The 72,089-nt window shown below is 43.7% G+C and overlaps 1 protein-coding gene across 1 annotated transcript; it reads left to right on the top strand.

The window, feature by feature from the left end:
• Positions 1–2,108: 2,108 nt before the first annotated feature.
• On the top strand, positions 2,109–35,167 carry LOC142698001 (uncharacterized). The gene is made up of 3 exons (XM_075847750.1): positions 2,109–2,993; positions 5,355–5,557; positions 35,087–35,167. Exons 1-3 carry the CDS (start codon positions 2,315–2,317, stop codon positions 35,165–35,167), a joined length of 963 nt encoding a protein of 320 aa, XP_075703865.1. The 5' UTR covers positions 2,109–2,314.
• The last annotated feature ends 36,922 nt before the right edge of the window (positions 35,168–72,089 follow it).

Consider the following 72,089-nt stretch of genomic DNA (forward strand, 5'->3'; position numbering starts at 1 on the left):
ACCGGGCCCTGAAGCCAGGGGGGCCCGCAGCCCCCCGCACCACATCAATAAAAAGTTACTATAGTAACTCGGGCCGCGGGCCCCTGTTACTATAATAACTGACAGTACTTACCCTCCTGGTTCCGGAGCGCAGTGGAGGTCCTGACGTCACAGCGCTATGCGCCGCGCACAACATCGTGATCCTGGATAGAGTTAGGACAGAGCTTCCGCCGCGGCTGAAGAGGAGGGTAAGATTAATATCCCTGTCTGCTGAAGCTGATTGGCGGGGTCCGACACCCGGGATCCGCCAATCAACTGTTTTGAAGGGGCCGCAGTGTTCGTACGAGAGCTGCTTCCCCTTCATTACGGTCACTTGATTCAGGTCACACAGTGAATCTGTGTCGGCGATTCACAGTGTGAGCGAGTAAGGGAAATGAAGGGGAAGCAGCTCTCGTACGAGTGCTGCGGCCCCTTCAAAACAGCTGATTGGCGGGTCCCGGGAGACAAACCCTGACACATCAGCTATTGATGGCCTATCCTGAGGATAGGCCATCAATGTTTAGGGACTGGACAAGTCCTTTAAGCCTACGATGTAGCAGGCTTAGAGGGCCCATGAGACAGGATCACAGATTGTGTGATGCTGTCTGCTGGGCTCTGTATCTAAACCAATCACATTGTAGGCTTAGATACATGGCCCATGTGTGATCCTGTCTGATGGGCCCTGTATTACTGTATAAGATTACTGTCTGCCTGACCCTGTATCTAAGCCTACCTTGTGGTAGGCTTAGATACAGGGTCCCACAGACAGTATCACACATGGGCCCTGTATCTAAGCCTAACACATGTGTTACTAATCATTTTTTGTGTGTTTTCTTACACAAGATTTTAGATTCCAGGACTACTTCGATGACGGCTTTTTTTATTATCAATAAAATGGTTAATGATGGTTGTGTGATTTATTTTTATTTCAATAAAATATTTTTTCTATGTCTTTGTGTTTTTTTTTAAACTTTATTACTACCGCCTACGTAATGGCCGCCGGCTGAATGACCGCGTCCATTGCTAAGGCGGGGCTTAGTGTTAGCCGGTGCAGAGGCTAACACTAACCCCCTTTATTACCCCGCCACCGCCACCAGGGGTGCTGGGAAGATCCGGATACGATCCAGTACGGAAGGCCTTATACAGTGGCCTTATTACCCTGGTAATGCTAGGCTGCTGCTGCTTTATTGTATCTAGCTGGTTATGGAAAATGGGGGGGACCCCATGTCATTTAAAAAAAAAAAATACAAAATAATTGGAAAGAACGATGTGGGGTCCCCCCTAATTTTCATAACCAGCCAAATGCAACACAGCAGCGGCAGGCAGCATTACCAGGGTGGTAGGGGCCACTGTTTTTGGCCTTCCCCAGCCTAATACTACCAGCCTGCGGCCGCCCCGGTGTCTGACCGTCACTGCAGATTGTCGGGTACTGGTTCGTACCCGGCTCTTCCCAGCACCCCTGGTGGCTGTGGGTACCGGGCTAATAATGGGGGTTAGTGTTAGCCTCTGCACCTGCTAACATTAAGCCCCACCTTAGTAATGGACTTGGTCAATCATCCAGCGGCCATTACTAAGGCGGTAATAATAAAGTTTAAAAAAGTACAAGCACATAGAAAAAATATTTTATTGAGACAAAAAAACACAACCCCCATTAACCATTTTATTGAGAATAAAAAAACGCTGTCATTGAAGTTGTCCTCGAATCCGACGTAGTCCAACAACCGAACTTGTAAAAAAACACAAACACACAAAAATAATTAGTAACACATAAAAAAGCAAACCAATTATTATTCTTACCTTTCCTGGGTCCAGCGCTGGAGCCGCATTGTCAGCGTGCAGGGCCATGTATCTAATCCAATCATGTGTGATATTGTCAGGGGCCCCCCAGGCTATTGCCTGGGGGACACATGGTCGCACGGCCCCCCATAAGTTGTTAATAAAATATGTTTTTTTGCTTGGTATGTTTTTCTCTCCCCCTTTCCCTCTTTTCTCCATTTGTTATTTTATATTAGAATGGTACTTACCATCGTGGTGTCCCCCGGGTAAGCTGTGCTGGTGGCACGAGCCGGTGTCCAGATGTTTCTGTCTCTGGGCAGTTTGGAGTTGGTCCCAGCTGATTGGACCTAGGTCAGCTGTGCAATTGCATGAGCAGGTTCTGGCAGATTCTATCTCCAGGCAGTTTTGTGGAAGGCCAGCTGATTGGTCATTGATAAAATCCTAAAGGCGGGAAAATTGGACATAAAAGGAGCAGTTCATCGTGGTCAAGCAGCCAGTTTTTGAAGATTGGACCGTCGCCATGGATGTCCTGCTGATGGAGCTGATCAGAAGAGCGGAGTCGGAAGGAGGAGAAAACTGGCTGAGGCAATGCCTAGCAGCAGCGCCGTCGAGGGAAGTCGAGGGAAGAAGCGAACTTGCTGGGCTGGAAGACGACATAGAGGAAGCAGTGTCTCCTGCTGGGTCGTCGCTCGAGGTGCCGTCATCAGCTGCAGCCAAGAGGATGAAGTCTGCAGCAGAGTCATCACTGAGGGTGGAGCGCAGTTCCGGACGTTCGCTCCAGGTGCCGGAGCTTGAGAGGAGGCGGCCGACCGTGTCATCAAAGAAGGTGGCGCACAGTGCCGGAAGTGCGCAGCAAGTGCCGGCGCAATTGGCTAACCCGCTGGCCAGAAGTTTAGTCAGAGAACGGGAGACAACAGGTTGGTCGGGTACCCCCTCCTGCTCCAAGGATGGTGTGGAGGACACAGCGGAAGCGCCGGCCTCACTGGTTTTAGAGGCGGCGCAGGACTTTTCTTCAGAGCTGCAACCGAGGAAGAGGAGCCGGAAGACTAGGGTGGCTTATTCCCCACCCCCGCCAGTATCAAGGAGAAGAAGAGGTCCCAGGAGTCAACTTTCCTGTCAGCAAGTTTCCCCAGGATCTACAGGCACGCAGCAGGAGGTAGCAGAAGTGGTGCACGACCCAGGACAGGTGGAACAGAGTGGTGAGATGCCAGCTACCCCTTATCTGTCCCACCCCATCCCCCCTCCCCTCAATTCTAATGTAATGTTTGATATTTTCAAATTATTAGCTGATTTGGTCAGTAAGTTGGCTGTTCCTGCTAGTTCCCCCGCTGATGTATGGAAGCATAGTAGTCAGCATTTACAGAATGCTGGTTTTAGTAATATTCCTGTTTTAGAGAAAGGAATTGGTGTTTCGGAAACTTGTTGTAAGGAAGTGATGTCTTGCGATATTTCGCCATTAGGTTTTCATTTACAGCCAGCAATTAAGGAGCGTATTTGGAGGAACGAGTTTATAGATCTATTTTCTTTATTACCATCCGCGAAGGAGACTCTTGTCAAGCAGGATGGTAAGTCTGATAAAGATGAGGATAAAAAACGTTCTCCTCCTAAGTCTTTCTTTAACTGGCTACAGGCGTTCTGTATCTATGCTTCAGTTTTAGGGGAAAAGTCTTTCATTAATTCTAGTAATTTATTTCAGCATGTAGACATTATTCTTGAGGCTTACCGCCAGTTTGGTGGTTTAGCATGGTACAATTATGATGAAATGTTTCGCCAGAAGATGGCAGTGTACCCTTCATTAAAATGGGGCACTAAGGATGTTGGTTTGTGGCTTAGTTTAATGCTTCCACAGAGGTCAGTACCCAAGCAGCAGCCTAGTTCTCAGAATACGTTGAGGAAAGGAGTTTGCTTTGCTTATAATGAAGCTCAGTGTAAATGGTTGAACAATTGTCGGTATAAACATGAATGTTCCTTTTGTGGGGGTTCGCACCCAATGTGTCGCTGTTTTAAAAGAGCAAACCAGTCTCAACCCCCTAGTTCCAAAGAACAGTTATCCAAAAGCATGGACGCCAGTGAAATTAATAAGAATGGCGCCTTGGCTAGAAATGTTCCCAGACAGGGAGAAAGCTAATTGAATTTTTAACGGTTTTAAGTTTGGTTTTGATATCCCTTCTTTCAAAGGATCTGGTTGTTGCTGGGTGGATAATTTGAAATCCATCCAGCAGCATAAGGATATTGTGCATCAGAAAATCCTGAAAGAGCTTGAAACTGGCAGGATCGCTGGTCCTTTTATACATCCGCCGTTTACAAACTTTAGACTTTCACCTTTAGGAATTGTCCCTAAGAAGGAATTGAATTCATTCCGTTTAATACATCACCTTTCTTACCCGTTTAAGGCTTCATTAAACGATGATGCTGACAAGTCTAAAGCGACAGTACACTATGCTTCGTTTGATCAGGCTGTCTCTTTATTGAGACAGTTTGGTCAAAATGCTTTTTTAGCAAAAGCTGATATCAAATCAGCTTTCCGTTTACTACCAGTTAACCCTGCAGGTTTCAACTCTCTAGGTTTTCAATTTGAAGGTGATTATTTTTATGACAAATGTTTACCAATGGGTTTTTCTTTATCTTGTTTCTATTTTGAGGCATTTTCATCCTTTTTACATTGGGTAGTGCAGAAGCAAATTCCGGATGGAGGTGTTCTGCACTATCTTGATGATTTTTTGTTTATAGGTGATGCTAGTTCTGAGTTATGTTATTCCTTATTGTTAAAATTTGTCGAGTTTATGAAATTTTTTGGTGTTCCGTTAGCTGAAGAGAAGACTGTGTTTCCATGTAGGTCATTAGAATTTTTAGGTATTAGAATAGATTCTGAGAGAATGGAATTTAGTTTACCAGAGGAAAAATTGTTAAAGTTAAGGGTTTCTTTAGTCAGTATGTTAGCTAGGAAGAAATGTTCATTACGTGATATGCAGTCACTGTTAGGGTTGTTGAGCTTTGCCTCTAGAGTTATTCCTATGGGAAGAGTTTTTTCAAAGCGGCTGTATTTTTCAACAAGGGGTCTTAAGTCACCTAGGTCCCATATTAGGTTAACGGTTCAGCTAAAAGAAGATTTAGCTGTATGGCTAGAATTGTTATCTAAATTTAATGGACGCAGTTGCTGGCAGTTTAATTTTGAGGATTCTGACTCTTTGTCTTTATTTACGGATGCAGCCGGTAGTATGGGCTACGGGGCATTCTTTAATGGTCAATGGTCGGCTGAGTTATGGCCCAGTGCTTGGCGTGTAAGCAAAGTTACTTCAAATATTGTCTTATTGGAATTATTTCCGGTTTTGGTAGCCATAGTTGTATGGGGTCATTATTTTAAGAATAGGAGAATTTTGTTGTTTACGGATAACAAAGGTGTGGTCTTTGCAATTAACACATTATCTTCAAAATGTGAATTAGTAGTTAAGATATTAAGACATTTAACTTTATGTTGTCTGAAGTTGAACATCTGGTTGAAAGCTAGCTATATAGAAGGAAAAAAGAATGATATAGCAGATTCATTATCTCGTTGTCAGTGGCGGAGGTTCAGAACGATGGCACCAGAAGCGGAGCTTTGTGGAATTCCGTGTCCTCCTCATTTATGGAATCTGATTTGGGACTAATCTATGTTAATATTCAGAGATCCTTGGCTCCAAGAACATGGGCTGATTATTCAGCTGCTTGGAAGGAGTGGGTTAATTTCTGTGTTAATGAGAACTGTAATTTCTTTCATAATGAGGTAGGTCTAGTTTTAAAATTTGTATGTAGCCTGATTAGTAGGAGGCTGTCATTTGCCTCCATTTCTAAGTCTCTGGCAGGCATCTCTTTCTTTCTTAAATTAAACAGTTGTCCGGCTATTTCTTCGCTCTTCCCAGTTAAGCAGCTTTTGAAAGGTTACCATAGGTCAGCTCCGGTTGTGGAAAGACGAAGGCCTATTTCATTAGATTTGTTGTTAAAATTATTCAATGTGTTACATTTAGTTTGTTTTAGTAATTTTGAAGTGTGTTTGTTTAGAACAGCATTTGTGTTAATGTTCTTTGCAGCCTTGAGAATAAGCGAACTGGTGGCAGAGAGTAAAGTTTCAGTCCCGGGCCTTTCATTTCAGGATGTTAGTTGCAAAATTGACCATGTTTTGTTATTGTTAAAAAAATCTAAGACAGATCAATTAGGAAAAGGTCGTTTGGTTAGAATTAATCAGTTTTCGGGTTCTGTTCTTTGCCCAGTTTCTAATGTTAAACATTGGTTGTCAATCAGGCCGAGTCTTGGGGTTGCTTTCCTGATTCATCAGAATGGGGATCAGCTGTCCAGATTTCAGTTTAACTCTGTTTTAAAGAAATGTTTGAAGTCCCTGAAGTTGGAGCATTTAAAAATATCCTCCCATTCGTTTAGAATAGGTGCAGCTACGGAAGCTGCACAGTTAGGAATTGATGAAGGGATTATAAAAAGAATTGGAAGGTGGGAGTCTAATAGATTTAAACTTTATGTTCGACCAGACTTGTTAGTAGTGTAATTATATATCCACAGGTAAGCGTTTGGTTGTTTGGATCCTTGGCCACTCTTTTATATTTTGGGCACAGAAGAGAGCCGCGAGAAGGTCCTATACAGAAAATTTGTCTATGGATCCGCTAGTTTTTTCGGTTTTTTGGCATGGGGTAAGGGGTTTGCAATGGAAGAACGTGTTTTCTTTAGTTGAATCACTGAGTTCTTATTGGCCGGATCCGAATTTAATTATCATCCATGCTGGAGGCAATGACCTAGGTAAAGAAAAGACTTTGGACTTACTTTGGGAAATGAGAAGGGATATAGCCTTGATAAAATGTCTTTTCCCTGACGCTACTATTTCCTTTTCAGAGATTATTCCAAGACTGCTATGGTCCTCTGGAAATTATAAGTTTTTGAATCGAATCCGTAAAAGGATTAATAGAGCCATGTCTAAATACATGTCGGTCCTCGGTGGTCTTTCTTATAGACACAGTGACCTTGAAGACCTCACAGACGGGCTGTTCAGAAATGATTGTATACATCTTTCTGATGTGGGTATCGACATTTTCAATTTGGGCCTGCAGAATTTAATTGAAGAATGGCTGCGGTGTTTTGGGGGGGCCATGTCTTGGTAATGTCATGGCTTGTGGGGTTTGTCACCCAGCTAATGCTGGGCGGACTTGGTTTTTATTGGTCAAAATATTTATATTTTATTATTTATTCGATTATTTATGGTTATTCTCTTCGAATTATTTTATCTTAGGTTACCCTTAATAAACACCGTGGCCATTTTTATCCAAAGAAACTGTTGTCATGTTTTATTTCATTTTGATTGAGTATTGTGGGGTTTGTGCTACCATGTCAGGGGCCCCCCAGGCTATTGCCTGGGGGACACATGGTCGCACGGCCCCCCATAAGTTGTTAATAAAATATGTTTTTTTGCTTGGTATGTTTTTCTCTCCCCCTTTCCCTCTTTTCTCCATTTGTTATTTTATATTAGAATGGTACTTACCATCGTGGTGTCCCCCGGGTAAGCTGTGCTGGTGGCACGAGCCGGTTTCCAGATGTTTCTGTCTCTGGGCAGTTTGGAGTTGGTCCCAGCTGATTGGACCTAGGTCAGCTGTGCAATTGCATGAGCAGGTTCTGGCAGATTCTATCTCCAGGCAGTTTTGTGGAAGGCCAGCTGATTGGTCATTGATAAAGTCCTAAAGGCGGGAAAATTGGACATAAAAGGAGCAGTTCATCGTGGTCAAGCAGCCAGTTTTTGAAGATTGGACCGTCGCCCACCCTCCCGCCCTATTGTTCTTAAATTCCTTCACGTCACGTTGTTTGTTAGAGGGGTTTGTCACCCAGCTAATGCTGGGCGGACTTGGTTTTTATTGGTCAAAATATTTATATTTTATTATTTATTCGATTATTTATGGTTATTCTCTTCGAATTATTTTATCTTAGGTTACCCTTAATAAACACCGTGGCCATTTTTATCCAAAGAAACTGTTGTCATGTTTTATTTCATTTTGATTGAGTATTGTGGGGTTTGTGCTACCATGGAAAGAGCGCTATTTGGCGTTTGGAGATCACATTTAGCAGGAATGATTTGAGGAGGCAATGTCACATTTGCAAAGCCCCTGAGGGGCAAAACAATGAAAACGCCCAAATAGTGAATCCATTTAGGAAACAACACCCCTTGAGGAATCCATCTAGGATTATTGTGAACATTTTGACCCCATAGATGTTTCATAGAATTTATTTGAATTGGGCAGTGAAAATAAAAACAATCCTTTTTCTTCAATAAGACGTAGCTTTACCGCAAATTTTTTTGTTTTCTCAACAAATAATGGAAAAAAAGAACAAAACATTTGTAAAGCAATTTCTCCCGAGTACGGCAATACCCCATATGTGGTCATAAACTGCTGTTTGGGCACACGGCAAGGCTCAGAAAGGAAGGAGCGCCATTTGGAGTGCAGATTTTGCTGGATTGGTTTCTGGGCACCTGTGGGACCAAAACTGTGGAAACCCCCCAGTAGTGACCACATTTTGGAAACTACACCCCTCAATGCATTTACCTAGCGGTGTAGTAAGCATGTTAACCCTGCAGGTGTTTTGTAGAAATTAGTGTGCACTTGATGTTGCAGAGTGAAAATGGGATTTTTTTTTCCATATATATGCCAATATGTGGTGCCCAGATTGTGCCACCATAACATGACAGCTCTCTAATTATTATGCTGGGTTTCCTGGTTTTAGAAACACCCTTCATGTGGCCCTAATCTTTTGCCGAACATTCGACCAGGCTCAGGAGTGAAAGCGTACCATGCGAAATCGAGGCCTAATTTGGCGATTTATAAAGTATTGTATCACAATTGCAGAGGCTCAGATGTGAAATAATAAAAAGAAAGCACTGAGAAGTGACCCCATTTGGAAACTGCACCCCTCAAGGCATCTATTAAGGGGTGTAGTGAGCATTTTCACCCACAGGTATTTTCCATAAATGATTGCGCTGCGGATGGTGCAAAGTAAAAATTTATATTTTTTCCTAGAAATGCCATTTCAATGGCAAATATGTAATGCCCAGCTTATGTCACTGGAGACACACACCCCAAAAATTGTTAAAAGGGTTCTCCCGGGTATGACAATGCCATATATGTGGAAGGAAACTGCTGTTTGGGCACACTGTAGGGTTCAGATGGGTGGGAGCGTCATTTGGCTTTTGGAGCGTGGAATTTGCTTGGTAATTGTTTGGAGTGTTTCCGTTTATAATGTGGGGCATATGTGAGCTGGGCAGAGTATATCAGGGATACAATACAACCTATAAATTGGAGTCTAGCACAAGAACAATGAGTAAAACAATGAAAGTTTAATGGATCAATTAAAATGAACAGACATATATAACAACATAGAGATGATTACCACATGAAGAAGATGGACAACCAGAAATAAAGGAGTATAAAGCGGCACTGTGTACATAGGCTAAGGCACAGCTGTAATACAATGTATTGATAACAATCAATGTGCAAACAGCCAAATATCAAACACTGAAAAACCGCTGGGTAATTTATACAATAGTGAGGAGTATGCTGTAAGATGTCTCAATGTAAGTAACTGGGACAAAAGCCCATAAGTAGTGCAATTACGAGACTACAGCTCCATAAAATGTCATAATACGACAATGAATGCATATCTCTTACCCATGATGACGTGACTGGTGTCCTCCCCGACGCGCGTTTCGGCCCGGAAGCCTTCGTCTGGGGGTGGTGTCATGAAGTGACCTACGGCCTTATAAATAACCCCCCGCCAATCCCCAAAGGGGAAAGAAATACAGTTCCCGAGCGACTGTGCACTCAATCTCACGGACCGGCAAAAGAGCATCCGGGTCACAGACCCGGAAGCCGACAGTATGGAACCCACGTGTCAGGCGTCCGGGTCAGGAACAGGAGGCCAGGGGCCGAAAGCCGGAGCGCGACATCGCGCATGCGCACAGTAGGACTAGTAATATGCCAGAGGATACTGGCAACAACACGCAGCGCCCACTAGGGGCGCGCAATGAGAACCGAACCCGAGATTTAAAACATAAAACCCACAGATAATAATTCAATGAGAATAGCTGTCCCTATCCTTTCCCTAACTAGTATAATACAAGAGGGGAAGGGCATAAGAAAGGGGAAAAGAAAAAGTTCATCGGCCTGTACCGAAAGGTAATGTTGAGGAGTCAAAAAATAAAAAATATATAAATAAATAAATAATAAATGAAAAAAGAATATGCATAAGTGTAAATATAATGCATGATGCAACTAAATACTATATAGAATGGCTAAAAAACCATGGTTTTGAGTGTTACGCATCATTACTGCATGCATGACCCATGCCAATGACCGAATTACACATGTTGCGGTGCCAGATGCACCCCAGCGTCTGTTGCCAGATGGCATGTATTTTATGAGTCTATCGATATGCCCATAATGAAACACACTATAATGGCCGTGTAATGGAGATATACACGTATTATTGATTAACAACTATACGAAGTGTGTTTATCTATATGTTAAAAAGTACAGTCAATTACATAATGTTAAATAAATGTAAAACATGTGAAAAAAACCCGCATGGATGTCAATATTAAGCCAATATATATATATATATACACATCACCTTAGTGCTGATGCATTTACGTGTATATGTGTTACATAGCTGGCCATATCATGGCTAGTAGTTGATGACAGAACTATAGACGGACTGCAAAAACAGCCCATATGTTGTAATAAACTAGTGGATGTGAGACATGTGAGCGTGCGAGGAACAAACAATGACCAGGGAATTTACAGACTACGGCCATGATCAATAAACACTGAACAAGTGACATGACAAAGCTTGGTGGCTAAAATAATACGGATATGGGTATGAAATGTTAAAAGTGAAATATGAGTAAATGTTGGTGAGTGATACAAGCAAAATATCAAAACCAATGATAATGAGTGATAAGTACCCGTAATATAAAACAATAATAATACTGTGCAGTGACCAATACTTTAATAAAAAGGACATGACAACAAGTGACGAAACAATCATAAGTGAAGTATATAGTGTTATATAGATGTCCAAAACATCATCGAGGATGAAGTTGCCATCAGTGCAACAAACGTAGGTGCCCCCACCCGTATCCCTTATATAATTAGTGCAAGTTTTATACATCACAAATTATTGCATACATACAAAAACAAGCACTTGATGGATTAACATCACTAAATATGACAAAAAATATAAAAATATTAAAAATACCACTTGATAAAATTTGTGAGGTTAATACATCATAGAATGTCTGTCAGACATGAAACATTGACAACCAGCAATCATACCACACCCGTGGTGGTGCAATAGAAAAAAGATCACAATAACAGCTATATAGTGTATACCCACGTAGAGGGATGCAGCATATTGTTATCTACTCAAACCAAACAATAGGAAAATGAATACAAAAATAAATAAAAAAATGACATACAGGCTGGAACAGATACAGAGTGGGTATATTCAAGTGTTGGGCCAGGATGAAAATTCATGCTGCCAGGATGCGTCGTCCACAGAGCATAAACACCCATTGGATGGTGGAGGAAGAGAAGTCGTCATAGGCGCAGAAGGTCAGTAGAATGTCATGTCGCAGCACGTACACCATATGCAAATGGCAATCTAGGACAACTAAAAGCAGTCATATGTTAAAAAATTGCTATTGCTGTACACATAACACATTAGTTAAAAACAAAACAACACCGTGAGAGATCCCCACACCCCTATAGGAAAGCTGCAAACCCAAGGGTTTCATTCAACCCCTTTGGTTGTAGTGTTTTGAGTTTCCAAATCCACTTGGATTCTACTCGCAATAATTACACATCATTACACGTGGTATCTAGGTTACATCAACACTTTCATGACGTATCTTGTGGTTCGCGTTTGGGCATTGGAGATGAAGAAGACTGGAAGAAGTCATCATGGCGTTCTGGGCCGGATGAAGAAGAAAAGAGAACGTGAACAACTCCAATCTAAGAAGATGTCACATGTGAGTCACTGAATTTCACTGCACTGTATTCGCTTATATGGTCGGCAGAATGCCTGTGTAGGACTGATACCTGTCACAATATGGTGGAAATATTGGTTTTTGTTTTACAACACACGTTTTTAGTACACAATTAAGAGTGTTCACATTATTTCTATATAGTTGAAGTGTAGACCCCCAAGAATTATTTCCTTTGGTGGGTCCAAGGTACCTCAGTCAGACACTGAGTGTACAGATCCTTGCATTAAGATATTGTATTACTGTCCGTAGCCTTAGTGGAGAATTTATTAACCTTGCTAAGCCGCTTATCTGGCATAGAAAAGTCCCAAAAGTCGCAATTTGCGGGAAAGTTTTCGGTCAGTTTACTCTGCCTTTGGCACTTTTTGAAAAGTGTGTGGCGCTTTGCGGAAAGGGCCGACAATTTTACTATCATTAACGCCAGTAACGGGCGTAATGTAAAGCAGAAATCAACGCCAGCTCCGAGTTAGTGTACAATTTTACATTGAGTGTGCAACAAAAGGCCTAAGCCAGACCCTGTATCTCCCCCACTAATCAGACTGTTTTGTGCCACAAGACATGTGTTTTGCCCACCCCCCTAAAAAAAAAAAAAAGATATATATATCTGAGACAGCGTATCTATAAGGGTATATTCACACGCTGTGTTTTCAGGCGTATTTTGGGGCGTAAACGCCTTCAAATACGACTGAAAAATCGGTAGCCCAATGCCTACAAACACTGCCTATTGTATTTTAAAAAGGCATTTAAAAAGAAGGAGCATGTCACTTCTTGAGCCGTTTTTGGAGATTTTTTCATTGTGTCAATGGAAAAACAGCTCCAAAAACATCTAGAAAAAAACACCTCAAAAAACGTTTCCAGCTTCAAAAACGGCTGTAAATCAAAGTTTGTGTTCTCTGAAAACAGCTCTGTAATTTTCAGCCATTTTTGACTTTGCGTGTGAACCCTAAGACTATGTCACCTGATAGCTCTGCTACTTGATAGGAGACAGCGGCTCAGCAGACAGTATCACATATAATATGCTTAGATACAACGGCTTAGCAGACAGTATCACACATGCTAGGCCCAATTAGAAGGTTAATTGGGAAAAAATGTCTTATGGTGTTTTTCGATAAAGGTCACTTGAACTGGTATCATTTAAACAGTTAACCGATGAATGGCGCTGTTTATGTGGAATTTACCCTGCGGCCTAATGTACCATATAATGAATTAAAAAAACAATGTAAAATAAAAACTACATTTTGTGGGGTGTATTGAATTTTTTTTTTTAATTCCGCCATTTCTGTTTTGATTTTACAGTGTTCATCGGGCGCCATGAATTGCATGATAACTTGATTCTGCGGGTCGTTACGATTATGGCGATACCAAATTTATATAGTTTTTATATTTTACTTCATAATTTGTTTTTGTGACGCTGCATTCGAAGATGAACGGCATAGTTTTTCAATGCAACAGCACTTCATAGGGCAGGAAGGGGTTAAAACCCACTCTCTGAAACCCCCTTCAAGATACATTTCAACTAATCTGGTCCCCATGGCAGAAATCTGTCTTTCCATCTGGCACCTCCAGCAGACTCCTTTCAGTCTAGTTTGATTTCTTTTACCTCAGAGTTCCTCTTTTTCCCTTTTTTTAATTTCTTCTCCTTCTCCCCCATTTTTTTGAACTATTTCTAACAGGGGCTGTGCAGGATTAGAAAAATATGGCTGCTTTCTTCCAAAAACAGCACCACACCTATCCACAGGTTGTATCTGGTATTGCAGGTTAGCTCCATTGAAGTGAATGGTAATGAGCTGTAGTACCACACACAACCTATGGACAGGTGTGGTGCTGGTTTTTGGAGAAAGCAGACAAGTTATCTCATCCTGGACAACCCTTTGTCATGGATCGTTCTTGTGCGGAGATGCTCCCTGCATTATCCCTTTTCCTTTATGGCCGCTGATATGTTCTATTCAGCTTTATGGCCTCTGTGGTAAGTACACTGCCAGTCATTAAAGGGTTAACACTTCAGACCACTGTGGGTGACGTCACAATGTATGAGGCGGCAGTGGTAATAAACTCCTGCAGTAATGATGATGAATGAGCTGATGTCATAAACACAAATGTTTATGACATAAAGAAGATTCCATATTAGAAGGTTTTACTGCCACATTCAGCGCCATATTGGATGGGACTGAGGACCTTGAGCTTGACTTCCCCACCAATGCCGACCTGATGTAATTTGGAGGTTCTAGCAGGGAAACCCTTCACCCCAGACCACTTCTTCATCACAGTGATGCCATCCTCTTCATACGGGTTGTCTGTAATAGAGGGGGGTTTCCAGCAGGAGATCCCCCCCTATTAGCCAGAGCGGAGACAGGTGCTACAAGGAGGCATCTGGAGGACCCGTCTCATCCGTGGATCGCCCATTCATGTTAATGGGTGCCCAGGAAGACAGACATCCGCCTAGCCAACCAGATCAGCCGATTTATGTGTTTTATGTCGTTCGTTCATTGTCTTGTCTTTCCTTGAAAATCTGAGAAAATGTACAAATTCTGTTACAAATGATATTTTGGCACCTTCTAAGCCCAGAGGAAGGGCAATCCTCCAGCCATGGTTTCCCTAGAGGTTTCCCCCACAGGGGGTTTTTCCTTTCCTGCGTGCTGGAGGGTGACTCTTCGTGAGTCGGAGGTTTGCCATTTTGGGTTTGGTCATATAATATAATAAAAGTTTTGACCATTTAACACCCAATTATAATGTTTTGTGTCTTTATTTTGCATGACTTGGGGTAAGTCGAGTGATGTATGTGTATGCAAATTACACTTACCTATATATCTGTTCCCCATTCATAACCCACACCTTTCTCTCAAGAAGACTCGACTCCGAGGGTTTGGATAAAGTGGCTACAGCAGCCATTTTATTAAGAAATAAATATAAAAGTTAGTTAACTCAATTAACCATAATTAAATAATATCTATAATATTTATTAACAAAAACAATAATAAATCAATAATGCACGAACCATAAATTATAACCCAAACACGTCAGACACCACTGACAAACAATCATTAACACATAGACTAGGAGAAGTCCTTGGAGCTATCATTAACTTTTTATGTTACCGGCTATCTGCCCCACCATTTTACCCCCAGCAGTAAAAACCCAGCTCAGAGGCACCAATATTCCTGGCAGATGCCGTAAGGTAACTGCCACCTCTCCCAAGGGATAACACCCTAAGGAAATCACACTATCCAACCGCCAGACAGTGTCCTTTCATCTTTAAAACCCAGGGGGATCCATACCCACGGTGCATCCCCCCCATAATTATTTGTCTAACTCCAAGGACTCCCCAGCCACAGCGTACAGGCCTTGACCCCCTCAAGCCTGAGAGTTCCGCCCCAACAAAATAGCCCTCTCAATGCCATCCTGCAAGCCCAAGCACCACAAATCTGTTCCCACACCATTCAGGTGAACACCATCTGCACTCCAATACGCTCCAACTCCAGCTTCCAAGTCCCAGTGCCGAACACATATGCCACCATTCCGCGCAACAAATGCAGACACCGCCCTGTTAACTTTTATCCTGGCTTTGTTGATCCGCTCCACCGACCGTGCCAAACGCCAGGATTTTCTAGGCACAGTATCCGACCACACCGTGATCAAGTTCGGGTATAACGACCACAGGTGCAACAGATCGTGTTTTATGTCCCGAACCAATTCACGGAACGGGCAGGCCCCAAGATCGTTGCGCACAAGAAATTGTCTAAATAATGAATGATCGAATCCACCCCCACCACAGATTTGACCACCCATTCCAAAAATGAGTTCAACGCCTCAAAGTACGCACAAGAAATGGAACAACCCATGGGGAGACACCGATCCACATAAAAACTGCCCCCCAAAAACACCCCAGTAAACGCTGATTATCCACATGCACCGGAAACAGCCAAAAAGCCGCCTCGACATCCGTCTTGGCCATTAACGCCCCCCTACCATGGAAACGCACCCACTGCACCGCCGCGTCGAATGACGTATACACGACCGAGCAAAGATCCCTATCTATCCCGTCATTAACCGACAAGCCCTTAGGATAAGACAAATGGTGAATCAAATGGTATTTGTTCGCCTCCTTCTTCGGGACAACCCCCAGCGGGGAGACGACCAAACCCGGGATGTGGAGAGAACTAAAGGGCCCCGCCATGCGCCCCAAATCCACGTCTTTTGCCAATTTCTCCCTAACCACGTCAGGATGCTGGTAAGCTGACTTCAGATTTTTTATGGAAAAGGGGAACCTGTTAGGAGGGGAGGGGATACAAAAACTCACATTAAAACCATCAAACAACAACTGCGTGTTGGCCCTGTCCGGATAACTATTTAGAAAACTGACCATCCTTTCCTTCTTCACTGGCATCACCACCATGACTGGCATTAAACCCCCCTCCCCCACCTCGTTTTCCCTTGCGCAAGCATTTAGATGCCCCGTGGGGCGCACCATTGCATTGAGAACAAAGGTGCTTGAACATACAACCTGCACCGAATTTACACTGCCCCTCATTGTATTGCCAGCACAGCCCGAGCTTTGCATTGCCCCCTAAACTGGATTGACCAGATTGGCCTGCTGCCTCCCCCGCTCCCGGGAAAGGACTGGCCCGGTCGAACCGGAGCCGTTACCCATAACCAGAGGGCAAAATCCTTGTGGTCCCACCTAATATTGGGCCGAACCGCCTTCCGTTGTCTAAACTGCTTAACGTAGACAAGCTACCCCCCATATACCCTATGGGCTTCCCTGATGGCATCCATATAGTAAAACAGGGGGGAGCAATGTTCCGGAGCCTTTTCACCAATAATACTGGCCAAAATGGCGAACGCTTGCAACCAGTTAACAAATGTCTTAAGGATAAGGCGGTAACTACGCTTTTCCTCCTCCTCCTTCTTACTCTCATCTCGCTTCCCCTTCTCCAGATTAAATTTTTCCAGGGGCAACAATGAAAAAATGTCTACGTACTCGTCCTTCCAATTTTTTTCCCGAACTTCCTGCTTCAAGTGTGCCCCCAAAGGTCCTTCAAAACACACATAAACCTCCCCCCTGGCTATATCGTCCAATCGAACACCATCAACCGCCGCCGCCGAGTCGGTCTGAACAGACACCGCCACCGATTCTGTATTTGCTCCTACACTCGCAGCGGCCGCCGCCGGGGCATTAAACCCTACCCCACCAGCCCCCACCCACGCCGCCACAGGAGACCGTGAAGGGGCGACCCCCGTCCCGTCGAGCCGGCCTAACAATTCCTTGACGCAACCGACCAACTCTCGCAGACTATCCCCCCCACCCCCAACATTCACAAACCTAGACCCCACATCACATACCCGCTCCCCAACCGTGGAACCCTCCCCCGACACAGGAGACAAGTATAGCAGGAAAAGGTAAAGACGGTGAAAACGACTCACCGAGATGCACAGGCGCTGTGGACCCATCAGCTGGACTGTCCTGTCCACGAAGCTCATCCTCAAGGTCTTCGGCAGATCTGGTCCCCGATCCATGGCAGCACGCACAGGCGTGCTCAACGGCCGGAACCGAGGTGGGGGAGGGGTGGGCTCCCAGGCTCTCTCTCTGGCAGTTGACCGGCACCGGAGGGCCGGCAGCTCGCCGCCCGGAAGTCTCCCTCGAAACGGACGACCTAGGCCTGCGGCCCAATGCATGTCCCTTGCTTCCTCCAGATCGCCGTGGAGCTCCACCCCCAGCCGGCACATCACCAGGGGCAGCCGTCCAAACCATGGAACCCGGCGTAGAACTGGCGAGTGGAGGGGCGACCGGAAGTAGGGGCCACACCCCCCCACCTCCGCTGAACTCCGCCGTGAAGCGGTAATTCCTCCCGACCCTGGCACCCGCTGCAGTATCAGTGTTGCCAGACGCTTGAGCCGGAGGGTCCCTCACAGGGCTCCCTCTGCGACGCCGGGTCCGAGGAGCCACGTCGGGGCTCAGCCTTTCTAGAGGACGCGAGCGCCGGGCCCGGCGCGGGGGAGAGACAGCCAAAGGTACCGGAGCGTTGGCCACCACTGCAGCTTGTTCCTCCAACCAGGCGGGGCCGAATGCAGCAGCCGCCGCCCGCATCTGCTCAATGAACTGCTGCGCTGACATGAGGTAAGATGGCCGCCGGATGGGAGATGCGTGGATGGATGTCTTACTCCGTGCGCTGCTCCCGACCAAAAGACCGGGAAGTCAGCGTACTTCCGGCTAACCCTCACCGGATCCCCTCCCTCTCCTAGACCCACACCCTCCACTAACCCTCCCCTTTGGCTGTGACACGATCCTCCCTCCTATCCCCGTCATGTCTGGCCTACCCTCCACTGTGGCAGGGTCCGTCCGGCCTGTGCTTTCTTTGGTTTGGTGCTTGGGATTTTGGGTCTATCACATATCACAAAATCATCTACTTCCCACACTGACAAAGAATGGAGACAACAAGCGTTGCTGCACAATTAAGTGTACACATCCTTACATTAAGATATTGTATTACGGTCTTTAGCCTTTGGGGGGAATATATTAACCTTTCTACAACAGTTTACTAGCGTAGAAAATTCACAAAATGCGCAAATGTCAAAATTTTGGGGGCAAAAAATGGGCAGGGCTTAGCAGAATTGGCCAACAATTTAACTGTAATTTACGCCAGTAACTGATGTAAATTATAGCAGAAATCTATATGTATAGTGCGGCCCAGATTTATCTCTGGGGGCGTAACAAGGCAAAGTTCCGTGCCAGACCCATACCTCCCCAGTTACCTCACCACTCCGATACTCCCTCCCGGATTCCCTCAGGCTCTTACAGCAGGCCGCAGCACCTAGAAAGTACTGATGACAGGCCGCGTTGCAGCTAAAAGATGCGACACATTTATTAAGAGTCGTTCGCCTGTTAATAAATGTGTTGCATCTTACTCCAGCAAACTGTTTAATAGGACTGGTGTATGAAACGCCAGTATTAAAGGGAATGTGTCACTAAAATGTTTTATTTTTTTTCAGTTAAACAGTTAGTATATAAATGATTACACATTGTTTTAATTTTTTTAATTTTTTCACAAGTCAGGAAATATTATAAATTCGATTCTAATTTATAACATTTCCATGTGCTGGTCACTAGAGGGAGCAATTCCCAAAATTGCAGCATTGGCATGTGGTAAAGCAACCTCATTGCCTTATGCTGCAAATTTGTAGTAGACACACTCACTCTAGTGTCCTCACAGAATCCCCCCTCCTTTATCCTGGCTAGTGCCAGGAGAAAGGAGGGGGTTGAATGTTCACACCTCCTACACTGTGTGCCGCCATTTTCTGAGCGAATGCACAGTGTAGGAGGATTAGATACAGTGCTCAGCAGACAGTATAACACTAACATACACACACACATCACATACACAAACATAATTTACCTGCTCCTGCCGCCGCTGCCGCCTCCGCCCTGCCGCTCCTAGTCCTTGCGTCTGCGCTGCTTTAAACATATGGCCGGAAGCCACGACTGGAAGTCGTCATCTTACTGTCCGGCCGTGGCTTCCGGTCCACATGAAAATGGTGCCGGATGTCGCTCTACCAAAGACCTTCCTTTTGGTCTGTGTGGGAGTGGCGCATGCGCCGTTCCCACACAGACGGTGTACGCTATAGTGAATGGAACGGCTCCCGTTCGCATTCTCTATGGGGATGTATGTGCCGAATTCCGTGACACCTTCCGTGACACCTTCCCTTTAAAGGGGTTTTCCACGTTCTGACAACTGATGACCTATCCACTTGATAGGTCATCAGTATATGATTGGTGTGTGTCCGACACCTGGACCCCGCACCGATCCGGCACTCCAGCTGCCTCCGTGCACCGGACAACACTGCCGGAAGCAGATGGCTCCGGTCAAAGAATAGAGGCCGAGCTGCAGTTCTGCCGAACGGCCGCTATGCAGTGATTGGAGCCATCTGCTTCAGGCAGTGTTGTCCAGTGAACGGAGGCCGCTGGACTGGCAGATCGGTGCGGGGTCTGGTGTAGTAACGATTGTTTGCCCCATACATTACCGATGATTGCTCCTTGTGACACGCTGTATCGACGATTGGCGCTGGTTTTCATGGTCAGTATCGGGAAGTCTAAAAGGACCTTTATTTCCTCAGACACCACCATAACTAGGCATTGGAACCAACCCTTCCACCTCAGCGGGTAAAGATTAACCTTCTAAAAGGGTCACTATATTCACATAAGGGCTAACGGTGAAAACACAGAGGGGCTCACCATATATCCAGCGTATAACTGTGTCCTCCAAATCTTACGGAGCAGGAGTTGTTCTAGATTTCTGTTTATGTCCCAGACACGTTCATACCATTTTAGACAATGAATCGACATGTCGCAAACTTGTGGTGAAACCTAGCACCGCATGTAAAGAATCTTTAAAAAATATGCTAGAAGAAGGAATTGGATTAGGAGTATTAGCCAAGAAACAGGCAGAATACTTACTGATAGAATTCCCTATTGTTCCCATATTCCATGGGATGCCAAAAATCCATAAATTTGCATGGTCTTGAAACTTGCGTTATCTGTGACGTAGTTGGCTAGTACCCCTGCAAACAGGCCTGCCATCAGGGTAGTACCGCTGGTACTACTGTCAGGGGCCTGGCCACAAAAGTAAAATAAAGTGGGCAGCCGCCGCTCATCAAGGTTATAGATGAGCGAAACGGGACAACCGAACCCGGTTTCGGTCCGAACATAGGGAAAAGTTCGGTTCGCAGCGAATCCGAACTTCACCGGGTTCGGCCGAACACGTTTTGACCGAACCCGGTCAAAAATATTATACAAATCGGCAGCCACTTGTCTCGATCAATCACTGATAGAGAAAAGAGGCTGCTGATTAAAAATAAAATAAAAAGCATTTCATACGTACCCGGTCGTTGTCTTGGTGACGAGTCCCTCTTCTTCCTCCAGTCCGACCTTCTTTCCTGACGCGGCAGCCTGTGATTTGCTGCAGAGGCCGCTGCAGCCTGTGATTGGCTGCAGCGGTCACATGGGCTGTAACGTCATCCAGGAATGTCGGGCCGGATGTCGAGAGGGACGCGTCACCAAGGCAACGGCCGGGAGACCGGACTGGAGGAAGCAGAAAGTTCTCGGTAAGTATGAACATCTTTTTTTTTTACAGGTTACTCTATATTCTGATCGGAATTCACTGTCCAGGGTGCTGAAACAGTTACTGCCGATCAGTTAACTCTTTCAGCTCCCTGGACAGTGACTATTTACTGACGTCGCCTTGCAACGCTGCCGTAATTACGGGTGCACACATGTAGCCACCCGTCATTACGGGGCCTCATGCACACGACCGTAAAAACACCCGTTATTACGGGTCGTAATTACGACCCGAAATAGCGGGCCCATAGACTTCTGTTAGCCACGGGTACCTTCCCGTTTTCTCACGGGAAGGTGCCCGTGCCGTTAAAAAGATAGAACATGTTCTATTTTTTTATTTTACGGGCCGTGCTCCTATACTTTATAATGGGAGCACGGCTCGGAAAAACGACCGGCTGCCCGTGGCCGGCCGTGCCCGGCCGTGCTCATCTCCTGAAATACTCTGTGCTGCCTTAAACTCTGTGGATTTCTAAATGCTGCTGGGGAACCCGATCGATCCACTATACAAGGCTGCGCTATACAAGAAACAGGATCCTGACCTATCCACAGAGTTTAAGGCAGCACAGAGTATTTCAGGAGATGAGCGTGCGGATCTTGTGCGGGGTGGTGACTTGCCAATCATGTGAAGGTGTTATTGAGGACAGGAGTGGAAGAGAGGTAACAGACTGAGAGCTACGTAATGGTAATAGCAGAGTTCACAGCAGCACTGAATCTGCACGCTCCTCTCCTGAAATATTCTGTGCTGCTGTGAACTCTGCTCTTACCATTACGTAGCTCTCAGTCTGTTACTTCTCCTCCACTCCTCTATATCACCTTCACATGATTGGCAAGTCACCACCCCGCACAATATCCGCACGCTCATCTCCTGAAATACTCTGTGCTACCTTAAACTCTGTGGACAGGTCAGGATCCTGTTTCTTTTAAATGCTGCTGGGGAACCCGCACGATCCACTATATAAGGCTGCGCCTCCATCCTCTTCTGCCCCAGTCACTTATTCCCAAGCACTGTAGCACAGCCTTATATAGTGGATTGAGCGGGTTCCCCAGCAGCATTTAAAAGAAACAGTTTAATATTTTTTTTTATGTTGCCCCTCTGCTCCCACCTTCCCACCTGTATCTCTCCCCTTTCCCTCCCCAGACCCCAGTCAAGCGTCATATTCACTCTGGCCCAACTCCCGCCTCGGCCACTTTCCGTTCTCTTAGCCTACTCCTCCGCCTACATCCTGGTATAATAGTTAAAGAAAATTACCTTATGAGATTTAGAGTTAGTTAGTTATATGTCGAAATTTTAATCTAAGGTTTGCACACCATGACGGTCGGTAGTCATGTAGACCGGACGCTTCCATGATTTGAATACGCTGTGACGTGGCACATTGGGTCACGGGAACGTGGTGTAAAGGATTTGCCAGACACAGCTTCTGTGTCGACCTCCGTCGTTAATCAGTCTGCACCTGCTCCTAGGTCTGATAGAGTGACTCGATCTGCTACCACTCAGGCTGGTAGGCTCAGGAGTGGGAGAACCTATCACAGCCTGGCCAGACGGTTCTAGCTCCTGTCCTCGGTCTATTTATACCTTCATTTCCTGCTTGTCTTTGCCTGTGATTCTTTCCTGTTTTCTGGCTCTGTTGCTCCTGCTATTATTATTGACCTTGCTACATTTTGACCCTGGCTTTACTGACTACGCTCCTGCTCTCAGTCATTACATAATCACAGGCCCATATGCCTTTTCTACCCTGGTCCCTGACACAACTATGGACCCCCTTGAGACCCTGGCTCAGCAAAGGCAGGGCCTCTCCCTACAGGTCCAAGCCCTGGCTCAGAGGGGCAACCAGCGTGATGCTACCCTGGTAGTGCCCCCCACCTCACCTCTTGAACCCCACCTCAAGTTGCCTGACCGGTTCTCAGGGGACCGGAAGACTTTTTTCTCCTTTCGGGAGAGTTGTAGGCACTATTTCCGTCTAAGGCCCCACTCCTCAGGTTCTGAGAGCCAGCGAGTGGGTATAATTATGTCCCGGCTCCAGGACGGGCCCCAAGAATGGGCCTTCTCCTTGGCTCCTGACGCCCCTGAACTTTCCTCTGTTGATCTATTTTTTTCTGCTCTCGGGCTCATTTATGACGAGACTGACAAGACAGCCTTTGCCGAGAGTCAGCTGGTGACCTTACGTCAGGGTAAGAGACCCGTTGAGGAGTACTGTTCTGACTTTAGGAAGTGGTGTGTAGCTTCTCGGTGGAATGACCCTGCCTTGAGGTGCCAGTTTAGATTGGGTCTGTCGAACGCACTGTAAGACTTGTTAGTTAGCTATCCCTCTTCAGACTCTCTAGATCAGGTTATGGCTTTAGCGGTACATCTTGACCGACGTCTCAGGGAACGACGACTTGAACGTTTTTGTGCTTTCTCCTCTGGCTCCCCTATGATGGCTCCCGAGGTTCCGTTGCTTCGTTCTTCCACGGAAAACTCGGATTAACGAATGCAACTCGGGGCCTCCGTGTCTCCCCAACAACGTAGAGAGCTCGGCAGGAAGAATGGTCTCTGCTTCTACTGTGGGGATGACAAGCATCAAGTGAACAACTGTCCTAGGCGTAAGAATAAGCAGTCGGAAGAACTTCCGCGCCCAAATGACCATCGGGGAGGTCACTTGGGCGCACACGTATTTCCCGTAAATATGAAACCTAATAAGATCTTGCTTCCCATTCAGGTCTCTTTTGAGGGTAGGTCTGCTACCGGCAGTGCCTTCGTGGATTCAGGGTCTTCTGCTAATATTATGTCTGTGGAATTGGCTATGTCTCTTGCTATGCCTGTAAAGGATCTGCCAGGCACAATTTCTGTGTATACGCCCATAGGTAATCAGTCTGCACCTGAGTCTATGTCTCTGAGACTGACTCCATCTTCCACCTCTCAGGATGGCAGGCTTAGGAGCGGGAGAGCCTATTGCAGCCTGGCCAGACAGAGCTAGCTCCCGCCCTCTGTCTATTTATACCTGCCTTTCCTGTTCCTCCTTTGCTTGTGATTCTTCTCGTGTGGTTTCCTGGCCCAGCTACAGCTTCTAACTATTTGATCCTGCTCCATACTGACCCTGGCTTACTGACTACTCTCCTGCTCTGCGTTTGGTACCTCGTTCCCTCCTGGTTTGACTCGGCTCGTTCACCACTCTTGTTGCTCACGGTGTTGCCGTGGGCAACTGCCCCATTTCCCTTAGCTTTATGTACCCTTGTCTGTTTGTCTCGTGCACTTACTGAGCGTAGGGACCGCCGCCCAGTTGTACCCCGTCGCCTAGGGCGGGTCGTTGCAAGTAGGCAGGGACAGAGTGGCGGGTAGATTAGGGCTCACTTGTCCGTTTATCTACCCCCATCATTACAATGCCATTGATTGATTTGCCTAAACCTGTCCTTGTAGTGGGTATCGACTCCACTCCACTTGCTAATGGTTATTTTACGCAGCATACCCCTGTTTTTGAACTCATTGTTGGCTCCATGCATTTGGAGCAGTGCTCTATACTGGTGATGCAGGGATTATTGTCCGATTTGGTTATTGACCTTCCCTGGTTGCAGATGCATAATCCCACGTTTTATCTGGAATATTGGGGATCTTACCAAATGGGGTAATGAATGCATGACGTCATGTTTTTCTGTTAATTTTATTTCTCTCCTTGAGGAGGTGAACACTCTACCTGAGTTTATTCAGGACTTCACTGATGTTTTTTCTAAAAAGGCCTCCGAAGTGTTACCTCCTCATAGAGAATATGATTGCGCAATAGATTTGGTACCAGGAGCTAAGCTCCCTAAGGGTAGGATATTTAATCTCTCTTGTCCCGAACGTGAAGCCATGAGAGAGTATATCCAGGAATGCCTGGCCAAGGATTACATTCGCCCCTCTACTTCTCCGGTAGGTGCTGGCTTCTTCTTCGTAGGGAAGAAGGATGGTGCTCTTAAGCCATGCATCGATTACCGAAACATTAATAAGGTCACTGTAAGGAACAAGTATCCCCTTCCTTTGATTCCTGATCTCTTCAATCAGGTTCAGGGGGCCCAATGATTCTCTAAGTTTGATCTTCGGGGGGCTTATAACCTTATCCGCATCAGAGAGGGGAATGAGTGGAAGACTGCGTTTAACACGCCCGAAGTTCATTTTGAATACCTCGTCATGCCCTTTGGGTTGTGTAATGCTCCCGCGGTCTTCAAGAATTTCATAAATGAGATTTTAAGAGACTACCTGGGGGTATTTCTTGTAGTGTACCTTGATGACATTCTTGTGTTTTCCAAGGACTGGTCCTCCCACATTGAGCATGTCAGGATGGTGCTCCAGGCCCTTGGAAAACAAACTGTTTGCTAAAACCGAAAAATGTGTGTTTGGGGTGCAGGAGATACCATTTTTGGGTCAAATCCTCACTCCTCATGAAATCCGCATGGACCCTGCCAAGGTTCAGGCTGTGGCTGAATGGGTCCAACCTGCCTCCCTGAAGGTGTTACAGTGCTTCCTGGGGTTTGATAATTATTACAGGAGATTTATTGCTAACTTCTCGGTTATCGCTAAACCTCTACGGATCTTACTCGCAAAGGTGCTGATCTCCTCCACTGGCCTCCGGAGGCGGTCCAGGCTTTTGAGGTCCTTAAGAAGTGCTTTATCTCGGCCCCAGTGCTGATTCAGCCTAAACGAATGGAGCCATTCATTGTGGAGGTTGACGCCTCCGAGGTGGGAGTGGGTGCTGTCCTGTCCCAGGGTACCAGGTCCCTCACCCATCTCCGTCCCTGTGCCTACTTCTCCAGGAAGTTCTCGCCCACTGAAAGTAACTATGACATTGGAAACCGCAAACTCTTAGCCATTAAATAGGCATCTGAAGAGTGGCGCCACTTCCTGGAGGGGGCTAGGCACCAGGTAACGGTCCTTACAACCACAAAAATCTGGTTTTCCTAGAATCTGCCTTGAGGCTAAACCCGAGACAAGCTCGATGGGCGTTGCTTTTTACTAGATTCAACTTTTTGGTCACCTATAGGGCTGGGTCTAAAAATATTAAAGATGATGGACTGTCGCGTAGTTTCATGGCCAGCCCTCCTTCGGATGAAGATCATGCTTGTGTTTTGCCCCCAGGTATAATCATTTCCTCTGTTGATTCTGACTTAGTCTCCAAAATTTCGGCTGATCAAGGTTCAGCTCCCAGGAACCTTCCTGAGAACAAGCTGTTTGTTCCCCTGCAATTCTGGCTAAGGGTACTCAGGGAAAATCATGACTCTGCACTATCTGGGCATCCAGGCATCCTGGGTACCAATCACCTCATTGCCAGAAACTGTTGGTGGCCTGGGTTGCCTAAAGACGTTAAGGCTTGTGAAATTTGTGCTAGGTCCAAGACTCCCAGGTTCCGACCAGCGGGCTTACTATGTTATTTGCCCATTCCCCAGAGAACTTGGACCCATATCTCCATGGATTTTAGCACCGATCTGCCTCCATCTCAAGGCAAGTCGGTGGTGTGGGTTGTAGTAGACCGCTTCAGTAAGATGTGCCACTTTGTACAATTTGTTTCATTGTTTTGGAGAGCTTTCTGTAAAAAGTTGGAGATTGATCTGTCCTTCTCCTCGGCCTTCCATCCTGAAACTAATGGCCAAACCGAGAGGTCTAATCAGTCTCTAGAACTATATTTAAGGTGTTTTTTCTCTGACTGTAAATATGATTGGGTCTCCTTAATTTACCTCACCGAATTTTCACTTAATAAACGGGTCAGTAACTCGTCAGGGGTCTCCCCCTTTTTCTGTTATTTTGGGTTTAATTCACGGTTTCTCCTCTGTTTCACCTGGTGGTTCCAATAATCCCTAGTTAGATGTCATTCATCGGGAACTGTGCACAGTCTTGGCCCAGGTTCAGAAGAACCTAGAGGCGTCCCAGAGCATTCAAAAGACACAGGCAGATAGAAGACGTTCTGCTAACCCCTTGTTTGTGGTCGGGGATCTATTGTGGCTGTCTTCCAAAAATTTGCGCCCTAATGTTCCGTCTAATAAATGTGCTCCCCGGTATATAGGGCCGTACAAGGTCATTGAGGTCCTTATCCCTGTCTCCTTCCGACTGGAGTTACCCCACGTCTTTTCGAATACACAACGTGTTTCATGCCTCCCTCCTGAAACGCTGCTCCCCGTCCTTGGCTACCTCGAGGAAACCTCCAGTTCCTGTTCTCACCCCTGAAGGGGTAGAATTCGAGGTGGCCAAGATTGTGGACAGCAGTATGGTCCAAGGCTCCCTCCAGTACCTGGTCTATTGGAGAGGATACGGGCCTGAGGAGAGGACTTGGGTACCCGCCCGGGATGTTCACACTGGGGTATTTCTCAGGAGGTTCCATCTTCGGTTCCCCAATAAGCCAGGTCCACCTAGAAAGGGTCCAGTGGCCCCTCATAAAAGGGGGGGTACTGTAAAGGATCTGCCAGACACAGCTTCTGTGTCGACGCCCGTGGTTAATCAGTCTGCACCTGCTCCTTGGTCTGATAGAGTGAGTCGATCTGCTACCACTCAGGCAGGTAGGCTCAGGAGTAGGAGAATCTATCACAGCCTGGCCAGACGGTTCTAGCTCCCGCCCTCGTTCTATTTATACCTTCATTTCCTGCTTGTCTTTGCCTGTGATTTTTTCCTCTTTCCTGGCTCTGCTGCTCCTGCTATTATTATTGACCTTCCTTCATTTTGACCCTGGCTTTACTGACTATGCTCCTGCTCTGCGTTTGGTACCTCGTACATTCCTGGTTTGACTCGGCTCGTTCACTACACGTATTGCTCACCGTGGTGCTGTGGGCAACTGCCCCATTTCCCTTAGCTTCTGTGTACCCTTGTCTGTTTGTCTGTCGTGCACGTATTGAGCATAGGGACCATCGCCCACTTGTACGCCGTCACCTAGGACAGGCGGTGCAAGTAGGCAGGGACTGAGTTTCGGGTAGATTAGGGCTCACCTGTCTGTCTCCCTACCCCGTCATTACACGTGGTATCTAGGTTACATCAACACTTTCATGACGTATCTTGTGGTTCACGCTTGGGCATTGGAGATGAAGAAGACGGGAAGAAGTCATCATGGCGTTCTGGGCCGGATGAAGAAGAAAAAAGAACGTGAACGTCTCCAATCTAAGAAGATGTCACCAGTGAGTCACTGAATTTCACTTATATGTTCTGCAGAATGAATGTGTAGGACTGATATCTGTCACAATATGGTGGGAATATTGGTCTGTGTTTTAGAACACATGTTTTTAGTACACAATTAAGAGTGTTCAAATTATTTCTATATAGTTAAAGGGTAGACCCCCAAGAATTATTTCCTTTGGTGGGTCCAAGGTACCTCAGTCAGACACTGAGTGTACAGATCCTTGCATTAAAATATTGTATTACTGTCTGTAGCCTTAGAGGAGAATTTATTAACCTTGCTAAGCCACTAATCTGGCATAGAAAAGTCCCAAAAGTGCGGGAAAGTTTTTGGGCAGTTTATGCTGCGCTTGGCACATTTTGAAAAGTGTGTGGCGCTTTGCGGAAAGGGCAGACAATTTTACTATCATTTATGCCAGTAACGGGCGTAATGTAAAGCAGAAATCAATGCCAGCTCCGAGCTAGTGTACAATTTTACATTGAGTGTGTAACAAAAGGCCTAAGCCAGACCCTGTATCTCCCCCACTAATCAGACTGTCTTGTGCCACAAGACATGTGTTTTGCTCACCCCCCTAAAAAAAAAAAAAAAGATATATATATCTGAGACAGCGTATCTATAAGGGTAAATTCACACGCTGTGTTTTCAGGTGTATTTCGAAGCGTAAACTCCTTAAAATACGCCTGAAAAATCGGTAGACCAATGCCTACAAATATCTGCCTATTGTATTTTAAAACGGCACCTAAAAAGAAGGCGCATGTCACTTCTGGAACCGTTTTTGGAGATGTTTTTCATTGTGTCAATGGAAAAACAGCTCCAAAAACATCTAGAACTAAACACCTCAAAAAACGTTTCCAGCTTCAAAAACGGCTGTAAATCAAAGGCTGTGATCTCTGAAAACAGCTCTGTGGTTTTCAGCCATTTTTGACTTTGCGTGTGAACCCTAAGACTATGTCACCTTATAGCTCTGCTACTTGATAGGAGACAGCGGCTCAGCAGACAGTATCACATATAATATGCTTAGATACAATGGCTTAGCAGACAGTATCACACATGCTAGGCCCAATTAGAAGGTTAATTGGGAAAAAATTTCTTATAGTGTTTTTCGATAAAGGTCACTTGAACTGGTATCATTTAAACAGTTAACCGATGAATGGCGCTGTTTATGTGGAATTTACCCTGCGGCCTAATGTACCATATAATGTATTTTAAAAAAATGTAAAAAAACCTACATTTTGTGGGCTGAATTGAAAAAAAACCTGTAATTCCGCCATTTCTGTTTTGATTTTACAGTGTTCATCGGGCGGCATGAATTGCATGATAACTTGATTCTGCGGGTTGTTACGATTATGGCGATACCAAATTTATATAGTTTTATTTTTTACAAAATAATTTGTTTTTGTGACGCTGCATTCGAAGATGAACTGCATAGTTTTTCAATGCAACAGCACTTCATAGGGCGGGAAGGGGTTAAAACCCACTCTCTGAAGCCCCCCTTCAAGATACATTTCAACTAATCTGGTCCCCATGGCAGAAATCTGTCTTTCCATCTGGCACCTCCAGCAGACTCCTTTCAGTCTAGTTTGATTTCTTTTACCTCAGAGTTCCTCTTTTTCCCTTTTTTTAATTCTTTCCCTCTCCCCTTCTTCTCCTTCTCCCCCAACTTTTTTTGAACTATTTCTAACAGGGGCTGTGCAGGATTAGAAAAATATGGCTGCTTTCTTCCAAAAACAGCACCACACCTATCCACAGGTTGTATCTGGTATTGCAGGTTTGCTCCATTGAAGTGAATGGTAATGAGCTGTAGTACCACACACAACCTATGGACAGGTGTGGTGCTGGTTTTTGGAGAAAGCAGACAAGTTATCTTATCCTGGACAACCCTTTGTCATGGATTGTTCTTGTGCGGAGATGCTCCCTGCATTATCCCTTTTCCTTTATGGCCGCTGATATGTTCTATTCAGCTTTATGGCCTCTGTGGTAAGTACACTGCCAGTCAGTAAAGGGTTAACACTTCAGACCACTGTGGGTGACGTCACAATGTATGAGTTGTGCAGTGGTAATAAATTCCTGTAGTAATGATGATGAATGCGCTGATGTCATAAATACAAATGTTTATGACATAAAGAAGATTCCATATTAGAAGGTTTTACTGCCACATTCAGCGCCATATTGGATGGGACTGAGGACCTTGAGCTTGACTTCCCCACCAATGCCAACCTGATGTAATTTGTAGGTTCTAGCAGGGAAACCCTTCACCCCAGACCACTTCTTCATCACAGTGATGCCATCCTCTTCATACGGGTTGTCTGTAATAGAGGGGGGTTTCCAGCAGGAGATCCCCCTCTATTAGCCAGAGCGGAGACAGGTGCTACAAGGAGGCATCTGGAGGACCCGTCTCATACGTGGACCACCCATTCATTTTAATGGGTGCCCAGGAAGAGAGACATCCGCCTAGCCAACCAGATCAGCCGATTTATGTGTTTTATGTCGTTCGCTCATTGTATTGTCTTTCCTTGAAAATCTGAGAAAACGTACAAATTCTGTTACAAATGATATTTTGGCACCTTCTAAACCCAGAGGAAGGGCAATCCTCCAGCCATGGTTTCCCTAGAGGTTTCCCCCACAGGGGGTTTTTCCTTTCCTGCGTGCTGGAGGGTGACTCTTCGTGAGTCGGAGGTTTGCCATTTTGGGTTTGGTCATATAATATAATAAAAGTTTTGACCATTTAACACCCAATTATAATGTTTTGTGTCTTTATTTTGCATTCTTTGGTTTGGTGATTGGGATTCTGGGTCTATCACATATCACAAAATCATAAGGCCGGACATCTACTTCCCACACTGACATAGAATGGAGACAACAAGCGTTGCTGCACAATTAAGTGTACACATCCTTACATTAAGATATTGTATTACGGTCTGTAGCCTTTGGGGGGAATATATTAACCTTTCTACAACAGTTTACTAGCGTAGAAAAATCACAAAATGTGCAAATGTTGAAATATTTGTGGGCAAAAAATGGGCGGGGCTTAGCAGAAATGGCCAACAATTTTACTATAATTTACGCCAGTAACTGATGTAAATTATAGCAGAAATCTATATGTATAATGCGGCCCAGATTTATCTCTGGGGGGCGTAACAAGGCAAACGTCCATGCCTGACCCATACCTCCCCCCAATCAGACTGTATGCCCCCCCCAATCAGCCAATAAAATACATTTTAAAAATGTACTTTAAATGTACAGCGGGCCGCAGCACGTAGAAAGTACTGATGACAGGCCGCGTTGCAGCTAAAAGATGCGACACATTTATTAAGAGTCGTTCGCATGTTAATAAATGTGTTGCATCTTACTCCAGCAAACTGTTTAATAGGACTGGTGTATGAAACGGCAGTATTAAAGGGAATGTGTCGCTAGAAATTATTATTTTTCAGTTAAACAGTTAGTATATAAATAAAAAAAGAACAAAAGGAGATAAAGGAGCTAGACAGCCAATAATAATAAAATATCTTTAATTGACACATAAATACACAAAATATTAAAATTACAAATGGACAAAAGGACTCTGTAGTTCCAAAACAGCACAACAGGAGAAACTCCCAGAAATAATCCAGGGCAAGATAATCAGACAATTAGGTCCAGAGTATGAGACAAAGTGTCTAATGGTACAGGTGAATGTTTATATCCTATTACAAGTACAACCTTCACATACAAAGGACAGGATAAAGAGTGGAAATGAATCACCTGAAAAGACAGGTCCACAGACTGAATAGTCAGTCACCACCCGTTTATTTAAAGAAAAATTGTCTTACCCATAGTAAATGGACCGGGAGAATCAATCAAATGTGCTGTATAACCCAAACGCGTGTTTCGCAGTCTGCTTCCTCAAGGGGTATGATGTATCAGAGAATGGGACAGCAATATATATGGTAACCAACAGGTATTCATCACTGGTTCAATTACCACCCTCCAATGAGCAGCGGCACACATTCCCTGCCGAAAACCGGAAGTGAGGCATGCCCCACTTCCAGCCCCCGGCGCCATAACCAATTATTATTTTTTATTTTTCAGTTAAACAGTTAGTATATAAATGATTACACATTTTTTTTTTTTATTTTTTTTTTCACAAGTCAGGAAATATTATAAATTAGATTCTAATTTATAACATTTCCATGTGCTGGTCACTAGAGGGAGCAATTCCCAAAATTGCAGCATTGGCATGTGGTAAAGCAACCTCATTGCCTTATGCTGCACACACCAGTAAACATACCTACCAACTTTCAAGTATCTAATCTAAGTAATCTCCGCCCACACATACCCGGTTCAGCCCACTCAGTATTATGTTCCCATAGGACCCCCCACACAGTATAATGACAAAGCTGCCCCCATACAGTTTAATGCCCCCCTAGCTACCCCTAGTACCAGTGCATACATATAAAGCGCCAGTGCCCATATAGATATACAGTGAAGGAAATAAGTATTTGATCCCTTGCTGATTTTGTAAGTTTGCCCACTGTCAAAGTCATGAACAGTCTAGAAGTTTTAGGCTAGGTTAATTTTACCAGTGAGAGATAGATTATATAAAAAAAAAAAAAAAACAGAAAATCACATAGTCAAAATTATATATATTTATTTGCATTGTGCACAGAGAAATAAGTATGTGACCCCCGACCAACCATTAAGAGTTCAGCCTCCTCCAGAGCAGTTACACGCTCCAAATCAACTTGGTGCCTCCATTAAAGACAGCTCTTACATGGTCACCTGTATAAAAGACTCCTGTCCACAGACTCAATGAATCAGTCTGACTCTAACCTCTACAACATGGGCAAGACCAAAGCGCTTTCTAAGGATGTCAGGGACAAGATCATAGACCTGCACAAGGCTGGAATGGGCTACAAAACCATAAGTAAGACGCTGGGTGAGAAGGAGACAACTGTTGGTGCAATAGTAAGAAAATGGAAGACATACAAAATGACTGTCAATCGACATCGATCTGGGGCTCCATGCAAAATCTCACCTCGTGGGGTATCCTTGATCCTGAGGAAGGTGAGAGCTCAGCCGAAAACTACACGGGGGGAACTTGTTAATGATCTCAAGGCAGCTGGGACCACAGTCACCAAGAAAACCATTGGTAACACATTACGCCGTAATGGATTAAAATCCTGCAGTGCCCGCAAGGTCCCCCTGCTCAAGAAGGCACATGTACAGGCCCGTCTGAAGTTTGCAAATGAACATCTGGATGATTCTGAGAGTGATTGGAAGAAGGTGCTGTGGTCAGATGAGACTAAAATTGAGCTCTTTGGCATTAACTCAACTCGCTGTGTTTGGAGGAAGAGAAATGCTGCCTATGACCCAAAGAACAACGTCCACACTGTCAAGCATGGAGGTGGAAACATTATGTTTTGGGGGTGTTTCTCTGCTAAGGGCACAGGACTACTTCACCGCGTCAATGGGAGAATGGATGGAGCCATGTACCGTCAAATCCTGAGTGACAACCTCCTTCCCTCCACCAGGACATTAAAAATGGCTCGTGGCTGGGTCTTCCAGCACGACAATGACCTGAAACATAAAGCCAAGGCAACAAAGGAGTGGCTCAAAAAGAAGCACATTAAGGTCATGGAGTGGCCTAGCCAGTCTCCAGACCTTAATCCCATCGAAAATTTATGGAGGGAGCTGAAGATCCGAGTTGCCAAACTACAGCCTCGAAATCTTAATGATTTACAGATGATCTGCAAAGAGGAGTGGGCCAAAATTCCATCTAACATGTGTGCAAACCTCATCATCAACTACAAAAAACGTCTGACTGCTGTGCTTGCCAACAAGGGTTTTGCCACCAAGTATTAAAGAGGCTCTGTCACCAGATTTTGCAACCCCTATCTGCTATTGCATGTGATCGGCGCTGCAATGTAGATTACAGTAACGTTTTTATTTTAAAAAAACGAGCATTTTTGGCCAAGTTATGACCATTTTTGTATTTATGCAAATGAGGCTTGCAAAATTCCTAGTGGGCGTGTTTAAAGTAAAAGTGCAAGTGGGCGTGTATTATGTGCGTACATCGGGGCGTTTTTACTACTTTTACTAGCTGGGCGTTCTGACGAGAAGTATCATCCACTTCTCTTCAAAATGCCCAGCTTCTGTTAGTGCAGACACAGCTCGTCCCGGGGCGTGGCGTGGACCTGCATGAGGACGGACGTGTGACCGGGAGCTCCGAGGCTAAGAAGCTCAAACCGGCTTAAATAAACCTACCCGACCAAAAAAATAGAAGTTCTCCCGGTAGCTGAACTTGCCCTGTGCTTGGTGGGCGACGTGAAGAAAGGAGGTCGGCTAAGAAATGGAATAGGTTCGGCTCTGAAATTGGAACATCGTGGAGGAGGAGAGACACGAGGCACGGCTTCCCGGGCTCAGGCGCCTCTACAATCACTTCGTGTAACAACACCGCAGCGGCTCAGCAGCAGCTCAGCAGTCGCAGTCTGCCGGATTCCGGGAGAGCAGCGAGGGATCTGTGGACTAAGGTGAGGAGGGGAGTCATCGCAGCTTACGGAGGGTCAGTGGCATTAAAGGAGAGAGGTGGAACGGCGAGGAGTGGCCTAGAGGGGAGGAATCGCCATCTTGCTAGTCCTGGTCTCTGGAGGTATGTGACAGGGCTTTGCACACACTTAAAGGGAGGTTGAGCACAATCACAGACTTCCATAAGCTCTCCTCCATATTGATTCATTTCCACCGCAATACAGAGAGTATAGAAGGAAAAGAGGAGAGCCTACAATTGGCAGGAACAGTCGCCATTTCCCCTTTCCCTCCCCTCTGGCTACAAGACGGTACATAGCACGGTACAAGGCCATAACTACAGTAGCTGGCAGAGATAAATAAAATCACAGATACCTACCTTGGAATTTTATTATTATTTATTTGCTTACCTTGTGCATCATACTTCACAATGGGGGGCACTACAAAGAAGAAAGACCAAAAATCTGAACTTACTAAACTCACAGAGTTTTTCGCCACCTCTCCCTCTAGACAGGCTGGAGCAAAGAGACGTCTGTCACTCCCTCCTTCGTCTCCTGCATCTTCCTCCTGAGCAGATTCATTAAACAATGATATGGGGGATGATTCCGATCTACACCCAGTTTCGGAAACTACAATCAAAAAATTACTGAATTCCTTGAGAGACTCTCTACAGTCCGATTTCAAAAGCATTGTTGGGGAGCTGAAAACTGATATTCTGGCTATAGCGTCGCGCACGGATCATATTGAACATAAATTTGAAACCTTTGCTAAATCGCATAATTTGTTAATTGATGCAAACTCAACGCTAGAGGAGGAGGTTCAGAGGTTATCAAACAAAGTGTTAGACCTTGAGGACAGATCGCGCAGGAACAATGTAAGAATCAGGGGTATCCCGGAATCAGTGACACCGGACCAACTTTCTCCATATCTAACAGAACTCCTGAATGCGGTACTACCTCAAAAATCCACCTTGGATATGATTATAGACAGGATCCATAGAATTCCTAAACCGCGGCATATTGCGCCACATCTCCCGAGAGACTCTATTGCTAGGATCCACTTTTATCATATTAAAGAGGAGTTCCTCCGGGCTTTGAAAAGCTCTCCAGAATTACCGGAACGCTTTAAAGATATTGCGATTTACCCAGACTTGTCAGCAGCTACTATGTTACGACGCAGAGAGTATATGCCTCTAACAAATATCTTGAGAGATAAAGGAGTACTTTACAAATGGGGATTTCCGGTGAAGCTTATTGTCTCCAGGAACGGTAGTGTACACGTGTGCAATTCCCCTGAAGCAGCGAAGGAATTGCTTCAGGAATGGGGACTTATTACCTCACCGTCTCAAAGCCCTCGACGCCGGGAAGAGATACGTCCAGAGGTGATCACCCCATTGTGGTCAGAAAAAATAAGCAGATCCAGGAAGAAAACGGGAGACTGATATATATGTATAAGAATATTGTGCTACATATATAAATGCTTCAAATGTCTTAGTCATTCTGGGAGGTAGATTGGGGAGGTAGTTCATGGATACTTTGGGAAAGGCAGGTCCTACTGACGTTGCCTCCTTTTCTTCCCTGAAAGAGGGAAATAGCATGTTGTTGGGTTATTCAAGCAATCCGTTGATTTGGAAAGCGGTTTGCTGTTATGATAAAGTTCGCTTTGTTTTAAGGTTAATTTATGACCTCCCCCCTGTTAGGAATAATGCTACACGAAAGATGATTCTACGAAGTCAAGATGGGTCTTAAATTTGTATCGCTCAATGTAAACGGTTTGAATTCACCTTATAAACGGTCTATGTTGTGGAAGGAAGCTAACAAATCTGGGTGTGATGTATTATGCATTCAAGAATCACATTTACGTACAAAAGATGCCCATCTTCTTAAACATCCAAAATTTTCAAATATTATTTCAGCTACTACCAATGTGAAAAAAAGCAGGAGTTACTATTGCACTCAATAACTCAGTATTGTTCGAAAAAATTCTGTCTTTAATAGACCCTCATGGTAGATATATAATTCTGGTCTGCAAATTGGATTCAGTTCTGTACACTATTGTCTCTCTATATGCACCTAATAAACGGCAAATTCCGTTTATCACTAAAATTCTTACTAAAGCTAAAAAGATGCAGCAAGGGGGCTTGCTGATTTGTGGAGACTTTAATACGGTTATGTATAACAGATTGGATAGATCTAATCCAGGAAGGGGCAGAGGTTTAGACATAGAATCTTTGATAGCAGGGGAATATTTACATGATGTATGGCGTTATCAACACGCATCTGAAAGAGATTTCACATTTTTCTCTGCACCTCATATAGCATATTCCAGGATAGATTTTTTTTTGGGTTGACAGAGAGATCCTCTTAAATTCTGAGAGTTCGGAAATTGGGGTTAGTACATGGTTGGATCACGCCCCCATATCCTTAATTTTGAAGGCAAAATATAGTTTACCTCCAAGAGCCCCTTGGAAATTAAATACGTTTCTTTTGAAGTCTCAGCCCATTCAAGACTCCATACGAGCAGCTTTAGAGGAATTATTTTAAATAAATTCCCCATCGGCTACTCCAGAAATGGTGTGGTGCTCCCACAAAGCTTTCGTGAGGGGTCTTTTCATTCAACAGGCGGCTAGGGCAAAGCGAATTAGGAACAAAGAAATGGATGAGTTATTGTTGGCAATTAAAGTTAAGGAATCCTTAATGAAATCAACTCCTACGTGGGCTACAGGGGAGATTCTCAGAGAGCTGCGGGATAAACTACAGGTTTTGAACTTAGTCAAATATGATAAAAATTTGAAACGTCTTAAATTGAACTTTTACATACAAGCTGATAGGCCAGGCAAACTCTTAGCGAAAAGGGTGAAAGTTCAAACAGCTAGGTCTAAAATACAATATTTATCTCGACCAAAGGTGTATGAACCCCAAAAGATTGCAGATTCCTTTGCAGATTATTATAGCCAATTATACAACCTGAAGGGAGACTCCTCTCTAACCCACGCTTCTTCAGATCGAATGAAAGAGTTTTTATCTGAAATAAAGCTCCCACAACTATCTGAGTCTCAATTAACTAGCTTAAATGCTCCAATTTCAGAGATCGAATTACGAAAAACAATGAAGGGTTTAAAACTAAACAAAGCTCCGGGACCAGACGGGCTCCCAAATGAGTATTTTAAAATATTTGAAGAAGTACTTATTCCATTTATGACGAATACATATAATGAGCTAGTAGCCAAACAATCTCCTCCATCGGAAATGTTACAGGCGATCCTGATAACTCTCCCTAAACCTGGTAAATCGGCTGATAGACCAGAGAATTTTCGTCCGATCTCGCTACTAAATAGTGATATTAAAATCTTCTCAAAATGATTAGCAATGCGAATAAATGAGTGCCTACCTTCCTTGATTTCACTGGATCAAGTGGGATTTGTGAAAGGTCGTCAGGCCAGAGATGGCACCAGAAGAATGTTAGATTTGATTCAGATTGCATATGACTCGTTAGAACCCACAGTAGTCCTCTCTTTGGACGCGGAAAAAGCTTTCGACCGGGTACATTGGCGTTTTTTAGAAGCGGTATTAGATAAATTCGGCTTTCACTCCTTTATTAAAAAAGCGGTCCTTTCCCTGTATTCAACCCCTTCAGCTCTGGTATATACATCTGGGTTTTTGTCCAAAACATTTTTTATAAGCAATGGAACTCGCCATGGCTGCCCTCTCTCCACCCTAATTTTTGATTTGTGTATGGAACCATTTGCGGAAATGATTAGAACATCACCACATATTTCAGGAATTAACGTAAGGGGAAGAGAACATAAAATTGGTCTTTATGCGGATGATGTGGTACTAATTTGTCAGTCACCCATGTCTTCCTTAGTTGAAATAACTAGGATTATAGCTTGTTACTCTGAAATGTCATATTACAAGCTGAACGTAGCAAAATCCCTGATAATGCCCATTCATATTCCTCCAATAATGAAACCACTTCTCTCTAGCTTTAATTTTATATGGGCAATTGAGGGGCTAACATATCTGGGTATAATGTTGGCTCCTCATCCATCTATGGTTATGAATAAAAATTACATGACGCTCATATCTCAAATAACGAAGGATTGCAATAGATTGGACAAGTTTCAATTGTCTTGGATGGCCAGGATTAATATAGTCAAAATGTTACTTCTGCCCAAATACTTATACTATTGCAGGACATTACCCTATTTAATATCGCCCTCATTATTGTCCAGACTACAAACAGTGCTTATGAGATTCATTTGGAACAATAAGAGAGCAAGAGTAGCTAAACATCTACTGTTCCAAAGAGGGAAATATGGAGGACTGGGAGTTCCAAGCTTAAAAGCGTACAATGTAGCGGCTATAATGGATCAGATGAAACCAAGTGGGTTTTCCGTTGACAAACCATTATGGTCTCAAATAGAGGACGCAATGTTTCCTACGTTAATAATGAAGCATCTTATGGTAGCTGCATATTTGGGGGCTAAAGTACCACCTATGCCTTTGCGGTCGATGGAATATTCTCTACAGGTGTGGAGTAAATATGTATGTAAAGAAAACTGGATTCATGTGCCAAAGACTAAAATCCCAACCCAAATTATTGCAATCTTTCTTCCTCATATTTTGATCACCCCATGGTTGGAAGCTTGGATTGAGTGGATCTCGGACTTTTATGAAGGTGGTACGTTTAAATCTTTTGAGAATATTACAAATACCTATAATATCTCCTCCAGATTCTTTTTTCAATATCTTCAAATTTGACACCTCATGCAGTCCGTAAAAATCCCACCGACCCCAGACAGCTTTAGTGCCTTTCACAGGTTCATGTGGGCTGAGTCAGGACTGGTAAAAGGTATGACATGTAGTTATGATCTTATTCTTCAGATGGGGAAAGGAGGGAAGGCAGTATATATGACAAAATGGGAGGGGGAACTGGGGACTTCCTACTCTACTGAGCAGTGGATTAAAGTGTCAAGATGGTCGTCTAAATTGTCCAAATGTGTGAACCACACGGAATTAATGAAGAAAATCCATCTTAGATGGTATCTTACTCCATCTAGGGTAGCACACATTACTCAAGGGTCCTCTAGATTGTGTTGGAGAGGATGCGGACTCATGGGTTCTCTGATACATATGTGGTGGTCGTGCCCTAACATAGCTTCCATATGGTCGGATACATTTAACCTAATTTCAGAAATATCAGATTCTCAGGTTGAGATTAACCCCTGTTTAGCTATTTTAGATATCTCATTAGATGACATCCCACCGGACAAGAGAGTGGTTATACACCATATCTTAATTGCAACTAGACTAACTATAGCTCGGACATGGAAGTCTCCAGATTCTCCTAATATTGCTGAAGTTATTCGAAGGGTGAATATGCAATGTCATTATGAAATGGCATTATTATCACAAGCTCATTTACAGCAACGCACTAAACGGTTATGGGACAGGTGGTTACAATCCAAATATTTCAAGTAAAGCAAAAGGTTGGATCTAATCAGGGGCAAGTTCTAGTGGAGGCACTGTTAACTTTTAGTTGCGTGTTTCCAATGTATGGATCATTGACAGATCTCGAAATGTTTAGAGATCTTCACATTTATGTTTTCTTGTGTTTGTGTTGGAAAATTCAAATAAAAATTTATTGAAAGTAAAAACTACAGCTCGTCCCGCCAAAAATAAGCCCTCACACCGCTCAATCGACCAAAAATGAAAGATGTTATGGCTCTCAGAATGTGTTGAAACAAAACAACTATATTTTTCTTCGTAAAAGTAGTAAGATATAAAAAACCTGTATAAATATGGTGTTACCATAATCGTATTGAGACGAAGGAATAAAGTTAATTTGTCTTTTTACTGCATGGTGAAAGTCATAAAAATGAAACCCATAAAATAGTGGAGGAATCGCAGTTATTTCTAATTTTAGCCGCAAAGACTTTTATTTTTAGTTTTGCGGTAATTCATATGTTTCTTTAAATGCTACCATTAGAAACTACAACTTCTCCCGCAAAAAATAAGCTCTCACACCACTCTATTTACAGAAAAATAAAAAGGTTATGGCTCTTGGAAAGCGGGGAGTGAAAAAACGAAAATGAAAAAGCAAAAAAAGTATCAGTCCTGGAAGGGTTAATTGATTTCTAATAAAAAACCATTGGGTATTGCAGTACTCGGGAGAAATGCTTTACAAATCTTGGGTGGCTTTTTCTTCTTTATCCCTTGTGAAAATTAAAAAACTTAAACATCTTACTAGACAAAAAATTTAATATTCATTTTCACAGCCTAATTCCAGTAAATTCTGCAAGAAACCTATGTGGTCAAAATGCTAACTGTACCAAGCAAAATCCGCTCTCCAAAAGCCAAATGGTGCTCCCTCGGCTCTGAACCCTACAGCGTCCCCAAACAGCAGTTTCCGTCAACATATATGGCATCGTCATACCCGGGAGAACCCTTTTAACAATTTTTGGGGTGTGTGACTCCAGCGTCATAAGCTGGGCATGACATATTTGCCACTGAATGGCATATCTAGGGAAAAATATAAATTTTTAATTTGCACCATCCACAGCGCATTCATTTATGGAAAAGACACGTGGGGTGAAAATGCTCACTACACCCCTTAATAAATGCCTTGAGGGGTGCAGTTTCCATAGTGGGGGTCACTTATCAGGGGTTTCTTTTTATTATTTCACATCTGAGCCTCTGCAGTTGTGAACCAATACTTTGTAAATCGCCAAATTAGGCCTCCACTCCGCATGGTACTCTTCACTTCTGAGCCCTGTCATATGTCCAGACAAAAGATTAGGGCCACATGTAGGGTGTTTCTAAAACCGGGAAACACCGCACAATAATTAGAGAGCTGTCTTGTTATGGTGGCACAAGCCGGGCACCACATATTGGCATATCTATGGAAAAAAATCCCATTTTCACTCTGCAACATCGAGTGAACACTAATTTCTACAAAACACCTGCAGGGTTAAAATGCTTACTACACCCCTTGGTAAATGCATTGAGGGGTGTAGTTTCCAAAATGGGGTCACTTCTGGGGGGTTTCCACTGTTTTGGGCCCACAGGCGCCCAGAAACCAATCCAGCAACATCTGCACACCAAATGGCGGTCCTTCCCTTCTGAGCCCTGCCGTTTGCCCAAACAGCAGTTTATGACCACATATGTGGTATTGCCGTACTCGGGAGAAATTGCTTTACAAATGTTGTGTTCTTTTTTTCCTTTATTTGTTGAGAAAATGAAAACATTTGCGCTAAAGCTACGTCTTATTGAAGAAAAAGGACTGTTTTTATTTTCACTGCCTAATTCTAATAAATTCTATGAAACATCTGTGGGGTCAAAATGCTCACTACACCCCTAGATAAATTCCTCAAGAGGTGTAGTTTCCTAAATGGAGTCCCTTTTTGGGTGTTTTCATTGTTTTGTCCCCTCAGGGGCTTTGCAAATGTGACCTGGCCTCCGCAAACCATTCCTGCTAAATGTGATCTCAAAAAGCCAAATAGTGCTCTTTCCCTTCTAAGCCCTGCCGTGTGTCCAAACAGCCGTTTATTACCACATGTGGGGTATTATTTTACTCGGGAGAAATTGCTTTACAAATTTTGGGGTGCTTTTTCTCCTTCAGTCCTTGTGGAAATTATAAAAAATTAGCTAAACCTACATTTTCTTTGAAAAAATTTAGATTGTCATTTTCAGGGCCTACTTCCAATAATTTATGCAAAAAACCTGTTGCGTCAAAACGCTCACTATACCCCTAGATAATTTCCTCAATGGGTGTAGTTTCCAAAATGGGGTCACTTGTGGGGGGTTTCCACTGTTTTATCCCCTCAGGGGCTTTGTAAATGTGACATGGCCTCCGCAAACCATTCCTGCTAAACTTGAGTTCCAAAAGCCAAATGGCGCTCTTTCCCTTCTCAGCCTCGCCGTGTGTCCAAACAGCCGTTTATTACCACATGTGGGGTATTGTTTTACTCGGGAGAAATTTCTTTACAAATTTTATGGTGCTTTTTCTCCTTTAGTCTTTGTGGAAATGAAAAAAAAATTGCTAAACCTACATTTTATTTGAAAAAATGTAGATTTTCATTTTCACAGCCTACTTGCAAAAATTTCTGCAAAAAACCGGTGGGGTCAAAATGCTCACTATACCCCTAGATAATTTCGTCAAGGGGTATAGTTTCCAAAATGGGGTCACTTGTTGGGGGTTTCCACTGTTTTGTCACCTCAGGGGCTTTGTAAATGTTACATGGCCTCCGCAAACTATTCCTGCTAAATGTGAACTCTTAAAGCCAAATAGCGCTCTTTCCCTTCTCAGACACGCCGTGTCTCCAAACAACCGTTTATTATCACATGTGAGGTATTGTTTTACTCGGGAGAAATTGCTTTACAAATGTTGTGGTGCTTTTTCTCCTTTAGTCCTTGTGGAAATGAGAAAAAAAAATCGCTAAACCTACATTTTCTTTGAAGAAATGTTGATTTTAATTTTCACGGCCTGCTTCCAATAATTTCTGTAAAAAACCTGTGCAGTCAAAATGCCAACTACACCCCTAGATAATTTCCTTGAGGTGTCTAGTTTCCCAGATGGGGTCACTTTTGGGGGATTTTTACTGTTTTGTCACTGCAAGAGCACTTCAAACCTGACATGGTGCCTAAAATATATTCTAACAAAAATAAGGCCCCAAAATCCACTAGGTGCTCCTTTGCTTCTGAGGCCGGTGCTTCATTCCAGTAGCACGCTACGGCCACATAGTTACATAGTTACATAGTTAGTACGGCTGAAAAAAGACACATGTCCATCAAGTTCAACCAAGGGAAGGGAAAAGGGAAGGAAAAATTTCTACACATAGGAGCTAATATTTTTTTGTTCTAGGAAATTATCTAACCCTTTTTTAAAGCCATCTACTGTCCCTGCTGTGACGGCTCCTGCGGTGTCTACTGTCCCTGCTGTGACGGCTCCTGCGGTGTCTCCTGTCCCTGCTGTGACGGCTCCTGCGGTGTCTACTGTCCCTGCTGTGACGGCTCCTGCGGTAGGCTATTCCATAAATTCACCGTTCTTACTGTAAAGAAGCCTTGTCGCCTCTGCAGCTTGAACCTTTTTTTCTCCAGACGGAGGGAGTGCCCCCTTGTTTTTTGAGCGGGTTTTACAAGGAACAGGATATCACCATATTTTTTGTATGTGCCATTAATATATTTATATAAGTTAATCATGTCCCCCCTTAGTCGTCTTTTTTCAAGGCTAAATAGGTTTAATTCTTTCAATCTTTCCTCATAACTTAAATTCTCCATGCCCCTTATTAGCTTCGTTGTTCTTCTTTGTATTTTTTCCAACTCCAGGGCATCCTTTCTATGAACTGGAGCCCAGAACTGAACTGCATATTCTAGATGAGGCCTCACTAATGCTTTGTAAAGTGGCATTATTACATCCCTGTCCCGCGAGTTCATGCCTCTTTTAATACACAACAATATCCTGCTGGCCTTTGAAGCAGCTGATTGACACTGCATGCTGTTATTGAGTTTATGATTTACAAGTACACCCAGATCCTTCTCAACAAGTGAATCCGCCAGTGTAGCGCCCCCTAGGACATATGATGCATGCAGGTTGTTGGTACCCAGATGCATAACTTTACATTTATCTACATTAAACTTCATTTGCCAAGTGGACGCCCAAACACTTAGTTTGTTTAAATCTGCCTGTAATTCATGAACATCTTCCATAGTCTGAACTATATTACATAGCTTGGTGTCATCTGCAAAAATAGAAATAGTGCTATTAATCCCATCCTCTATATCATTAATAAATAAGTTGAATAATAGTGGTCCCAGCACTGAACCCTGGGGTACACCACTTATAACCGGGGACCATTCAGAGTAGGAATCATTGACCACAACTCTCTGGATACGGTCCTTGAGCCAATTCTCAATCCAATTACAAACTATATTTTCTAAACCTATAGTCCTTAATTTACCCATTAGGCGTCTATGGGGGACAGTGTCAAATGCCTTTGCAAAGTCCAAAAACACTATATCCACAGCGGCCCCTCTGTCTAGACTTCTGCTCACCTCTTCATAAAAACAGATTAGGTTAGTTTGACAACTTCTGTCCTTAGTAAAACCGTGCTGGCTGTCACTTATAATGCTATTTATTGTCACATAATCCTGTATATAGTCCCTCAATAGCCCCTCAAACATTTTCCCCACGATGGATGTTAAGCTTACTGGTCTATAATTACCCGGGGAAGACCTAGAGCCCTTTTTGAAAATAGGCACCACATTTGCCCTGCGCCAGTCCCTTGGCACTATACCAGTCACTAGAGATTCTCTGAATATTATGAAAAGGGGGACAGAAATAACTGAACTAAGCTCTTTAAGAATTCTAGGGTGTAACCCATCTGGTCCCGGGGCCTTGTGCACATTTATTTTATTTAATTTAGCTTGGACCATCTCTACATTCATCCAATTCAGTATATCAACTTATATATTAACAGCACTGGCACCGGCTACATCAGCTGCTCTTTCTTCTGTTGTATATACAGAGCTAAATAACCCATTTAGTAACTCTGCCTTATCTTGATCCCCTGTGATCAACTCCCCATTACCATTTTCTAGGGGTCCTACATGTTCAGACCTTGGCTTTTTTGCATTTATATGCTTGAAGAATTTTTTAGGATTTGTTTTACTATCCTTGGCCACCTGCCTTTCATTTTGTATTTTTGCTAATTTTATTACATTTTTACAGATTTTATTAAGCTCTTTATATTTTACAAAGGCTGCAGCTGTACCCTCAGATTTGTATTTTTTAAATGCCCTTTTTTTGTCATGTATTGCCCCTTTCACAGAAGGTGTAAGCCATGTGGGATATTTCCTAAAACTGCAGAAACTGGGCAACAAATATTGAGTTGCATTTCTCTGGTAAAACCTTCTGTGTTATAAAAAAAATTGTATTAAAAATTTATTTCTGCAGAAAAATATGAAATTTGTAAATTTCACCTCTACTTTGCTTTAATTCCTGTGAAATGTGTAAAGGGTTAAGACATTTTCTAAATGCTGTTTTGAATACTTTGAGGGGTGACGTTTTTAAAATGGGGTGACTTTTTGGGGGTTTCTAATATATAAGGCCCTCAAAACCACTTCACAAGTGAACTGGCCCCTGTAAAAATAGCCTTTTGAAATTTTCTTGAAAATGTGAGAAATTGCTGCTAAAGTTCAAAGCCTTGTGAGGTCATAGAAAAATAAAAGGATGTTCAAAAAACGATGCCAATCTAAAGTAGACATATGGGTGATGTTAATTAGCAACAATTTTGAGTGGTATAACTGCCTGTCTTACAAGCAGATACATTTAAATTGAGAAAAATGCTAATTTTTGCATTTTTTCACTAATTTTTGGTGTTTTTCACAATTAAATACTGAACATATCGAGCAAATTTTGCCAGTAACATAAAGTCCAATGTGTCACGAGAAAACAATCTCAGAATCGCTTGGATAGGTGAAACCATTCCGGAGTTATTACCACATAAAGTGACACATGTCAGATTTGAAAAATGAGGCTCTGTCAGGAAGGTCAAAAGTGGCTAAAGAGGGAAGCGGTTAATGAGGACCTAATTTTTGGTCGTATCTGCTTTTGGCAAGCCTGGTAATATTTTCTAATGATATTATTCTTTATTATGATTACCTTTCTAAAAATGGTTTAGGATGTATTGTACATTTGTTTAATCTGTACTTGCAGTTTATTCCCAATATTCTGCTGCATGTAAACGATCGAGTTATTGAAATTGACAATGTATCTTTAAATGCCTGTGCTATATAAGCAGGTACTATCGTGAACATGATTTCCTGTCTCTGATGAAGTCCCAGCTGGGACGAAACGCGTAAGACGTATGCACGGTGGTGAGAGACGTCATCACACCGTTTTCCTCAGGCGTGGTTACCTGTAAACTCCATGCCTCAAACCACGCTTGGTTTGTTACCTACTACCTTGGCTGGTATCTCCTTATTGGGTCCCTGGACTTGAGATTCTTAACCTCTACTACTTATGAGGTATGGGACATAACATCTAGAGGATATCAATTGGCTGTTTCAAACTTAAAGCAAGAACTTTGCATGCACGCTACAACAGCCCTTAAATTCACCTGTACCCAGGAATTAACCCATCCTGTTACGGAGAAGGAAGCAAGGGAGAAATCCACTCTGTGTATAATCAGGAATCCGCCTGCTTGAAGGAATCGAAGTGACCAAGAATACGATTCTAAGGTCAGATACATGTGGCTGTTAAGTTGCACTGAAACTTCAAGAATGATAAAGCCCATCTATGGACTGATGTGCACACAATAGATGAGTATGCGGAGAATCATTGTGGATCATTTCTATTCTCTTTGCTCACTCTACTTTACCGTACTTATATTGGTTCCTGGATGTGCTTAACAATTTTGCCGTTCTGACAGGTTTGAATTGACTGTCCCTCCTAGGCTGTAACTTGTTATATGTACCTTGCCGATATATCTTTTTGTATCTCATTTAGCATATTTATGCTTATATCGATATATACCCATAATTATCCCTGGCCAGGTCGTTTTTAAATTGTATTCTATTATTGCATATGAATTTTGTGGGAATTTGTTTGCTACTTTTCCCTTTTTTCTACAAATTAAACTAATTTTATATCACAATATCTATAGATATATTTATTTTTTATATATCAATATCTGAATTCTCTTACCCAGATGAGTGCTTGTTTTGTCCTGGATAGTTTTTTGGTTCATTGTTTTTGGTTTAGTTACTAGGACGGCACCGTGTGGCCCCCCAACCACAATATTCTGGGATTCTGGATATTCTCTTCTATTTTTTGTCCCCTTATTATAGTCCAGCAGCCATTTGGGCTGATAATTGATGTAAGGCAGCTTGACGCATACTGGCCCTTTAAGGCCGTGCACGCGTGGGCGCCCTGCGGTACACAATCCGAGGACCCGGAAGAGAGTGCCGGCGTCACCCTTGAGGGAGTACACGCCGAGAAGAGAAGCATCCATGGCCGGGATCGTCAAGAGGTAAGTCAGAACGACGACCCCCGGCCATGGACGTAACATACGTCCTGCTCCTGAGGTGACCTCAGGGAGGACAGAAACCTCCCATGGAACAGAAGAGACTGGGGTGGTGGACATTGTTAGGTAAAGGTTAAGTTATAGACTTACCATCAGGGGTGCTGAGGGATATGCCGCTAATCCCTAAGTCAAGACTAGCTAGGAGGTCAAGGCTTCCTGAACCCTGCTCATACCATAGTCAGGAGCCCCCCAGCTTGACTGTGTCTGATTTGGGACAGGTAGTGGCTCAATTACTGGCTGGTGTTAGAGAGGCTTTGGTGCAGTGTGAGGTCCCACCACCTGTGGTCCCCGTTGCTCCTTCTCCTGTGGCGGTGTGGTATGGTTCGGTATCTGGGGCTGTTGCGCTAGGTACAAAAGTCAGTGGAGTTTCGCCATAGCAGTTTCATCTGGGGCCAGTGTGAGGAATGGGGGGGAACCACTTTGTCTATTTTGCTGCAGGTGGAGAGAGACTTTTTCTGGGACTATTTCTGTTATTTGCCCCTTGTCCTGAGCTCAGGAGGTTCTTAATTCAAATGAGACAAGCAGCCGATCAAACTGGGAAACCAGTGAACCAGTCCAAACCAGTGTAGAAGTGTCTGAAAATAATCCTCTCCACTGTCACCTTCAGACTGTCCGACCACAATGGTGAGGATATGCGTAGGAGCCGCCACAGGTGGGCATGGATTATAATTGATAGTTGATGTGTTTATGTTTCTTTTGATGTGTTTTTATTTAGAAATTTAGCACCAAGCGCGCCGCCTATGTAAACATGTATGCTGCCTATGTAAACATGTATGCTGCCTATGTAAACATGTATGCCGCCTATGTAAATATGTATGCCGCCTATGTAAACATGTATGCCGCCTATGTAAACATGTATGCCGCCTATGTAAATATGTATGCCGCCTATGTAAACATGTATGCCGCCTATGTAAACATGTATGCTGCCTATGTAAACATGTATGCCGCCTATGTAAATATGTATGCCGCCTATGTAAACATGTATGCCGCCTATGTAAACATGTATGCCACCTATGTAAACATGTATGGCGCCTATGTAAACATGTATGACACCTATGTAAACATGTATGGCGCCTATGTAAACATGTATGCCGCCTATGTTAACATGTATGCCGTCTATGTAAACATGTATGCCGCCTATGTAAACATGTATGCCGCCTATGTAAACATGTATGCCGCCTATGTAAATATGTATGCCGCCTATGTAAACATGTATGCCGCCTATGTAAACATGTATGCCGCCTATGTAAATATGTATGCCGCCTATGTAAACATGTATGCCGCCTATGTAAACATGTATGCCGCCTATGTAAACATGTATACCGCCTATGTAAACATGTATGCCGTCTATGTAAACATGTATGCCGCCTATGTAAACATGTATGCCGCCTATGTAAACATGTATGCCGCCTATGTAAATATGTATGCCGCCTATGTAAACATGTATGCCGCCTATGTAAACATGTATGCCGCCTATGTAAACATGTATGCCGTCTATGTAAACATGTATGCCGCCTATGTAAACATGTATGTCGGCTATGTAAACATGTATGCCGCCTATGTAAATATGTATGCCGCCTATGTAAATATGTATGCCACCTATGTAAACATGTATGCCGCCTATGTAAATATGTATGCCGCCTATGTAAACATGTATGCCGCCTATGTAAACATGTATGCCGCCTATGTAAACATGTATGTGTATATCATTTTAGTGCTTGCTGCCATCTAGTGACCAAACTGCATAGATAGTTTGTGTAGTGCTGTTGTGTTATGTGTGCAGGACCTGTGATCACATGACCAGAGAGGCAAATTCTCAAGTTTGTGCAGGTGCTGCACAGCTACTCAAGTAGGGGAGAAGCTGAATCTTTATTTAACAGGAGTTCAGCACAATATTTAAATATGCAATATTTTAAAAACAAATCACCATCTTAAAGTCGTCAAACTGCATATTATGAGAGGAAAATGACTGTTATGCTATGTCGTTGATATATACATTGTGTATTACGTGTTATTCCACTTAAGTAAACATATAACAGATCATTCCTCCAATTAAGACCCTTCGGGAATCTTGTATGAAGCTGCAGATCGCAGAACGCCTCCCTATTCAGGAAGTGTCTTCTCCGATATCCACCCGTCTTTGGTTTCTTCACTTCTTCAAGGCCATAAAAACATTGGGGGGAATTTATTAAGATGGCATTTCATATGCCAGTCTTAATATAAAGAAAGTTGGAGTAAGATGAAATACATTTATTAAATGTGTCACATCTTTCGGCCGTTCGTGCGCCACAATCGTTATGCAGCGACCGCGACCATGCTCCATCCATTCCCCCTACCCATCGGACATAATGTAAAATAAAAAATAAGTATAATCTTTTCTCTGCTTCTCTTCTTCCCCCTTGATCCCCTAAGGCTCCCTGCTGCCCATACAATGCACTGACACCGAGCAGCGTCAGGTCCTTTATATGTGACACAGCACTCAACGTCATCAGTGCATTGTATGAGCCGCAGGCTGCGGATGTATGTACGGATGTAGCCATCTTTATCGTGACTCGGATAACTTGCTGCAGCGTGATATCACACAACAAAAGTCATAAAAAAGTCATTGAAAAAACACTGCCACTGTGTATTTAATGCGTTGAAAGTCAAGATAAAGCCGGCTACATCTGTAGGGCGCACGATTAGAAAGTTCAAAACGCGCATTGTAGAACACATTTCAGATACAAAAACAACGGAAATAAAAGTTCGTCAGACTGCACTTTTGTTTCCTTTAAAAAAAACGGAAACTTAGAGAACGGAGACAAACGGAAAGCAACTGATACAAAAGAATTACCATTAAAAGCAATGGTAATTCTAATTGAGCCGTTGCTTTCCGTTTAACATATCGATCCTCTCTTCCTCTGACGGAAGAGAGGTAAACGTATAGAAACGCTAGTGTGAAAGAAGCCTTAGGGCCTGTTCACATCAGCGTTGGCTTTCCGTTCCGGGGTTCCGTCTGAGGTTTCCGTTGGGTGAACCCCGCAATGGAAAGTCAAACTAAAACATAGTTTCCGTTTCCGTCCCCATTGATATCGATGGTGATGGAAACATTGCTAATGGTTTCCGTTCGTCACAATTATGGCAGGTTTCTGTTTTTCCAACGGAATCAATAGCGCAGTCAACTGAAACGTAAGCTGTAATTTCAGTTTGACTTTCCGTTGCGGGGTTCACCCGACTGAAACCTCCGACGGACCCCGGAATGGAAAGCCAATACTGATGTGAACAGGCCCTTACTTTAATCGTTTTTGAATTCAACTTCAGTTGTGACCGTACTTGTGATCACTTATAAAAGGTGTTAGTTATGCTCTTTATTATCACTGAGGCCCCATGCACACGACCGTTCCCGTGATTACGCCCACGCACGGCTGCGGACAGTCATCCGCATTTGCGGACCATGTTCCCATTATAAAGTATAGGACCGTGGCCCATAAAGTAAAAAAAATAGGACATGTCCTATTTTTTACGGAAGGTTTCTATGGCCATAGAAAGGAATGGGTCCGTAATTACGGACGAAATCTACGGTCGTGAGCATGGGGCCTTACTCTTGATTTTGTAATGTGTCCGTAAAACTTTTGGTCTGTTCATGATGTTTAGCTCAGTAGTCCAGAAATTTCTGAAGTGGAGGTTGGCAACGATGCTGGGGAGTCATCGGCGAGCGGAGGAGCTCCCTCCGCTCTGAACTAATTCTAAAGCAGGGAGCTGATAGTTTCCTGCTTCAGAATTAGTGGCTACTCCTTGAGCAGAATCCCCGTTGCCAATGATCAGTTGCCGATTGACATTAGTGGCTCCTCCTGGAGCGGAATCCCTGGCCAGAGTCGGCAACGGGGGTTCGCTCAAGGAGTATCCACTGACGTTATTGTCCATATATGGACAGTAACATCAGGGCTTCCCTCTAGGAGCTGAATCCCCGGCCTATGCTCTGGCTGGGGATTCCGCTTCTAGAGGTAGTCGCAATGGCGCTGTCTACCTTTCTACAGGGTGGTGGCACTATCAACATGGAAACTGTGGAACTATACAGGGGCACTATCTACATGGGCACTGTGGCACTATTGAGAGGTCACTGGCACTTTATATATGGGCACTGGCCCTAGGGGCAGCTATGGGGGTATTATACTGTATAAGGGCAGCTAGGGGGGCATTATACTGTATGAAGCAGCTATGGGGTCATTATATTGTATGGGGAGGCTATTGAGGCATTATGCTGTAGGGGGGCTTTATGCTGTATGGGGGAAGCTATGTGGCGTTATGCTGTATGCAGGGGCGTAGCTAGGGGGGGGCAGGCGGGGCACGTGCCCCGGGCGCAGCTCGGAGGGGGGCACCAGCGCCACCTCCTCCTGCACTATAATTGTACCTGTGTCGCAAGGACACAGGTACAATTAGAAGCAATGAATGACCGGGCACGTTCCGTGCCCGGCCATTCAGCGCCTCTCCACGAATGAAGCGACTGGTACCTTTTGTACCAGTGACGCTTCCGTCGATGAAAGGCGCTGACTGACTGGCAGGGAAAGTCATCCTGCCCAGCCAATCAGCACCTTTCATAGACGCTGTGTTCAACCCCCTGGAGACCTGTGCAGAAGAGAGCAGGTCTCCATGGCTGCCGGACGGCGTGGGAGCGGGAATAAGGTGAGTTTGAATATTTTTTTTTTTTTATTGTAATAGAAGTGTGTGTCTGTATCTGCGGGGGGACAGACTATATCTACAGGGGGGGGGGCTATATCTACAGGGGGACTATATCTATAGGGGGTGGGCTATATACAAGGGGACTATATCTACAGGGGGTGGGCTATATACAGGTGGACTATATCTACAGGGGGTGGGCTATATACAGGGGGACTATATCTACAGGGGGACTATATCTACAGGGGGTGGGCTATATACAGGGGGACTATATCTACAGGGGGCTATATACTGGGGTGGGCTATCTACAGGGGGACCATATCTACAGGGGGTGGGCTATATACAGTTGGACTATATCTACAGGGGGTGGGTTATATACAGGGGGACTATATCTACAGGGGGCTATATACTGGGGTGGGCTATCTATGGAGCACCATATACAGGGGTGGGCTATAGCTGCAGAGGGGCCTATATAGTATATAGCCCCCTGTAGATATAGCCCACCCCTGTAGATATAGCCCACCCCTGTAGCTATAGCCCACCCCTGTAGCTATAGCCCACCCCTGTAGATATAGCCCACCCCTGTAGATATAGCCCACCCCTGTAGATATAGCCCACCCCTGTAGATATAGCCCAGCCCTGTAGATATAGCCCAGCCCTGTAGATATAGCCCACCCCTGTAGATATAGCCCACCCCTGTAGATATAGTCCCCCTGTAGATATAGTCCCCCTGTAGATATAGCCCACCCCTGTATACAGTATCCCACAAATAGCTCCCCCTATAGTGCTCCACAGAAAGCCCACCCCTGTATATAGCCCCCTTGTACATATAGTCCACCCCTGTATATAGTGCACCACAGATAGCCCACCCTTGTATATAGTATATACAGGGGTGGGCTATCTGTGGAGCACTATATACAGGGGTGGACTATCTAGTGGAGCACTATATACAAGGGTGGGCTATATGGCAGGCACTATCTACAGGGGACTCTATGGCAGGCACTATCTACAGGGGGCACAGTGTGTGTGTGTAGGACACGGTGTATGGTGATATTATAATTAGAGGTGCAGTGTATGGCGCTATTATATTTAGGGGCGTAGTGTGTGGTAAAATGATAACTTTATATTTATTTATAGGTGCAGAAATGTTGGAAAAGTGAGAAGCTGAAGACATGTGAGCGGCAAACTGCAGAAATGGGCTGTGACCGGGAGAAGTCATCATAGAGGTCTGGATCGGATGGAGAAAAATAACTAGAATCTGAGAGTCACTCAATGTAAATGTTTATTCTGCCTCTAATCAGCACTGTAGTCACTGTATGATCTGCAGCGAGATGATGGGTGGTATGATTATGATAGGATTTATTTTTTGTGAAACAGCATCTCCCAGCATATCCTTATCATTGTTCGGGCCATGCTGGGAGCTGTAGTTTTACGCCGTACACACCTATACGGCAGGGGTTGCACTAAATTGAGCTGTATTTGTGCTGGTGTAGTATATATGTAGTGAGCTTGCTTCTGGGGCTGTATATATGTACTGAGCTTGGTTCTGGTGTTGTGTATAGAACCATATTGCTTGTAAAATGTACAAATGTTTTTATGCTCGCGTTACATAAAAATAAATGACACTTTGATTGGTAGAGAAAACAAACACGGTGAGGGGGAAGGAGATGTCGGGAAAGAGGTTGGGGGGGGGGGGGCGCCAAACTGAATCTTTGCCCCGGGTGCTGGAGAACCTAGCTACGCCTCTGCTGTATGGAGAAATTTGTTTGGGCATTATACTGCATGGGAGCATCTGTATGGGCATTATACTGTATGGTGGCAGGTAGAGGGCATTATACTGTGTAGGGGCAGCTATTTGGTATTATACTGTGTGGGAGGCACTATGGGAGCATGATACTGTGTGAGCTGAATCGGGTGTGTATGGGCGGGGATTTGGTGGGATTAGAGGCGTGGCTTAAAAGAAAAATATTGCCCCTTTTTGTTGGGAGGTATGATGTAACTAAGAGATCTCATCCTCTAGGTGACCCAAGGGCAGCCTTTACCCACAATTTCTCCAAACTTTTGGCTCTATGCCGTTGAAGAAACTGGTAATTGATCTCTTGTGCTTCAGTATTTATTATTAAACAAGATGGATTCTTGTGTCCTTTGTTTTGATGCCCTTCTTAACCTCTTAACGCCGAAGGACAGATATATCCGTCCTCTGCAGCTGGTAGTTCGCGCAGGAGGACGGATATATCCGTCCTGTGATCGCACGGGTACTGACACTGTACCCACGCGATCAGCGGCAGGAGCACGGCCATTATACACAGCCTGGCTTCTGCTACAACTGCCGGGATTGAAGCGCGCTCCAATTCAGGCAGTTTAACCCATTAAATGTCGCTGTCAATAGTGACAGCGACATGTAATGTGTTTGACAGAGGGAGGGAGCTCCCTCTGTCACCCCATCGGCGCCCCCGCAAAGAAATTGCAGGTCGCCATTGGGTTTCCATGGCAGCCGGGGGCCTAACAAAGACCCCCAGGTCTGCCTTCAGCAAATGCCTGTTAGGCCATGCCGGAGGCATGACCTAATAGATTGCCTGTCAGTTTTACACTGACAGGCAAAAATGCTTTGGTATACTAAGTATATTAAAGCATTATATATGCGATCAACAGATCGCATAGTGAAGTCCCCTGGTGGGACTAAAAAAAAAAAAGTGAATCAGTGAAATAAAGTTTGTGAAAAAAAAAAATTACAGTCAAAATCAAATAAAACCAAAAAGTGGTTTTATTTAGTAAAAGTGTCAAAACAAACAACACATGCACATATATGTGATCCCCGCGATCGTAACAACTTGAACAATAAAATGAACACATTAATTAAACCACCGGATGAACCACGTCAAAAAAACCCGCAAAAAACAACGGCAAATTTCTCTCTTTTCTCCCATTCCCCCCATAAAAAAATTAAATAAAAGTTAATCTATAAGTCCTATGTACTCCAAAATAGTACTAATGAAAACTACACATTGGCCCGCAAAAATCAAGCCTACATACGGCCACATCGACGGAAAAATAAAAAAATTACGTCTCTTCGAATGCGGTGATGCAAAAACAAGTAATTTTTTTCTAAAAGGCTTTTTATTGTGCAAACGTAGGAAAAACATATAAAAGCTTTACACATTTGGTATCCCCGTAATCGTGCTGACCCATAGAATAAAGTTAACATGTTATTTATGCTGCATAGTAAACGGCATACATTTATAACGTGAAAATCAATGCTGGAATAGCTGTTTATTTTCAATTCTCTCCTAAAATAAAGTTGATAAAAGTTAATCAATATATTATAAGCATCTAAAAATGGTACAATTACAAAATACAACTCGTCCCACTAAAAACAAGCCCATATACAGCTATGTCGACGGAATAAAAAAAAAATTACGACTCTTGGAATGCAACCGTGAAAAAACAAGAAATAATCCTTGGTCATTAACGCTCAAAATGGCCTGGTCATTAAGGGGTTAACATCAATTGTTAATATCCTGTAAAATTTAATCCACGGTCAATATTTATACATTCGTTGTGAAATGTCTTGTCATTTGAGCAGGCTATCCTAGATCTTGTAAATTCCCTTGTAGGTATTGCCTAGATGGTGTGAGCTGGGTGACTGTAGTGCCCGAAGAGGGTTCACAAAATGTTTCCTTTTCTTTATTACAATTTCCCTGTAACGTAATCTCGAAGAAGGTAACAGAATCCATGGATCCCGAGCCTGTAACATTGTAAATTAAATGTATTGGTATTATTGTATTCCATAAATGGTGGTACAGACACCACATCATGACCCCTAAACAAAAAAAAAGATCGTCGATGTAGCGTCCATCCCACACAATCCACTTGTAAAAGGGATTATTGGCTGAAAAAATGTTGTTCTCCCACCATGTCATAAACAAATTGTCCATGGAGAGGGAGAATTTTGACCCCATCAGGGCGTTTTCTGTCTGCAATAAAATAAAACTATCAAGGCAAAAAAAATTATGTAAGCGCAGATACTCCACTGACATCAAAATAAATTCTTGTAGACATTTGGAATACCTGGTGTATTTCCTCAAATGGAATTCCATTGCCTTGATTGCACCGATACGCCAGTCCAGCTGCCTCCGGGCACTGGACAATATTGCCGGAAGCAGATGGCTCCGACTACTGCATAGCGGCCGTTGGTTAGAACTGCACCTCGGCCTCTATTCTTTGACCTGAGCCATCTGCTTCCGGCAGTGTTGTTCGGTGCCCGGAGGCAGCTGGAGTGGCGGATCGGTGCGAGGTCCGGGTGTCGGGCGCGCACTGATCATATACTGATGACCTATCCAGTGGATAGGTCATTAATTGTCATAACGTGGAAAACCTCTTTAATACTGGCGTTTCATACACCAGTCCTATTAAACAGTTTGCTGGAGTAAGATGCAACACATTTATTAACAGGCAAACGACTCTTAATAAATGTGTTGCATCTTTTAGCTGCAACGTGGCCTGTCATCAGTACTTTCTACGTGCTGCGACCTGCTGTAAGAGCCTGAGGGAATCCGGGAGGGAGAATCGGAGTGGTGAGGTAAGTACATTTTTAAAATGTATTTTATTGTCTGATTGGGGGGGCATACAGTCTGATTGGGGGGAGGTATGGGTCTGGCACGGACCTTTGCCTTGTTACGCCCCCCAGAGATAAATCTGGGCCGCACTATACATATAGATTTCTGCTATAATTTACATCAGTTATTGGTGTAAATTATAGTAAAATTGTTGGCCATTTCTGCTAAGCCCCGCCCATTTTTTTGCCCCCAAAAATGTCAACATTTGTGCATTTTGTGAATTTTCTACGCTAGTAAACTGTTGTAGAAAGGTTAATATATTCCCCCCAAAGGCTACAGACCGTAATACAATATCTTAACCCCTTCCCTCTATAGCCACTTTTGACCTTCCTGACAGAGCCTCATTTTTCAAATCTGACATGTGTCACTTTATGTGGTAATAACGTCGGAATGCTTTTAGCTATCCAAGCGATTCTGAGATTGTTTTCTCGTGACACATTGGACTTGATGTTACTGGCAAAATTTGCTCGATATGTTCAGTATTTAATTGTGAAAAACTGCAAACATTTGCATTTTTCTCAACTTAAATGTATCTGCTTGTAAGACAGGCAGTTATAACAAACAAAATTGTTGCTAATTAACATCCCCCATATGTCTACTTTAGATTGGAATCATTTTTTGAACATCCTTTTATTTTTCTAGGACCTCACAAGGCTTTGAACTTTAGCAGCAATTTCTCACATTTTCAAGAAAATGTCAAAAAGCTATTTTTACAGGGGCCAGATCACTTGTGAAGTGGCTTTGAGGGCCTTATATATTAGAAACCCCAAAAAAGTCACCCCATTTTAAAAACTTCACCCCTCAAAGTATTCATAACAGCATTTAGAAAATTTCTTAACCCTTTAAACTTTTCACAGGAATTAAAGCAAAGTAGGGGTGAAATTAAAAAATGACATATTTTTTACAGAAATTAATTTTTAATCCAATTTTCTTTATAACACAGAAACTTTTACCATAAAAATGCAACTCAATGTTTATTGCCCAGATTCTGCAGTTTTAGGAAATATCCCACATGTGGCCTTAGCTTGCTACTGGACTAAAGCACCGGCCTCAGAATCAAAGGAGCACCTAGTGGATTTTGGGGCCTTATTTTTATTTGAATATATTTTAGGCACCATGTGAGGTTTGAAGGGCTCTTGCGGTGCCAAAACAGGGGAAATCCCCCAAAAGTGATCCCATTTGGGAAACTACACACCTCAAGGAAATTATCTAGGGGTATATTGAGCATTTTGACCGCACAGGTTTTTTACAGAAATGATTGGAAGCAGGTCGTGAAAATTAAATCTAAATTTTTTCAAAGAAAATGTGGGTTTAGCTAATTTTTTCTAATTTCCACAACGACTGAAGGAGAAAAAGCACCACAACATTTGTAAAGCAATTTCTCCCGAGTAAAACAATACCCCACATGTGGTAATAAGTGGCTGTTTGGACACACGGCAGGGCTTAGAAGGGATGGAGCACCATTTGGCTTTTGGAGGTCACATTTAGCAGGAATGGCTTGCGGAGGCCAGGTCACATTTACAAAGCCCCTGAGGGGATAAAACAGTGGAAACCACCCACACGTGACCCCATTTTGGAAACTATACCCATTGAGGAAATTATCTAGGGGTATACTGAGCGTTTTGACCCCACAGGTTTTTTTGCAGAAATTATTGGAAGTAGGCCCTGAAAATAAAAACGTACATTTTTTCAAAGAAAATGTAGTTTTAGCTAATTTTTTCTCATTTCCACAAAGACTGAAGGAGAAAAATTTGTAAAGCAATATCTCCCGAATTAAACAGTACCCCACATGTGGTAATAAACGGCTGTTTGGACACACGGCAGGGCTTAGAATGGAAAGAGCGCTATTTGGCTTTTGGAGATCACATTTAGCAACAATGATTTGAGGAGGCAATGTCACATTTGCAAAGCCCCTGAGGGGACAAAACAATGAAAACGCCCAAAAAATGACTCCATTTAGGAAACTACACCCCTTGAGGAATCCATCTAGGAGTATTGTGAGCTTTTTTACACCATAGATGTTTCATAGAATTTATTATAATTGGGCAGTGAAAATAAAAACAATCCTTTTTCTTCAAAAAGATGTAGCTTTACCGCAAATTTTTTTGTTTTCTCAACAAATAAAGGAAAAAAAGAACCCAACATTTGTAAAGCAATTTCTCCCGAGTACGGCAATACCCGGCAATATGTGGTCATAAACTGCTGTTTGGGCACACGGCAAGGCTCAGAAAGGAAGGAGCGCCATTTGGAGTGAAGATTTTGCTGGATTGGTTTCTGGGCGCCTGTGGGACCAAAACTGTGGAAACCCCCCAAAAGTGACCACATTTTGGAAACTACATCCCTCAATGCATTTACCTAGGGGTGTAATAAGCATGTTAACCCTGCAGGTGTTTTGTAGAAATTAGTGTGCACTTGATGTTGCAGAGTGAATATTGGATTTTTTTTTCCATAGATATGCCAATATGTGGTGCCCAGCTTGTGCCACCATAACAAGACAGCTCTCTAATTATTATGCTGGGTTTCCTGGTTTTAAAACACCCTTCATGTGGCCCTAATCTTTTGGACATTCGACCAGGCTCAGGAGTGAAAGCGTACCAATGCCAAATTGAGGCCTAATTTGGTGATTTATAAAGTATTGGATCACAATTGCAAAGTCTCAGATGTGAAATAATAAAAAGAAACCCCTGAGAAGTGACCCCATTTGGAAACTGCACCCCTCAAGGCATTTATTAAGGGGTGTAGTGAGCATTTTCACCCCACAGGTCTTTTCCATAAATTATTGTGCTTTCGGATGGTGCAAAGTAAAAATTTATATTTTTCCCTAGATATGCCATTTCAGTGGCAAATATGTCATGCCCAGCTTATGCCACTGGAGACACACACCCCAAAAATTGTTAAAAGGGTTCTCCCGGGTATGACGATGCCATATATGTGGAAGGAAACTGCTGTTTGGGCACACTGTAGGGTTCAGATGGGTGGGAGCGCCATTTGGCTTTTGGAGCGTGGAATTTGGTTGGTAATAGTTTTGTTTGGAGTCTTACTGATGTTTCCGTTTATAATGTGGGGCATATGTGAGCTGGGCAGAGTACATCAGGGGCATAGTCAGGGGGTATAATAATGGGGTAAAAAAACAATAAAATAATCCATAGATGTGTGTTACGCTGTGAAGCAATCCTTTCTACACAGGCCAGTGTCGCACTGATATATGGCGTCCTTTCTTATGCCCCTTTTGGTCCACACTCCGGACCTTTGCAGTTTGGGGAATTTTGCTGTGAAGTGTTGTCCTGGTATAATACGGGCACCCTCGCTTCCAGCAGATATGTTTGGGCCCTCCCTTTCCTGGTTCCCTAATTTTAGATCCTTGATAAATCGCCTCTTGAAACAGAAGAAATGTTCCCCTCGGGCACAACTGCATATTTTTTATTTCCTGACTTATTGGAGCCATAACTAATTTTATTTTTTCATAGATGTAGTGGTATGAGGGCTGTTTTTTTGCGGGACGTGCTGTAGCGATTATTGGTACCATTTTGGGGTGCATGCAACTTTTTGATCACCTTTTATCCTATTTTTTGGGAGGCCAGGTAAACAAAAAAACGCAATTCTGGCACAGCTTTCTTAGATTTTTTTTATACAGCGTTCACCACGCGTTATAAATTACATGTTACCTTTATTCTGAGGGTCAGTACGATTCCGGCGATACCTAATTTACAGCACTTTTTTATGTTTTACAACTTTTTGCACAATAAAATTACTTTTGTAAAACGAATGTTTTTTTTCTGTCGCCAAGTTGTGAGAACCATAACTTTTTAATTTTTATGTCGCCAGAGCTGTATGAGGGCTTGTTTTTTGCGAGACAATCTATAGTTTTTATAGGTACCATTTTTGGTACGTGCGACTTTTTGATCACTTTTTATTCCAATATTTGTAGGGCAAAGTGACCAAAAAACAGAAACTCAGGTATAGTTTTTTCCGGGTTTAATTTACGCTGTTCCCCGCGTGCAATAAATAATATAATATTTTGATACCTCAGTTCGCTACGGTCGCGCCGATACCAAATACGTATGGTTTATTATTTTTTTTCAATAATAAAGGACTTGATAAGTGAAAAAGGGCGATTGTGTTTTATTTTATTACTTGAAACTTTTATTGTTTTCCAACTTTTCACTTTTTTTTACACTTTTTTTTTTGTATAAACTCTTTTTATTGAAGCAGTTGCATAGAAATACATTAGTCAATTACAACAACCATAACAGGCAGCATTTATGCCTGGCACATCAATATGTTATGCTTGAGAACAATATCTTCTCTTCATGACATCTAAAATTTTATGCCATAGCAATCCGATGTTTGATGTATATAATCAGTCTATCTTGTATGCTCAACTGCGACATGACAGACAACCAGACACACAAATAAACAAGTAAACATATCACCGTGACCGTGACTCATGTAATATTCTTCCCGTACTGTAAGTACTATCAAGTACTAAACACTCTGTGCTGTCCCTCTTGATCAAAAATTTTTCTGGACTCCCCTCTCTATCAACGAGTCCCACTCATGTTTCCCTTATCCTTGGTTACCTAAAGCCTTGTCCCTATTCGCTAGCCAGGGTTGCCAGATTTTGAGAAATGATTACCTGTTTTTATTTTCCCACCCTGCAAGTTCTTCCAGCCGACATATTTGGTGTATTTTGTTCACTAGTTGGTCCAATGATGGGGGTATTGAGCTCCTCCACAAGGTAGGGATCAATAGTTTAGCCGCTGAGATTATGTATGTGGGAAGGTTTTTGGAGGATGGGGAGAACTCTTTTGTGGGTAACCACAGTAAGATCAATTCTTTTGTGAGTAACACTGGATTTGAACAAATTCTTGCAATCAGATTTTCTACTTCTTTCCAGAAGGGTTGGATCTCCCTGCACGACCACCATATGTGGTAAATGCTACCCACTTCCCTCTCACACCTCCAGCATTGATCTGAAGTAGATGCCCGAATCCTGTATAAGTAATCCGGCGTTCTGTACCATCGCGTTAGTAGCTTGTAAGAATTTTCTTGCATTCTAACACATCTAGAAAAACCATGTGAATGGTGCAAAATGTAAGATCTTTCCTCTGCATTGAACAAACAACCCAGTTCCCTTTCCCATGCTGGTATAAAACCTGGCGTGTCCTTGCTCATATTTGTTATCAACTGTTTATATATCTTAGAGAGACACTTTTTAGGAGTCGTATCCCATAAAGTGTAGTTTTCCAACCATGTGGGGTCTGATTTGCTTGCAGCTACGGAAGCGAGAAACCTCTTACATGTGTGTGTGAAGTCTATCACTTGTAAGCTTGAAGGGCTACGGATTTTCAGTTCCTCATATAGGGTATGAAGTGTAGGTGGTCCCATTGAGTCAAAAACTCTTTCTATCTTTAAGGACCTCAAATGAGACCAAGAATCAGGAACCTTAGAGCAAGTGGGGTTCACCAAACATGGAAGTACAGAGAGTGGCGCTAACATTGAGAACTTACTGTCACGTAGATGTAGTGCCGGGGAAATGTGGCATACCTTAAGCATCCCCCATGTCATATCACTCACTACCGATGTTCTGGCAGGAAGCGTGTTTCCGACCCAAAAAGCAGAAGCCTGATTGTGTATCAATAACCCCTTCTCTATATCTACATGTGGCAATCCCCCTTCAGCCTTTGCCAATTGTGTCCATCTCCCCAATTGTATTGCATTGTAATACGAAATTAGGTCTGGCAGTGCCAATCCTCCTTCAGTTTTTTTCCTTATCAATTGCTGATATGCGATTCTAGGCCTTTTAGTATTCCACATAAATTCCGTGAATAAGCGTCTAAATTTTAGGAAGTAATACTTCGGAATGTCAATTGGCAAAGTCTGAAACAGGTATAAAACTTGTGGTAGAATGAATGTAGTAAGGAGATTTTTGCGTCCTATCCACGACATATATGGGATGCGTAGTTTGTTCAAGTAATTTTTAATTTTGTAGTACAATGGGTCGTAATTCCTGGCAAAAAGCAAGTTTGGGCTAGCCGTGAGTTTCAGTCCTAAATATTGCAGTTCGGATTTTTGCCATTTAAAAGGTGAACATGAGCTAATTGTCAATAAAATATTGTTAGGTAAGGTTATGTTTAATGCTTCTGACTTCTCATAATTAATCTTGAAGTTTGAAATCCAACCGAATTCTTCAAAAATTTGTATGAGGTTTGGAAGGGCCACTACAGGGTTTGTTATGAGGACCAATAAATCATCCGCATATGCAGCTGTTTTGTGCTCGAATTGTCCTACCTTCAGGCCTTTAATAGAGGGAGTCTGTCTAATTTTAAGTAAGAGTGTTTCCATTACCAAAACGAATAACGTGGGGGACAGAGGGCAGCCTTGCCTCGTTCCATTTTGAATAGGGAAAGGATCTGAAAAGGTGCCGTTCACCTGTATTCTTGCTGTAGGATTTTGATATAAGGAGAAAATCATGTCTATAAGTGTTTGGGGGAAGCCAAATTTAGTAAGAGCAGCTTTCAGGAATATCCAATCTATGCGATCGAAGGCCTTCTCCGCGTCTGTCCCTAGTAAGATCAAGGGAATTTTGTGTTGTCTAGCGTGATATATTGCATGAACCGTTCTTATGGTATTAAATTTCCCTTCCCTCCCTGGAACAAATCCCACCTGTTCCGCTCCAACCAATTTAGAAAGGTAACCATTAATGCGTGTTGACAAAATTTTTGCCCACCATTTCAGGTCCGAATTTAATAGAGAAATAGGCCTGTAACTGCTGCACCTTTCCAGATCCTTCCCCTCTTTTGGTAGAATAGTAATGTTGGCCTCTAAAGCTTGTTTAGGGAAGATAGCTCCATTCAGCAGGGCATTACATAGTGACAAAAAGTACGGCATTAATGTATTTTTAAATTTTTTATAATAAATTATGGGCAGACCATCCGGCCCAGGGCTTTTCCCATTTGGTATGGACATCAGAATCTTTTCAATTTCAGACATAGTGAAAGGAACCACCAGCGAGGCTCGTTCTTCTTCTGACAAGGAGGGCGCTTCAATAGATGTTAAGAATTTTTGTATGGCGTCCGCCTGTGGGGTCCTACTGGCCTGTTTAGGATCCTTTTTAATATTATATAATTCCAAATAATAATTCCTAAATTCCCTGGCAATTAGATCTGTTGTGGTGAGTTTATGCCCTTCCTTGTTTTTGATGGATGAAATGAACGTTTTCCCTCTTTGTTTTTTAATGAGGTTTGACATTATTTTGTTCCCCTTGTCCCCGTGTGCATAGGTTTTATACTTTAATAGTTGAAGGGTTTTCGCCGATTTTACATTAAGGATATTCTTTAATTCCTGCCTAAGGTGTCGTAATTCAGCTTGCGCTGACTCCAACTGTGCACATTTATGTATATTTTCAAGTGAGGAGATTTTACCCAACACCTGGTTGATAGTTTTCATCCGTTCTTTCTTAACTCTAGACCCCAAAGCAATGAGTTCCCCTCTTATAACAGCTTTATGTGTCTCCCATAGTATAGGCTGAGATATAAGAGGATCATCATTAACCACAAAAAATTCCTTCAACCGGAGTTCTAAGGCGTCAAAATCTTTTACATTTTCTAGTAAAGTGTCATTTAGCCTCCAGTTCCACCCTCTCATAGGGAGGTCTGTTAACTTAATTTTGATAAAGATCGGTGCATGGTCTGAAATGGTAATGTTACCGATTCCGGAAGATGTGACCGCCGGCAAGAAACGTTCTGAAATTAGCAAATGATCTAAGCGTTGGTATGACTTATGTGGGGCTGAATAAAAGGAATAATCCCGGTCGGACGGATGATGTACTCTCCACACATCGATCAATTTTAACCTGGTTAACAGCATTTTTAATCTTCTGCGGGCCTTATGGGTAACATGTGATGCTTTAGATGTGGAATCTAAGTTCGGATCTAAGACCATGTTAAAGTCCCCTCCTACTATCACCATTCCTTCAAAGAAGGGCTGAAGTGAATGTAATACCTTCGTCAACCACTGCACCTGTCTTACATTTGGTCCATAAAGATTAACTAATGTAATTTTCGTGTTCAAAATAGTTCCTTTGAGAAATATATAACGACCATTAGGATCACTTTGTGTGGCTTCATGAACAAAGGGTATCGTGTCTCGTATCGCTATTGAGACCCCCCTCGAAGCACTATCATAAGAACAGTGAAACTATTTGTCATAAGGCTTAGTAGGAAGTGAAGGGAGCTTATTTGATTTAAAGTGTGTTTCTTGTAAGAAAATTAAATCAGCACTTTCTCTTCTCAACATGTTGAAAATCTGACTTCGTTTCTGTGGGACGTTCATGCCTTTAACATTAAATGATAAAGTTTTAAGCGAAGCCATAATGAAGTAATACAGTGAGACAAACGCAGTGATGTCTGAGCACGGTCACGGTGTAAACATAAAAACTTAAACTATATACATATATTCCTGTGGGACTATCCACCCCGCAGCGAAGAGATCCCAGAGGAAGGGCAGAAAAAATTCCCGCACATCCTCTAGTATCCACAATTGCCATCAATATCTCCAACCCGGAGAAAGCACCTGGATAAGGGTGGGGATGAGGGGGAGGAGGAGGGGGAGATTGGAACGCCAGAAAACAAGGTTCCACCTCCAGAAACTGTATTATCCACTTTAAGCTCATCGACAATACTAAAGTAAGAATGGGCTGTCCTCTCCGGCCATCTCACTATATTAGTGTAAACCAGTATATCCATATTGCATCTAATTTTATCACAGTATAATCACTCCTAACAGCTTAACAATGTTCAACACTGTCTAATCGTGAGCAAATATACTATAGCAATATCTAATACCACTGTATCTACCCTTACACAGCAGATAATAGTATACATATTATATGAGGACATTGAAATAGACCATTTACATATGTAATATAATGCACAAAGGGATCTGCTGCTATAAACAAAAGCATTTCAGTAATCACTCACGCACTCCCTAGAATTCACCACTTATGTAGTAATGGCAAATATTTTCATCGTCCATGGTGAGCCTTTCAATCAGCCAAAGCTGGCGTTGGGTGTTTCCGATATCGCGGAGACTTCATCCTTGACGCCACTTGCCATCCTGTTGGCGACGGTAAGTATGGGAGTTCTGGTATATCCGAAGTTGCTTGTACAGGCAGCCATGATGGGATGTCAAGCGGTGAAATGCCCAACTTTTCCCAGAGTTTAGGGAGGTCATCTGGGGAACGAATGATGCATTGTCGCCCTTCTATCATGGTCGCTAAACCGAACGGGAATAACCACCTAACCGGCAATTTCTTGACACGAAGCATGTCTGTCACTGGCTTTAAGATCCTCCTTTTAGCCAAGGTACTGGGTGCTATATCTTGAAAAAAGAGTACTTGTGACCCTTCATACAAATACTCCTGTCGTTCCCTCGCCGCTTTCAGCAGGCTTGATGTGTCTAGGAAACTCAGCAGGCCGCAAATCACATCCCTCGGCGGTTCGTTCGGCGCAGGCTTTGGTCTTAGCGCTCTGTGTACCCTTTCCACCACCATCTTGTCGGCTCTCTCTTGACCCACAAGGTCAGCAAAGATCTGTGTGATTACTTGGGGCAATGTGTCTCCTGTTACTGCTTCAGGGAGGCCCCGCACTCTGATATTCCGGCGGCGGCTTCGATTTTCCTGGTCCTCAATCATCAAATGAGCGTTATTTATGTGAGTCTGATGTGAGACAAGCATATTGGAAACGACAGCACTGTGGCTTAAAATAGAGGTTTGCGTTTCTTCTAGGTATTCCACCCTTTGCCCAATCTGTTTAATATCCCCTTTTATATCCGCCAACTCTTTCATTACAGGGGTGATTGCTTGTGTCAGTACCTTTTTAAAGTAGGAGCGTGATAGCGTGTCTCTGCCCCTCACCGGCTCTGAACAGGCTGCAGAGCTATCTTCCTCTGAGTCATCATCTCCAGCCTCGTCTGCATGCTGTGCCGGCGCCATTTTTTCCCGGGCCGCAGGAGAGGAAAGTTTTTTCTTCAGGTATTTGTCCATTTCGGACTGACTTTTTCCCTGTTTTGCAGGACCGGATGAGTCTCTGCTCTTGTCCCTTGATGTTCTCACCATTTTGGTTGGATATATCGTCTATAAAGCTGTAGTTTCTGAAGGTGAAGTGAGGAGCTCAGGAATTAAGCTGCCATCACGATGCGTCGTAACTCCGCCCCCCCTTTTTTTACACTTTTTAAGACTTTCTTTTACACTTTTTTACCTACGTAGTGCAATGTATTTGATCGGAAAGTTATTTACTGACAGCTTCGCCTTCTGGTGGGGCCTAATCGGCTTCCGTAATGGCAGAGCAGTAGGCCATTGTGTCCCGTTGCCATAGCAGCAGTCGCCAGTCATGATTGCCTGTCAGGGCTGGTGATCTGTTAGTAACCACTACGATGAAGCAATCGCTTTCGATTGCTGCATTGAAGGAGTTAATGACAGGGATCGGAGCTAGCTCTGGTTCCTGCCATTACATCCAGCTGACTTCCACCGCTGTTGACGCCGGATCAGCTCCTGAGCCGGCGCCATCTTGCCGGCGGCTACGGAAGCCGATCAGGCTCCGCCGCCGGGCGGATCTTGACATGTTTCCGTGCTAGGCAGACAGGGAGGCCAGTATTAGGCCTCCGGTTGCCATTGCAGCCACCGGAACCCTGGCAATTTCATTGCCGGGGTTCCGATGAGCTGCAAACACCTTAAGTGCAGCACTCGCGTTTGAGCGCTGCACTTAAGGGGTTAATGGCGGGGACCGAAGCTAATTTCGGTCCCCGCCATTACAGCCGGATGTCAGCTGTAAGATACAGCTGAGATCCGGCGATGATGACTTCAGATCAGCTTCAGAGCCGGTGCCAAACATTTGGCGTATGGATACGGCAATTTGTGGGAAGTCATAGCTTTCCATGGCGTACCCATACGGCAAATGTCGGGAAGGGGTTAATATAGTAAGGCCTCATTTACACGAGCGTAATATACGCGCGTGCTTTTCACGCGTGTCGTACGCACCTATATTACTCTTTGGGGCAGTGCAGACAATGCGTGAATTTTGCGCAGCGCGAGTGCGTTGCGTAAAACTCACGACTTGTTCTATAATCGTGCGTTTTTCGCGCATCACGCACCCATTGAAGTCAATGGGTGCGGGAAAACCACGAATGTCGCACGGAAGGACTTCCGTGCGAACTGCGTGATGCGCGCAAGAGCTGTCAAACTGAATGTAAACAGAAAAGCACCACGTGCTTTTCTGTTTACAAACATCCGAACGGAGTGTCTTAGAGATGAGCGAACCGGACTTCACCGGGTTCGGCCGAACTCGTTTTGACCGAACCCGGCAGGAGACAGTCACTGTCCAGGGTGCTGAAAGAGTTAAACTGGTTCAGCACCCTGGACAGTGACTTCCGATCCCAATATACGTGTAAAAAAAAAAAAAAGTTCTGACTTACAGATAACTCCCGGCTTCTTCCTCCAGTCTGACCTCCCGGGATGACAATTCAGTCCAAGTGACAGCTGCAGCCAATCACAAGCCAAGCACAGGCTGCAGCGGTCACATGGACTGCCGCGTGATCCAGGGAGGTGGGGCCAGATGTCAAGAGAGGCGCGTCACCAAGGACACGTCACCAAGGACGCGTCACCAAGGCAACGGCCGGGAAGTTCTCGGTAAGTACGAACCTCTTTTTTTTTAAACAGGTTACTCGATATGGTGATCGGAATTCACTGTCGAGGGTGCTGAAAGAGTTACTGCCGATCAGTTAACTCTTTCAGCACCATGGACAGTGACTGACGTCGACTAGCCTCATCTCTATGATGGCAGCTGCGCGAAAATCACGCAGCCGCACATCATACACTGATGACACACGGAGCTGTCAAGTGCCTTTTGCGCACGCAAAACGCTGCATTTTTTTGCGTGCGCAAAATGCACACACTCGTGTAAATGAGGCCTAAGGATGTGTACACTTAATTGTGCAGCAACGCTTGTTGTCTCCATTCTATGTCAGTGTGGGAAGTAGATGTCCGGCCTTATGATTTTGTGATATGTGATAGACCCAGAATCCCAATCACCAAACCAAAGAATGCAAAATAAAGACACAAAACATTATAATTGGGTGTTAAATGGTCAAAACTTTTATTATATTATATGACCAAACACAAAATGGCAAACCTCCGACTCACGAAGAGTCACCCTCCAGCACGCAGGAAAGGAAAAACCCCCTGTGGGGGAAACCTCTAGGGAAACCATGGCTGGAGGATTGCCCTTCCTCTGGGCTTAGAAGGTGCCAAAATATCATTTGTAACAGAATTTGTACGTTTTCTCAGATTTTCAAGGAAAGACATTACAATGAACGAACGACATAAAACACATAAATCGGCTGATCTGGTTGGCTAGGCGGATGTCTCTCTTCCTGGGCACCCATTAAAATGAATGGGTGATCCACGGATGAAACGGGTCCTCCAGATGCCTCCTTGTAGCACCTGTCTCCGCTCCGGCTAATAGGGGGGGATCTCCTGCTGGAAACCCCCCTCTATTACAGACAACCCGTATGAAGAGGATGGCATCACTGTGATGAAGAAGTGGTCTGGGGTGAAGGGTTTCCCTGCTAGAACCTACAAATTACATCAGGTCGGCATTGGTGGGGAAGTCAAGCTCAAGGTCCTCAGTCCCATCCAATATGGAGCTGAATGTGGCAGTAAAACCTTCTAATATGGAATCTTCTTTATGTCATAAACATTTGTATTTATGACATCAGCACCTTCATCATCATTACTACAGGAGTTTCTCACCACTGCACAACTCATACATTGTGACGTCACCCACAGTGGTCTGAAGTGTTAACCCTTTACTGACTGGCAGTGTACTTACCACAGAGGCCATAAAGCTGAATAGAACATATCAGCGGCCATAAAGGAAAAGGGATAATGCAGGGAGCATCTCCGCACAAGAACAATCCATGACAAAGGGTTTTCCAGGTTAAGATAACTTGTCTGCTTTCTCCAAAAACCAGCACCACACCTGTCCATAGGTTGTGTGTGGTACTACAGCTCATTACCATTCACTTCAATGGAGCAAACCTGCAATACCAGATACAACCTGTGGATAGGTGTGGTGCTGTTTTTGGAAGAAAGCAGCCATATTTTTCTAATCCTGCACAGCCCCTGTTAGAAATAGTTCAAAAAAAGAGGGGAGAAAATAAATTTAAAAAAGGTAAAAAGAGGAACTCTGAGGTAAAATAAATCAAACTAGACTGAAAGGAGTCTGCTGGAGGTGCCAGATGGAAAGACATATTTCTGCCATGGGGACCAGATTAGTTGAAATGTATCTTGAAGGGGGGCTTCAGAGAGTGGGTTTTAACCCCTTCCCGCCCTATGAAGTGCTGTTGCATTGAAAAACTATGCAGTTCATCTTCGAATGCAGCGTCACAAAAACAAATTATTTTGTAAAAAATAAAACGATATAAATTTGGTATCGCCATAATCGTAACGACCCGCAGAATCAAGTTATCATGCAATTCATGCCGCCCGATGAACACTGTAAAATCCAAACAGAAATGGCGGAATTACAGGGTTTTTTTCAATTCACCCCACAAAATGTAGGTTTTTAAAAAAAAAAAATGTAATACATTATATGGTACATTAGGCCGCAGGGTAAATTCCACATAAACAGCGCCATTCATCGGTTAACTGTTTAAATGATACCAGTTCAAGTGACTTTTATCGAAAAACACCATAAGAAATTTTTTCACAATTAACCTTCTAATTGGGCCTAGCATGTGTGATACTGTCTGCTAAGCCGTTGTATCTAAGCATATTATATGTGATACTGTCTGCTGAGCCGCTGTCTCCTATCAAGTAGCAGAGCTATCAGGTGTCATAGTGTAATGAAACGGGGTAGGGAGACGGACAGGTGAGCCCTAATCTACCCGAAACTCAGTCCCTGCCTACTTGCACTGCCCGTCCTAAGTGACGGCGTACAACTGGGCGACGGTCCCTACGCTCAATAAGTGCAAGACAGACAACACAAGACAAGGGCACACAGAAGAAAAAGGGGGAGATAGGGGCAGTTGCCCATGGAAACACAGTGAGCAACAGGCAGTGGTGAACGAGAGGAGACAAACCAGGAGAGTACGAAGTAGCAAATCAGAGCAGGAGAATAGTCAGTCAAGCCAGGGTTAATAAGTAACAGCGGTCAATAAGGTAAATAGCAAGAATCGCAGAGCCAGGAAACCAGACAATCACAGGCAAGGAACATGCTGCAAGTGAGGGTAAAAATAGACCAAGGGCAGGAGCTAGAACCGTCAGGCCAGGCTGTGATAGGTTCTCCCTCTCCTCAGCCTGCCAGCCTGAGTGGTGACAGATTGCGTAACTCTAGCAGACCTTGGAGCTGATGAAGGCTGATTAATCCTTGTCGTGGATTGCGAGCTTGCGTCCTTTTGGCCAAAATGATCACTAATACCCCAGGTATTTTTCATTATTACGTATATTCGCTTCTCTTGGACACAGCCGGGTCTTTGATGCTGGGAGAGCATGGTGTGTTGTTGTTTGGCATAGCAAGCAGGGTAGCCCGCTCTATGAACTATCAAGGTGTCACAAATAGGCTTCTACCTGGCTATACACGTTGTACCTCATGACGTACACACTATCCCTCCATGTTTCACACACTTGCACCCCATTATCCATTTATTTCTATTGAGGCACTTCACTCATTGCTGCCCCCTATATTTCACTTATAGTATTACACTTGCACACACACTATTCATTTATTATTTCTTACTACTCATCCCATGCACCACACACACCACTCCCCTCAAGACTAGTGGGAGTGGCTATTATTATTTAAAGCACCTGCTCACTCCTTCATCAGCGTTTCTGACCTGGCTGTGTTCATTTGTAAGTATGGCCTTTTTCAGTGTTTTTGTATATGTCCCCTGGTTTTTATCGGTTCAGGCTGTGATAGGTTCTCCCTCTCCTCAGCCTGCCAGTCTGAGTGGTAACAGATCGCGTCACTCTAGCAGACCTTGGAGCTGATGATGGCTGATTAACCCCGGGTGTCGACATAGAACCTGTGTCTGGCAAACCCTTTACAGTACACCCCCTTTTATGAGGGGCAACTGGACCCTTCCGAGGTGGGCC

Source organism: Rhinoderma darwinii (genome assembly GCF_050947455.1).
Source record: "Rhinoderma darwinii isolate aRhiDar2 chromosome 11 unlocalized genomic scaffold, aRhiDar2.hap1 SUPER_11_unloc_13, whole genome shotgun sequence".
NCBI lineage: Eukaryota > Metazoa > Chordata > Amphibia > Anura > Rhinodermatidae > Rhinoderma > Rhinoderma darwinii.

Coding starts and splice junctions, on each gene's coding strand:
- LOC142698001 (XM_075847750.1), top strand. CDS start 2,315: ATGGATGTCCTGCTGATGGAGCTGATCAGAAGAGCGGAGTCGGAAGGA. Junction 2,994..5,354: donor AGGACAGGTGGAACAGAGTG/GTGAGATGCCAG, acceptor TCTCGTTGTCAG/TGGCGGAGGTTCAGAACGAT. Junction 5,558..35,086: donor GTAATTTCTTTCATAATGAG/GTAGGTCTAGTT, acceptor CTCTCCCTCTAG/ACAGGCTGGAGCAAAGAGAC.